Genomic DNA, 72,089 nt, shown 5'->3' on the forward strand with positions numbered 1-72,089 from the left:
TGCTGGGGGCCTTGGAACGTATGCCCCTAGGAAAAGGGGGGGCTACTGTATATTAAGCTTTAAAGCCATTTAAAGGCAAGGGCATACCAGAGAGAAAGTACTTTTAACTATTGGGTCTTAAGCCATTAGATATCCCCAAAACCTGGCACCCACCTGGTACACAGTAGGTATTCCATGAATGAATGAATGGATCAATGAGTGAACGAGTGACCAAAGACAGGCCCTTCCTGTGCAGTGATCTGTGACTCCTAAAGGGTAGAAGCAGCTCCTCTTCATCTCTATTTTCCTGCTCCGTCCCGCCAGCACTGAGCTTGGAATCGGGACGCGTGGGCCAAATCCTGTCCCTGGCTACCTACAGGGTCCAGGGCACCCTTCCCTCTCTCAGCCTGTTTGTTCATCTGCCAGTGGAGTGGTGATGATATTGTACAATATATAAGATAATATAAAAAATACATTCCCCAAAGGGAAAGCAGCAGATGAAATGAGGCTTATAAAGTGGGAGCCCGATGTCTGGCACAGGGCAAGTTCTTACTCGGGACCGTTGGCTGTTGTTAACAGCAAGAAGGAACATGCTCATCAACATCACGTTACCCACCAGCTTCCCGGCAAGAGGCGCTGTAAATAAACACCAGAGCTTTATGTGTATTACTACTCACTCAACAAGTTGTTATGTGTATGGAGCAAGAGACTACCTGTAAGGCAGTCAAACCCAGGATGGAAAGGTTCGGCTTTGAGGAAACCACACTGATTCTGCCTCTTCTTACTCTCTGCTTTCAGTATTGCCCAGATGTCACTTCCTTTACTTTCTTATTCTTCCTTCCTTCCTTCCTCCCTCCCTTTTTTTTTTTTTTTCCTGTTGCTGTGCCAGGAAAAACAAAATAAAAAGAACACTGAGGGGCGGGGATGTCAAGGAAGTGATTTTGACCTTTCACACAGCTCTCAAAAGTGGAGCTCTGTAAGAAAACCCCCAAGAGAAGATACCATGTGATGCCACCATCATCCCCAGCAAGATAGTCTGCCCTTAAGCCCCATTCCAAGTCCAAAACAACGATTTGGGTGGAGAGCCAAGATTAAAACAGCCAGGATCAAACTGCTATCTGCCTACGAAGCCTCCAGTCTTTTCTGCAACCAGCTGTGGAGCCCCATTACTCTTCTTGTGACAGGTGGAAAATATTAATTTTTAATTATTTGCAATCTCTCCATTCTCTGCCTTCTGATAGTTCTCCTCCTCCATGAGATCCATTGTCGTGCTGCCTCTGAGGAAGAAGTAACTGAGGAAGTGGGAGGAAACGGCACAAGGCTAAATGCCGAGCAGGCCTAAGAGACCCTGTGGGATTCTGAGCAGGTGGGGGGCAGGTACGAGTATCAAGGCCAGGCCAAGAGGAAAGGGAGGGGGTAGGAAGAGTGGGCAGCAAACCACATCTAAGGGAGCAGAATCCATAGCAGGAGCATTTCATAACATGAGGGCTCTGACACTTAACAGCAACTCAAACCTGGAGCACCCCTCAGGGGAAAGGTGCTCCATCGGCCAAGCGAATGCAGGCTTTTTACGTGTATCCAGGCCACTCTGGGCAGGCTTTGTGAATATACCAATTTTGACAGTTCGTCCTGGCTGGAAAAATCAGGCTTTTGTGAAAGGAAAGTGAAGTATAACTTCCTTGTGAATTGCCTATCTCTGCAACCCCTCAAACCCTACTGAGGAGGTGAGAATAAACCCCTCGAGAGGCCCTGAAGAGCTTCCACTGCATAAATGCACATCACCACGTCTATTTCCCCTTAAAAGCACAGTCCCGAGATGTTGCAGGCTCTCATTCCACTAGCTTGTTAAATGGCCAGTCTGGGGAACTGAAAACTGCAGTGGACATTCGTTTTTGTCCAGCAGTCTCTCATCTGGTGACTCCATGTAGTTCTGGTGGAGCCGCCAATCACAGTACCCCCATCACCCTGAGTAGGGACACATGTGACCTACATATGGCTGGTTATCACGCCCCAGCCCTCAGGTTAGGCAGTGGCCCTGGAAGGAGCATATGACCCAAGCCAGAGACCAGTCAGAATCTTTCTCTAGGATGGAGGTGTGTGTGTATATATATATATATACATAAATACACATTTTTGAATAGGCAGTGGGTCAAAAAGCCTCTTTCCTCTGGGGACTTAAAAGAGATGATATAAGCCTGGAGCCATGTGTTCCTGCCCTCCCCGGCAGCATGGAGATCTATCTGCAAGAGCAAATAATGTAGCCACTGCATACAGGAGATAATAGTCCTGTTGACCTTTGAGTTCTTCCAGGGCCTCATGCTAGCTTAACTTCTAGACAGCCAATTATAAGAAACTTTTTCCTAGTTACAATTCTATTTTTTTAGTTATTAAGCTAGTTAGAGTTGGACTTTATCTTTGGCAAACTGTTTATGGTCATCAAAGGCAACAATGCCAATGCACCAAAGACAAGCCACAGTTTGCTTGACGTCTCTCCCCCCACCCCACATGACTACTTTTCCCACCCTGGTCCTTCCTTCCCCCCAGCCTACGCTGACGGAGGAATCATCACTCCCCATACTCTTCGTATCTCATCTACTTGTGAGTTTGCCCCTTCCCTACTAAACTGCGATGAACTCAGTGCAACACCCAGCCTGGTACCATCAGGGATGGATGGATGAATGGAGGGATGGAGGCTACTGACCCCACCCAGTGTATGTTTCAAACTAGGAAATAAATCTTTTTATTGTAGGGCTAAATTGGGTATGTAAAGTGATTAGTCAATATTTGAGAAGTTCAAACCAACTTCCCCACTGCCTCCAAGGTCGTCAGTGAAAGGGAAAGCTTTCAGTAGAGCTTTCTTTACCTCACCCCACTCCCAACAAGGAACCATTAACCAGTTAGCTCCATTTTACCCAATACCTCCAACAGCACAGCTTGCTCCAGCATTATGCTAGTAAGATACTAGTTCAGTATTGTTTTGCAGGACAGAGAAAGCTGACTCAACTCAAACCGCATGACCACTGCGCCTTTGACCCAAGTTTTCATCCCCTTAGAGATCCTATTTGCTTTGCCAAGCCCAAATGTACTTCACAGATCATCCCATGTAAAAGAACAGAGAAAGAAGAAACACAAGTAACATGGTGCTGTGATCTTTATTCCATTAAATGACCTTAAAACTAAGAAACAGAAACAAGCTTTTAATATACTAATAGCATAATCTAATCCATTGCACTTTTTAAAAAGTATATTAAATTTTAAAGCCATTCAGAAAGGGTCTAGGAGAAAGAAAGTGCTTTGAACATCTTTTTTTTTGAAGAAAAAGAAGTCAGAGAGGAAATTCTATATATGCTCAAAATTAATATTAACTCCTTTAAGGCTTAAGTCCATGATAGCATTTATTCATTGAAATTGGAAACTTTGGGAATCAAATGCCGCCTTCCCTTGGTCATGAAAACACTACATTTAAATCTTAGTTCTGGCACCTGAAATGCCTTTCCCAGGAAGAAAAATTTCTTCTAAAATCTTTCTGCCCTTACATCTATCTTGAAAGTCCCTGGTAAGGGCTATTTTGTGGCTAATTTTCAGTTATGATCTTCTCCTTCCTTTTCGTTCATTTTTACTTAGGCTTAAGGTTTTCTGTGCATAAAAGATTTAGAGGTTCAAAGTCACAGTGCTGAATTGTTTTTTTAAAAGAAACACAACTTTCAAAATAGTTTTTTTTTTTAAATCCTAATTACACCCGGTAGTAAATAGGATACTTGTACATTCATCTCTCAGAGAAGGCACTAGGACTTCCTAATTTAGAAAAACATTTTCACAGAGCTTAGATAATCCTCTAGACTAAAGGCATCCTTATTACTCTGAACACTGTAAACTCTCAGTGATTGTATCTGGCAGTAGACCACCTATTCTGAACCTCAGGCAAAAGCCATCCACTTGCCTCCAGACAATACTGAATTGCACTTTCCCATCCCTCCCGAGCAGTCTCTCTCGCTGTGGTCTCTGAACCACCTGTGATGCGGTTTTTAAAAGTGGTGATTCCAGGGCCACAACCCAGACCCAGACACACTGAGGCAATCCCTGGGTATAAAGCTGGGAATTTGAATTTCTTTAAATATGCCTCCCAGGGGTAAGTTTTATGCACTTCAAGGTAGAGGAGAACCACTATCCAAAACATAGCTACAATAGGACTTAACAGAAGGAAAACGATTCAAATGCAAAATGGTCTCTTACAAATGGGCTTTTGAATGTCATTTTAAAACACCACCTACACAAATAGTTTGTGTTTTAGGAACTGAAGCTTGTCTTCATCATGCCCTTATTCTTGACTAAAATTTTGTTGGATCTAAAGGTAAGCCAGAATGATGCAGCCCATGTTTGCGACCTCAGATGGCAGCCATCCTAAATAATCCTAAATTACATTTCAATAGTTCTATGCAGATGTCCATGTAAGTTTACATTATTTAAAAAAAAATACTCTAGGGAAAAATAAAACTCTTTTTTAATCGCTTTTGCCTGGACTTAAATCAACTATTTAATTTCTCTGTAACTCATACATACATACATACTCAACCAAACTCACCCTATCCAAGACACCATTTTCATAAGCCAGGTGGAACGCTGGGTATGACCTGTTAAAGAAACGCACTGCCAGCACAAGGCAGTTTGTCTGTTTGTTCGCATAAAGCATTTTACTTCATGAAAGAGAAAAAAAAAAAGAAAAACCAGGTAAAACAAAAACAATACTCACAGGCAACTCTACCAAGTATGAAGTAGCTGTTACTATATAAACCTCTGCGGGAAAACAGATCTCTTGGTATACTGCTAAAATAAGGTTATGGCTCTAAGGATGTTTTATCACCATACATGATAGTTTTCCCTCATTTTGTCTACACACTTCAGTGAAACAATCAAAATTTTGATTCTATTATTTTTACTTAGAAACGAACTGGAAGTATTAAGAAAACAAAAAACTTAACAATATTTAACCTCTCCTAAAATGAAGTATTTTCATAGAAAATTATGAAAACATTTTATATGTTAATAGGAATGTGCCCCATATACTGTTAGGAATGTGCAAATTAAAAATGCTTGCATGGAAAGGCAGGAGTGGCAGAGCAACAAACACCAAGCAAAAACTTAGTCCTAAGTAATGTCCCTGACCCACAAACTAACGGCTGAGGGAAGGTAAGGGGTAAAAGACATTCTTTTCAACCTGGTTATAAACCTCCCCAAGACTATTTATAGCCAGCAATGAGAATGTACCTTTTATTGGAAAAGCTGATATAAAATCATCAATTTTCTGTTAAAAAAAAAAAAAAGAGGCCAAAGGAAACTCATAAAAATCCTCACTGAGAAAATTTTATAAACAATTTCCAGAGGCAGAATAAGTTAACTGATAAAGACAAAAAAATAAGGGTTCCCCAGGGTAATTAAACAAAGTTATTCCTTTAAGATCAAAACATAAAAAAAAAAAAAAAAAAAAAAACCAGAAATGGTGGATTTAAACAGTAACTAAATTCTAAGATTTCATTAAATCATACATTATCATATATTTTTTATTTTAAAATATCTAATATTTTAGTATTAAAATAAAATTTAAACACAGCATCGTTTCTCACCATTAAAAGTAGGATAATTCTAGACAATTTTTCTGAAATCTATAAATGTGCTTACACAAATGCATTAAAAGCTAAGTATCTCAACATCTGTAAGGCCTTTAGCAAATAAGTATCAACCTTCAGGAAGATGAGAGGCCACCTGAAAATGCACCAAAATTTCAAAACTAAGCTTTTAATTTATTGATAATAAAGCTAAGTATCACTGATATGCAAGTAAACAGTTTTTAGGACAAGCTGAAATTTTTCTAGAATTTAACCACAGTTGAATAAAACCGCAAGAACTTCAGGGCAAGATGGTATGTAAATATGAAAAAATACATAAAACACTTGGAATTAATTCAGAACTTGTAAAAATACTTGAGTGGTAAAGTGTTAAAACAGTCAAGAGAAATATTCTTTGACAGAGATTACATGCTAGAAGAGGCTGTTTCTACCTTCCATTCATACTTCACGTATAAAGAATTTACCCTCAGAATTTGCCTAAACCTCCCTACCTCCCTCCCTCCCACAGCAAAAGTTAAATTATCTTAAGAATTAAGGCTCACATACCTGAATGTTTATATAAATACCTGCAGGCAAGTTTTATGAAGTTTTAAAATCCACAACAATTCACCATTATAAAACCAAAGGAAAAGGCAACTGATAAAGTTTTTTATCACATGATCAAGGTAAATGAAGAATTCTTAGATACTTCTAGATATTATATGTCCATATTTGGGTGGGACTTTGGTCCTTACTAAGCCAAAGCTATTTTAAAGCTACCAGACTAGTCATGTATAAAGTTAAAGGATGATTCAATAAAACTGACAGTTTTAGCTCCATTATTAAAAATATTAGACAGCGAATAGGAGAATGCAAATAAACATTGTGGATAAAGACCTGATTTACTGCTAAACCACATGAAATAGGATGCCAGTTAAAGGCAGTTATGTTTGGTAAATGTCTTTCCTCTAATCCTTGATAAAGTTCCGTTCTCATACAGAACTCTAAAAAACAAAAACTCTCAAATGACAATTGTGTGTGTTATGTATAATACATATATGTATATAAACCTACAATCAGTGAATCTGACCAAGGCACAAGTTCAAATGACTTATCAGAGGTCACATGGTTCATTTAAACTCAAGCTTTTTTCTTAAAGTAGGAAAGCTCATTCCTTTTATTACAAGCTGCTCTGGTTTCTCAAGCCATATTTGCCTCTTTTCTAGAAAGAAGCTATAGGAATGAACGAAGGCAAAAAAAAAAAAGAGTATGTTCTAACAAAACTGCCAGCCTGTCAGGAAACAGACCTTAAATTTCAGTGTACGGTAGAGTTAAATACGATATAATTTTTCCATACTATGTGGCAAAAACAATTCTCTAATATTATAAGACTTTAAAAGTGTAATGGCATCATTTTTAGTCAGTCTTTAGTTCTGAAGCTTTTGCAAGTTTTGTAAACTTTAAAAATCCTTTTCAAAAGAGTAAGGTACAAAAGAACTGATAATTCACCAAAACAGCATCTTTCATGTGGTTATCCTCAATCCCCTCCCTATTATGTCCTCAAAAGCATGGATTCAACCTTAAAAGGCACTAAATGGCACATAAAGGACAAAACCGCATTTCCATTTTTTCTTTTAGCTTTTTCCCCATAAAGTGCACAAAGCAGAGAGTAATAAGAAGACAGACATAGGCTTGGATCTATACCAGCAAGGAAAAGAAATGCTTCCAAGAGAAATGGAAGTGTGTTTAAGAATTTGAAACCACAGGAAAGGTCTATTCATTTATTAGTGCCGTGTTTCAGCTCTTTCCAGATGGTCCCAGGTCTGCGTTCCTTGGGAGCTGGACCTGTGGCCGTGGCAGAAGCCCAGAAATCAGAAGGGACTGGCCGGGGTCTTGTTGGATCCTCTTGTTAAGATGCTACTGAGCTTTTTTATCCAAGGATGGTCTCCCAACAACTGCATCCCTCACAGCAGCCTGAGTGGAATTACCAATGTGAGAAGTGGCCTGCAAAAGTCCATTTATTCAACATGTCAGTTAATAAAATACAGCACAGCATCAAAAGAGTAAGCCATTGGAGACAAACTTTCGAAAATCTCTGTCTACATTGTTACTATGTTATAGAAAATAAGGGAATGAAAATGCAGGGGTCGGGGAGCCCTGTGGCAGCTGCTAACTCCCCAGAGAGTCCATCAGCTGAGCCTCTGCTACCTTACTGGAAGGTAAGGGGTGGGCAGCTCTCCTGGCTTTACCACAAGCTTCTAACTTAACTGATATGTTCCCGCTACTCAGAAAGAGAAAGCTGAGTCTCAAGGATCTATAAACCTAGAGATCATGTCAATGTCAAAAGCCACTGGCTTACTGAATGATTTAAGTGAAAGACACGCCATCCATTAGTAGGTCTCAAAATAGAACAGTTTGTTAAGTTCATATTTTTCAAAGCTTGTGACTTTCAGTGAAGCAAACTAACCTTGGATGGGGGAGAGACTCACACAGGAATTATGTCTGATGAACACGCAGTTAAAAGTTTCCCATGAAGGACACAACATATGTAAGTTGGAAAATTTTTTGCACTAAAGAGCAGTTGTTAAGCGTGGAAACAAAATATTACAAATAAACATTAATATCCTAAAGAAGGATAATAAAACGTAAAGCCTGTTAGAAAAAAAAAAATGGCCAGGGGAAGTTTCTCATGCCTTCCTTCACTACTGAACTCTTCCAAACGGAGATATTTTACAATAAGCACAAGTATCTGTCCATTATCAACCGTCAGCCCGCTCAGCTGGCACCACTTACCTGCTCCAATACATATGCTGCACCAGAATCGATAGCACCGCCCAGCTCACGATACTGACCAGAGTACCTGATGTACCCCCAGGTGAGAAGAGCTATTAACAGCAGGCCAACCATACAGTTGAACAGCTGGGCCACCACCTCAAGACCAATAACGCCAGTGAGGCCTGAAGCTATGTACAAAGCCACAATGCCTGTGAAGAGCACTGCAGGGGTTCGGAAGGTGCTGAAGACATTCTTGCTACCATTGTGCTTGCAGAAGTTCTCATACAGTTCCTTGATCTCCTCCTCCAGCTCCTGCTGGTAACGAAGGCTAAAATCCTTCCCACCCATCTTTTTTGTCTTCTTAAAATGGTCCAGAGCAAGTTCTTTGAATTCACAGTGCTTCTCCTCTAGAATGTCTGGAGACAAATAAGGTTTGTCTCCCCCAGAAACCTAAAAAGAATAAAGACACAATGTGAAGGGTGAAGAACCCTTCAAAAACAAATGCCAAATAAAACAAGTGAAAACACTGAAAAGCTTAGAATATTTTAAGATATTAGAAATTAACTTTAAAATGATGACCAAGACCAATAGAGGTCTGGTTTCAATTCCTCAGAAAAGTACACTTAGTAACCAGGGTGATATTGATTAGTGAGAGCTGTGACACTGTAAGAAAGCCTTGCTCATTAGAAAGGGCCATAATTAAAAGGCCCCAATAAGCAGGAAGACCTGAATGTTGCCTCATCATCATAAGATACACTAAATGGGATCAAGTTTGGACTTCTGAAGTCAGCAACATGCCCAGTTATAGGTATTTCAGAATAAGACAACTGCCCAGCACACCTACCTCTTCCATGTTGTTATAGTAAATGTCCTTGGCAGAGGCTGCAGCTGCTAAATTGTTGGCTTCAGCAGTGGCCTTTTAAGAAATGAAAGCACAAACCATAAATCCTTTCTCTTTTAATGTTCTTCCACAAATAACCAAGTAAAAATTTTCTCTCACCCTATTCCCCATTCCCCCTTCTTTATTATTCTTCTGTTTTTCAGCTTTCCATATAGCCCAATTTATGAATTAAAATATACCTTTTCTGCCAAATTTTCTGCCAAAAAATGTTCTCATACATAAGAGAGAGAACAAAAAGTGTTCTCATACATAATCTTTAGCATAAAATTAAACCTCTGAAAGTATTTCCTTTGCTTCGATTTTATGTGTTAAAAAATAGATGTTAACTCAGAAAAGAAGAGGAAAAATTTATCTTTACAACATCAATCCCGATCTCTAGCTCCCTTTGTGAAAATGTTATCCTACTAAAGAAATAAACATTTGGGGCTTCCCTGGTGGCGCAGTGGTTAAGAATCCACCTGCCAATGCAGGGGACATGGGTTTGATCCCTGGTGCGGGAAGATCCCACATGCCACAGAGCAACTAAGCCCATGTGCCACAACTACTGAGCCTGCACTCTACAGCCCATGAGCCACAACTACTGAGCCCATGCACCACAACTACTGAAGCCCATGCGCCTAGAGCCCGTGCTGCACAACAAGAGAAGCCACTGCAAAGAGGAGCCCGTGCACCGCAACGAAGAGTAGCCCCTGCTCACCGCAACTAGAGAAAGCCCGCACACAGCAATGAAGACCCAATGCAGCCAAAAGTAAATAAATAAATAAATAAAAATAAATAAAGATTTGGCAATAAATGGCCTTATCTTCAGCACATGAAAGTCAGAAATTATATGTTTTAACAAAATGACATCTTGGAAACATCAAAATGTTGGAAATAAAACTATTTGCAAATTAAAAACCTGATTAGTAAACAGGAAATATTTAGATACGTTGGACATGTTCTATGAAAAGAGACAACAGGTAACAGGAAAATGATTTGTCTAACAGAACTGGGTATGTTTAACCTGTTTTCCACAGTATGTTTTGGGGGAAGACCAGGCCCAGCAAGAAGCCATTCTGTTCTAACTTCACCATCATGAATACAGACAAGAAAACCAGAAGGGAGTCACACTGCTGGAAAATGTGCTAAACATGAATGGACCTCAGCATAATGAAAAGGGGGGGGGGGACCAACAGCATTCTCTTCTTAAAGGACTCTGCTTACTGTATACGGGTCAATTCAAGTAATCAAAGGATATCATTTAGGATGCCAAAGAACTGCTTACCTGAAGCATGGATTTGGGGTGAGGCAGATCTTCTCCTTGGTAAATTTTAATATATGCCTTAGAATATAAACATAAAAACAATTATGAAAAATGCCATTCTGTCATATTTAACTGGACTTTGATTTTTACAAACAGTGACCATACAATTGCATTTTCCTAAAGACCTAGATCAACACCCAGGAATTAGCAAAAAACACAGCACACCTTTGAGTGCATGTTAGCATTTTTTAGTTAACTGAAAATATTCTCAAAGCAGCACAAGTCTAGGACTCCCACCAGGCTCCCCATGCACACTGGCCTCACCACTACCTGTGGGCAGAGTGACCATCCGCCTTGAGGTAGTCGTGTCACATCTAGGTGCCGTCTCCTCCTACTCACAGCAACTTCCTAACCACCTCCTGTCCACACCATCTTCCTTGAGGAACAATCTTCCTTTAGCCACAGTAATTACTCCTCTAAGAGAGTGCAAACAACATCCATTTGGTTCTTAGACCGATACTGCCACCCAGTGGCCCACTCCTGGGAGGACACCGGAGTCTCTCAAAACGCCTCTCACCATCTCCCCCTTGAAATTTTCCCCCAGGCTTTAAAATATTGAAACCAAGTTAGTTTATAACCTAGATCAGTTTAACCAAAGGTCAAACATTTTAAGAATTAAAACCCACATTTACCTTAAAATATTCCAATAGCCCCCGACAGGTGACTTTCGAGCCATTGATCTCCTTTTCCATTAAGTTAGCTGGGTTTAATACATATGGTATCAGTGTCTGTAACTGCTCTTTGAATTCACTGGCAATATCTGTTCACAGGACCAAGAAAAAGGAAACAATAAGCCCAACAGATTTATTCAACCAAGGGGAGCGTAACGCACAACCTTCACTCTCTATCTAGTTGCTCTAACGTCTGCCAGCTAAAGGGCGGGGGTCCCAGACTGTGAGTCTGACACTTTCTGACAATGACCAGATTGCTTGCGGGTTTCTGCTCTCATGTACCTGTATTGTCTCCTTCCCTTCTGCAGTATTAAGTCCTCTCTAGTCCAGAACAGAATATGCAGAACATCCCTACCCTGCTTTCCATTCTGGGAGATTCAGTCTACTCCCTAGACTTTCAAGAAATTTCACTTTTTAAAGAGTTTCATTAACAGGTCTTCCAGAAAATCAAGTATCAACCCCTCAGGTTCTCCCAAGCCAGGCCTTTGCTGTACCCTCACTCTCCCCCTTAAATCCGTTAGATTTCACTATTCATCCACGTGCTTTATTTTGTTTGTTTGTTTGTTTTACGCGGGACTCTCACTGTTGTGGTCTCTTCCGTTGCGGAGCACAGGCCCCGGATGCGCAGGCTCAGCGGCCATGGCTCACGGGCCCAGCCACTCCGCAGCATGTGGGATCTTCCCGGACCAGGGCACAAACCCGTGTCCCCTGCATCGGCAGGCGGACTCTCAACCACTGCGCCACCAGGGAAGCCCCACGTGCTTTATTTTTGTTCATTTTCTAATGTTAAAGGAAATAAAAGCACCTGGACCCCATGATATTTATTTTCTATTATCTCCTCAGAGAAGCCCTCTGGGCCACCCCAAAGGGAAAAGGCTACTATCTCAGGAAAGGTGATAGCTTCTTTTCAGCTTCTACTAAGTTCTAACAGAGAGTTCAGGAGAGCCATTAAATAGAGCTCTTTCCTCGAAGTGAGAACTCGCTGGCCCAACTATGAAAATGCAAGGAATCTGATTTATATGATCTGACTTCTTCCTAGGTTCCCAACTAATTCAGACTATCAACTGAAAAGAAAGTAGATGGGAACCCACATCAAGATGGGAACTCTTTCAACAGCCCATAACCCAAGTTTACAAAACTGAAACATTCTTATTTATTCATTCAACAGTTTGGGGGCACCCTTTTGTGGCCGGCATTGCTGTAAGAGTTGGGGATAGCATAGTGAATAAAACAGAAGTGGTTTATAAATTTTTCCAACTACAAATATCACCATAAAAATCTCCATAGAAAAAACTTCAGGTTACTTTTACCTCCTTAGATGATAGGGTCAACTAAGAGAAATTACTAGGTATGTGACAACAATGTAGACTCCTGGAAAACATTCAAAACTACTTAAAAAACAACCATATATAAAGCCCACCATCAGACAATCACAATTAACATTTAAAATATCCTCCTTCCTTTTTAAGGCTCTTATATATTGCTAAACTGCTTCTGTAGAAGATTGTACCCATTTATACCCCTATCACCAATGTAGAAGACTTGTTTACTACTCTGAACACACCGAGATTTTTATTGTTTTTAAAACTTTTACTGACTTGATTGGTGAAAAATAGTATCTTGCAGTTTTGTTTTGTTTTGTATTTAATTTATTTATGTTTTGGCTGCACTGGGTCTTCATTGCTGCCTGGGCTTTCTCTAGTTGAGGCAAGCAGGGGCTACTCTTCGTTGCGGTGCACAGGCGGTGCACATTGCGGTGGCTTCTCTTGTTGTGGAGCATGGGCTCTAGGCACATGGGCTTCAGTAGTTGTGGCATGCGGGCTCAGTAATTGTGGTGCACGGGCTTAATTGCTCTGCAGCATGTGGGATCTTCCCAGACCAGGGCTTGAACCCATGTCCCCTGCATTGGCAGGCGGATTCTTAACCACTGCGCCACCAGGGAAGTCCCTATCTTGCAGCTTCTGCTTCTGACAGTACTAAAGACTAGAGAATCTGAAGGAACCTTCTTCCTAACAAGATCCTGCACACAATATATTCCATTACAGTGTAGACTTGGAAGTAAAAGAGAGCTGCAAGGGGCTGAGCAGGTGGGCAGTGAGCTGAAACCAGAGCACTGAGCTAAGTACATGTGAAGCTGTGGCTTATTTGAGGCCATTCACTGCAACGTGGTGACAAACTCTGGGCAAAAATAACTCCTAAATTAAGTTGGATCATGAAATAGAGCGGGAATGGTCCCAGGTGGGTAAGCCCTTAGCTCCCCAAAGGAGCAAACACAGATCTCCTTTGGAGGAAAAGAGATCTGAATAATGTACCAAGGAGCAGCACAGAGAGATGACGATGGGAAATAAAGAAGAAAATTAAGATATGGAAGACAGAATAAGATTATTTAATATATGTCTAACAGGAGTCCTGGGAGATGAAGGGGAGTGAATCAGAGGCAATAAGAGAAGGGGTGATGGCTGAGAACTCTCTAGAACTAATGAAGTACATGAATCCACAGCTTCAGAAACCACAGCATATAACAAGCAGGTTAAATAGAAAGAAAAACACACGTAACAGTAAAATTGTCACACGGCAAAGACCTTCTGAAAGAAGGAAAATGCTTCCAGAAGGAAGGTCTGCAGGACAAGAAAGTGAACAAAGAAATTCTTTTTTTTTTTTTTTTCTGCGGTACACGGGCCTCTCACTGTTGTGGCCTCTCCCGTTGCGGAGCACAGGCTCCGGACGCGCAGGCTCAGCGGCCATGACTCACGGGCCCAGCCGCTCCGCGGCATGTGGGACCTTCCCGGACTGGGGCACGAACCTGCGTCCCCTGAATCAGCAGGCGGACTCTCAACCACTGCGCCACCAGGGAAGCCCTCAAATTGCATTTTTGTTAAATCCACATATATGCTGTTTACAAGAGACACACACACCTAAAACATACAGTCACAGAGAGGTTGAACATGACAGAAAAAGATATACAGACAAATACTAAGGAAAACAAAGCTGGAATAGCCATATTAATAAAGATAAAAATGCTCAAACAACAACAAAAAATGGTATTAGGGATAAAGAGGGCTACTATATATTACCTCAATTTACCAAAAAGATGAATCAATTCAAAACTTTATTAAAATAGCCTCAAAATATGTGACAGAACAAAAGAGAGCACTGACAAATCCACTAGAACAGTGGAACATCAATACATATGTTATTGACACTCAAGGAGACAAAAATTAGTGAAGATTTTTAAAATGACATAATTAACAAGTATGATTTAGAGATACAAATGAACCTTACACCCCCAAATTAAACAAAATGTCCACTGTGCTCAAGCACATATGGAACATGTATAAAAAGTCTAGGTCATAAAATATATATCAGCAAACGTTTAAGACTCAGTGTCATAGCATTCAAACACTATCAAAGTATTCGATAAAATGTGTCAATAAACGCAGCATCAAAAGCTTAAGTAGCAGAGGGGCTTCCCTGGTGGCGCAGTGGTTGAGAGTCCGCCTGCCGATGCAGGGGACACGGGTTCGTGCCCCGGTCCGGGAAGATCCCACATGCCGCAGAGCAGCTCGGCCCGTGAGCTATGGCCGCTGAGCCTGCGCGTCCGGAGCCTGTGCTCCGCAACGGGAGAAGCCACAGCAGTGAGAGGCCCACGTACCGAAAAAAAAAAAAGCTTAAGTATCAGAGAATTAAATTTAAAGTTTTTTAATTCACATAACATTTGGAAGTTAAAAATCATACTTCTAAATAACACATAGGTCAAAGAAGAAACCATAAAAGAAATCAAATACTACATATTTAGAAGGGAATGATAATGAAAATGTCACCTAATACAACCATCTAAACTGCACTAAGAGAAATTGACAGCCTTAAAATATTACATTGGGACTTCCCTGGTGGCAGAGTGGTTAAGAATCCGCCTGCCAATGCAGATGACACGGGTTTGAGCCTTGGTCCCGGATGATCCCACATGCCGCAGAGCAAATAAGCCCGTGCACCACAGCTACTGAGCCTGTGTAATAGAGCCCACAAGCCACAACTACTGGGCCCACACACCTAGAGCCCATGCTCCACAACGAGAAGCCACCACAATGAGAAGCCCGCGCACCGCAACAAACTGAGTAGCCCCCGCGCACAGCAATAAGACCCAACACAGCAATCAATCAATCAATAATCAATCAATATGTAAATAATCATATTAAAAACGGAAAGAAAACTAAAAAACTAATGACTAAAACTGAAGAAAATGAGCTTAACTGAATCAACAGTGAAAAGTATTCACACACACCCACACACAGACCTGAGGAGTTTCAGAGGTTTCTTCTACCACTTTTAAACACCTTAATGTTATGTGAACTCTTCCAGAAAACACGGTGAGGAGAAAGGGTGAGACCAGTATGCCAAAACCAGACAACGGCATTTGTGACCAGAAAATTATAGACCAATCTTGCTCATAAACTTAGATACCAAAAGCCCATGCAAATTATTAGGAAATCAAATCCAGCGACAGATACTTATTTTAAAAAGAAAGAGGGGCTTCCCTGGTGGCACAGTGGTTGAGAGTCTGCCTGCCGATGCAGGGGACACGGGTTCATGCCCCAGTCTGGGAAGATCCCACATGCCGCGGAGCGGCTGGGCCCGTGAGCCATGGCCGCTGAGCCTGCGCGTCAGGAGCCTGTGCTCCGCAACGGGAGAGGCCACAACAGTGAGAGGCCCGCGTACCGCAAACAAATAAAAAATATAAAATCTGATGTGGAAAAAAGCAAAAACTCCATTCTCCATGAATTACGTAGATAATACGTAATATTTACAAATATATTACTGGAAATAATGAGAGTTTAGCAAGATTGCTGAATTTATCATATAGAAAAATCAAATGCATTTCAACATACCAGCATGATTAGGAAAAATAATTTTTAAGATTTCTAACTTCTAAGGAAACTTCTAAAATAAATCTAACAAAACATGTATAAGACCTTAATCAAGTAAGTTTTTATATTCTTCATAAAGTGAAACTAAAAAACCTAAATAAATGGAGAGAGATTACTCTGTTCAGGATAAGAATACCTTCCCATTGTCATAAATACATGCCAATCGCCGTCAGATCAATTTATAGATCCAATGCAATTCCAATCAAAAACCGAACAGGGACATTAATAAACCTGATAAACTGATTCCAAAACTTACACAGAAGAGCAAAGACTAAAGCATAATTAAGACACTACTGAAGATGACTACAGGTAAAAAAGGGAGGGAATCGTTATACCAGATATCAACTCTTATTATAAAATAGCTAATTATGATAATGTAGTAATGGCACAGGGCTAGACAAAATGACCAGTGGGACAGAATTAAGAACCTAGAATCTGACCCATGCATTTATAAAAGGATTTTTTTAAACATAACAGAAATTGCAAATAACGGGAAAACAAGAGTATTCAATCAATGATGTCAGAAGTATTGGCATCTATGTACAAAAATAGAAAACGGATCTCCACCTCACATACACAAAAATTGATTCCCAGTCGACTAAACACAAATATGAAAGACAAAATTTAAGAGTGTTTGTATGCATGTGTGTGTGTGTGTGTAGAGAACGGAAAGGATTTTCTAAAACAAGACTTAAAAAGCACTACATAAAATCAAAGGTGAATGAATTCGACCATATTAAAACTAAGACACTACTACTAAAAAAAGAAAAGGCAAGACACAGGATGGGAGAAGATACCTGCAATGCATAACCAACAAGGCTCATATCTTTTTTTTATTTTTTTAAATAAATGTACTTATTTTATTTATTTATTTTAGGCTGCACTGGGTCTTCATTGCTGGGTGCGGGCTTTCTCTAGTTTCAGAGAGTGGGGGTTACTCTTTGTTGCAGTATGTGGGCTTCTCATTGCAGTGGCTTCTCTTGTTGCAGAGCACAGGTTCTGGGCGCGGTCTTTAGTAGTTGTGGCTCACAGGATCTAGAGCGCAGGCTCAGTAGTTGAGGCGCACGGGCTTAGTTGCTCCGTGGCATGTGGGATCTTCCCTGACCAGGGCTCGAACCCGTGTCCCCTGCACTGGCAGGTGGATTCTTAACCACTGTGCCACCAGGGAAGCCCAAGGCTCATATCTTAAAGTAGACCTACAGGATCTTTACAGTGCAGAGAAAGACAACCCAATTAAAACTGGACAACAGGAATTTCAAAGGAAAGGAAACATGAATGGAAATAAATACATGAAAAGATATTCAATCCCATTAGTAATCAGGGAAATGCAATTTAAGATCACAATGAGATATTTTATATCACTAACTTAGCAAAACTAAGATGTCTGATAACACCAAGTGTTGACAAGGATATGGCTCAATGGGAATTTTTATATACACTGATGAAGGGACTATAAACTGGAACAGAATTTTGGAAAACAATTTGGCATTATCTAGTAAAGGTGAAGCTGTATTACATATTCCAATATCCATCAATCCCGCTTTTAAGCACATACCCTTGGGAAATTCCCATATATCCACACATACAAGAATGTTCATAGCAGCATTGTTCATAACAGCAAAAAACTGGAGAAAACCATTGAGAATAAACGGTTGTATTCACAGAAGGCACTATTATACTACAATGAAACTGAATGAATTACAACTACATGCAATAATACAGATAAACTTAAAAATAAAATGCTCAGTAAAAATTCAAGTTGGCCACATACGTTTTTATAAAGTTCAAAATTATAGAAACTTAGCAATAGACTGTTAAGTGAACCAAACACAAGTAATAACTTTTTTTTAATTCAAGGACAGAAAAAGCAAAATTTACAATAGTGGTTATTTCTGTAGAGAGGCAGGGAGATGGGAAGAAGCATACAGGTATAGAAAATAGTACTTGTAATGTTCTGTAGTTCTGGAAAGCTACAGCCCTTGGGCCAAATACGACCTGCTAACTATATTTGTAAAGAAAGTTTTATTGGAATACAACCATGTACATTCATTAATACAATTGTCTACGGCTGCTTTCTTGCTACAACAGCAGAGCTGAGTAGCTGTAAGGCCCACAGAGTCTAAAACATTTACTATTCAGTCCACTACAGAAAAAGTTTGCCAATTCTAGTTCTAGATAGTAAGTTGGGTAGTGGGTTGATGATGTTCATTAAAGTATGTTTCATACCTTACATATATACATTACATGTATCCTTTCTTACATGTAATACTTATGCTTTCTTTTGGATATTTAATAGCATATTTAAAAATTTAATGGTAGGTCATTATTTTAATTTGCTTTTATTTCTTTTATTACTAGTTAGGCCAAACTTTGTCTCATATTTGTTCATCAGCTGATTTCCTTTCCAGTGAACTATTATTAGGGCCTTTATCTTAGAATACAGTCACTCTTCAGCAAGTAAATAAATATGTTATCCTTATGTGTACCATGATAACTAAAATATTTTTCCAGTTTGTTTGCCTTTTTGTAAATATGCATAAGATTAATTATTATGTATTCAAACTACAGCACTTTTCCTTGATAATTTCTTTTATTCTTTCTAATTTTAAAGAGTCCTTCCCCAATTCCAGAAGTCTAATAAAATTTACTTTTCCCCCATGCTTTAAATTTTATAATTAGAATTTATTTATGGCTCCTAAATTGAAATCTACACGAGATTTTTCTCTAAATAGTAACATATACTTCTAATCACTGATTTCCACCCCATCTTAAATAACTAATCAATCATAAGGTCTCTTGACATCAAAAATTTTTTAAGTTTTTCAATGTCCTACCTAAGTAAATGGGTACCAATCTCCATCTAAATACTCTTAATTCTATAGTCTTTTCAGGATGGCGCCAAAGTATGGCCTATATCAACTTTAAAAAGGGATTGATCCCTATATTACACATTGATTAGTGGCTTAACATTTGATAAAGGTGACATTTCAGCCAGTGGGGGAAAGTTGGACTATTCAACAAATAGTGTTGAAACAAATAGGTGCCCATTCAGAAAATAAGCTGGATCCAAACTGGATCATAAATTATAATGTGAAAAATGGAACTGAAAAATTTCAAGAAAAAAAGTGGGACAAATTATTTATAACCTTGGAGTGAAAAACACATAGGGTACATAAAATGCTATCCCATGTATATTTATATTTGCTTTGCATATACTAAAAGAAACTCTGGAAGCCTACAAAAATGGAAGAGAGACTTTTCACTAAATACTTACTTCTTAATCTTTTCTGGGATTTTAAACATGTGAGTGCATTACCTATTCAGAAAAATAAATTTTTTTATGGTTTCAATATTCACCACACTGAAAGAATGAGAGCTTCAGCAATTATTTCACAAAAGACGCAGCAGGATCTAGACACCACAGACTGTATTATCCATGTTTTTACCCAGGTTTCATAGACCCTCAGCTATTAATGTTTCTATGAAGGCTGTACCAAAATATGAGTTTTTGACTCAGAACAGGCAAGAACTGTCTCACGACTGAGACAATCTCAGAATCTCATGGCCTCCAAGAAGACTGCTCCCTACAATCTCTTCTGTTTAATTTCTAAACAATTCAGTAGTTACTGTATTAGGTCTCTCTTCTCTAGTAAAAAGGAAGACAGATTTCTTTATGGTGAAGACAGTCGTCCTGTGTCGGTTGAAAAGGGGTCTCAAAAATGAGCTCATCTCCTAGCTAACTATTGTAGGAACAGCAGCTCAGCACCGATTATACCAAAACTAAGACTGTCTGGCAGGTGTTCACCTCTGAATAAATGGTTATTCTTTTTTAAAAAAAATAAAATAAAACCACTAAAACAATCCTTAAAGTACTTAGGGGAACATTTGCAGAAAATAGCTTCAGAATGTAGATCTTTTTTTCTTTTTTTTTTGGTACACGGGCCTCTCACTGTTGTAGCCTCTCCCATAGCGGAGCACAGGCTCTGGACGCGCAGGCTCAGCGGCCATGGCTCACGGACCCAGCTGCTCCGCGGATCTTCCCGGACCAGGATACGAACCCGCGTCCCCTGCATCATCGGCAGGCGGACTCTCAACCACTGCGCCACCAGGGAAGCCCCAGAGTGTAGTTCTTAATCAATTTAAATGTCCTACAGAAACTACATGAAGATCCTCTTCTGGATTAAACATAAACATTCTTAGGCTAATGGTGTCTTGCCCAGGTTATATGGGGCGGGGCTGCAGAACCTCAACCAAGTCATTGTACAAGAATATACTTGAGAAAATATATTGAAATGTCTAGGTATTTTTCTAGCTCTGAGAAATGTATCAGCTCTACTTAAAGATCCCCCCCCACAATGAAGTTTATGTGGTTCTCAATCAAGCACTTGCCAAATATTCACAAGTCACCTACTATTTGCAATGTAGCACCCTAAATTTACTCTTCACTCAAAACCCTTCAATATCTTGTTTAAAAGGTTCCCTAAAATTACAAACTACCCAACTCCAAAGCTAAAAAGTACATACATCTTTGCAGAGCTAACAAGAATTCTTCATGAACAATCCTCCTAATGACTATATAGTTCCCTAAATAGACACACAAGTGCAAACTAATATATTTTTTTCTAAGGTTTTTTAAAAATTTATTTACTATTTATTTATTTATTTGGCTGCTCGGGTCTTAGTTGCAGCACGCAGGATCTTCGTTGCAGCATACGCGATCTTTCACTGCAGCGCATGGGCTCCCTAGTTGTGGCGCGCAGGCTCAGTAGCTGGGGTACAGGGGCTTAGTTGCTCCGCAGCATGTGGGATCTTAGTTCCCTAACCAGGGATCGAACCCGCATCCCCTGCATTGGAAGGCAGATTCTCAACCACTGTACCGCCAGGGAAGTCCCAGGGCAAACTAATATTAACATATTTTTAAAGTGAAATACAAAAGGAAATTTTTATTTTTCAAACCTTTCCTTTTAAAAACATCCTTATATGTACATATTTTTCAATAATTAGGATCTTACAATATATGATACTCTGCAATCTTTTTACATTTAATAACGTATCATGAATATCTTTCTATGTAAATACAGATAGATCCATTTATCTATCTTATCCTTTTAAATGACTTCTTTTCATTCCTTTGTGTGATGTACCATAATTTAACCAATTCCTCAAAAATACATATTTGGGTTGTTTCCAATTATTCACTATTATAATAATAATGCCACAGTAGTATTATTCTTGTCCACATATTTTTATCTACTTACATATGGATAGTCCCTTAGGGTAATTTCCTAAAAGTGAAATAGTGGATCAAAAGACGTGAACATTTAAAATGTTGATACTGTCACATAAAGACTGTGTACCAACACATTTGTACTTTCTTGATTACTGTTATGCAACACATATTTTCATGAATATGTCTTAATCATTTGTATTTCTTCCTTTGGGACTTGCCTTTTCACGTAGCAAAGGAAAAATTTTAACCCTGTAAATGTGTTTTATAGTTCAATCATGCATGAGGGAAGCAAATAGTACATAATAATAAGACTAAAGTTTGCTTATATAGAATTTATTCCCTGTTTTATAAATCTAATATGAAACTTAGCACACTTAATATTTAGTAATAAACCCTTCATATTTGTAAATATGTGTATGGGGTTGAGCAGTGTCCACCCGCTAAAATGCATGTCCACTGGAATCTCAGAATGGGACCTTACTTAAAAATAGAGTCTTTACAGATGTCATTAGTTAAGTTGAGATCATACTGGATATGGGTGGGACCTAAATTCAAAGAGCAGTGTCCTTGTAGGAAGAGAGAACACAGACAGAAGGTGGCCATGTGACCACAGAGACAGAAATCAGAATACTGAAACTAAAAGCCAAGGAATGCCAAGGATTGCCAGCAACCACCAAGAGAAACACAGGACAGATTCCCCCTCAGAGCCTCCAGAAGGAATCTACCCTGCCAACACCTTATTTTCGGAATTCTGGTCTCCTGAGCTGTTAGGGAATGAATTTATTTTCTTAAGCCACCCCGTTTGTGGCACTTTGTTACAGCAGTCCTAAGAAACTAATACAATATGCATATTGTATTACAATATGCATTACATATTGTATTGCAATACAAAATTTCAAAAGTCAGGGTTACAGAACTTTAAAAAGCTCTTCCTATTTCCTGGAATACCATGATAAAAATGAATTTTAAAACAGAATGTTCTGGGGGCTTCCCTGGTGGCTCAGTGGTTGAGAATCCGCATGCCAACGCAAGGGACACGAGTTTGATCCCTGGTCCGGGAAGAGCCCACATGCCGCAGAGCAACCAAGCCCATGCGCCACAACTACTGAGCCTGCACTCCAGAGCCTGTGAGCCACAACTACTGAGCCTGCGTGCCGCAACTACTGAAGCCTGCGCGCCTAGAGCCTGTGCTCTGCAACAAGAGAAGCCACCGCAATGAGAAGCTCATGCACCACAACAAGGAGTAGCCCGTGCTCCCCACAACTAGAGAAAGCCCACGCACAGCAACGAAGACCCAACACAACCAAAAATAAATAAATAAATTTAAAAAAAAAGAATGTTCTGAAATATTTAAATGTTTAGTAATACAGAGAAATGTCATTCTGCATGTTTATGCCCGATAACCTGAGACCACCCTAAGACAAGAGGAAAGGCATGAAGAGTCATTCTAACCCACCCTCTCCTAAACATCCTCAGTTGAGAATTCCACTGGGGGCCTTCCCTGGTGGCCCAATGGGTGAGACTGCACTCCCAATGCAGGGGACCCAGGTTCGATCCCTGGTTGGGGAACTAGATCCCACATGCATGCCACAACTAGAGTTTGCATGCTGCAACTAAGACCTGGTGCAGCATGAATGAATGAATAAATAAATTTTTAATTCAAATGAAAATCAAGTACTTAAAAAAAAACCAGAATTCCACTGGACATCTTCCCTACCAGTGATGAACAAACCAGAGCTTAGGTTTGGTAAAAGTATGTCTAATAATGGAACGTTATAACCCTAAAAGAACACATCACCTACACACTCAACTTTCTCTCCTACCTAACTCACAAAGTGTTGCCTAAGCAGATTTCTCTCCAAAGCCAGGCCCCAACCTTGGATTTCTGAATTGCCAACCAACAGGCTGTGGAAGTTTCCTGCTCAGGAAAGCTGCCAACCACATAAAAATATCACACAGGTGACAAATAGAAGGTAAAGGCAAGTCTCTCAAACTCGGTTTCTTTTGCAATATTAAGACCAGCTGGAATGTAAATCTTAGGTTGAACAAGCATATTAACTGTCTTGAACCAACTGAGCCAAATGAACTGAAAAAGATGCATTTTACGTTTAATATGAGGCTATGAAAAATTCCCACTTCAAAAGGCAAGTTCTCCTACTAACTAAACAGTATATATCCTCTAAATGACTTCCCCAGTATAACAGAACTTCTAGTTTAGCACAGTAAGGCTTTGAGGCAAGAAGGACGGGGACGTGAATCTCTGCCCCACTACTTACTAGCTGAGTACTTTGAGCAAGTTACTTAACTTTCCTAAGCCAACTTCTTCATTTTTAAGATAAAGGAAATACCAACTCCATGGAATTACTGGGAACATAAAGTATAAAAGTAATGAGCACAGTGCTGGTGCTATTGTCTGAATGTCTGTGTGCCCCTAAAACTCGTATGGTTGAAATCCTAACCCCTAAAGGTATTAGTAGGTGGGGCCTTTGGGAGGTGATTAGGTCACAAAGGTGAAGCCCTCAAGAATGGGATTAGTGCTCCTATGAAAGAGATGCTACAATCAGAACTCTTAACACCAGAAAGAGAACCCTCACCCAACCATGCTGGCACTCGGATCTTGGATTTCCAGCCTCCAGAACTGTGAGAAATGAATTTCTGTTGCTTATAAACCACCCAGTCAATGGTATTTTGTCAGAGCAGCCTGGAGAGACTGACGGTTGGGAACACAGCTGGCCTCTAAAATCGGCAGCTGCTATTATTTCTACTTTACTCGGAACCTAAGAAGCTCAGATAAAGTTTATAAACAAAAGCACTTAGTTTAACACACATGTAAAATGAGGACTAGCCATTATATGACTCAAGGTCTCAGTGAAAAAGCAACAAAAATAAGACAATGGAACCCAAGTGTCCCACCTCTGATTTCTCTAAGCTACCGTCTAGTCAGCACTTCCTGATATTAACTCATGACCCAGCATCAAGTTTTGCTATAATCACAAATAAGATGAAAACAATAGCCATGCCGTGCATCATGCTACCTTTGTTTGGGAATTTAATTTTACATCATAAAAATGAGCTAATGATAAGTTTTCCCTTTTTTAGCACTTTTATCTCTTGTAAACCAGTAATCGTAACGTCTCCCTTAGAAAGATCATTAATGGGTATTAGCACAACCATTTCAGATGGAGAAACTATGGTCACAGTAAGGCAGGAGCAAAAACTGAACTAGATTCTAAATACTATTCTTTCTAAGAAAACATACTATTTCTCTTAGCATTTACTATTCACAATTGATATTTTCTGGTCACTATTTAATTCCAAACATAAAATCACATGTATAAAATAACATCATTTAAAACACACCTTTCAATTTGCCATCGAAGTCAGGGCTTGTGGCAACCTGGAGCCCTGGATGTGGTAGCAGAAAACAGGTGACGCTGGAGAAACACGAGTGAATGTGATTTCGGACATTCTGAATTTCTTCATGTTGATGTTCTTTCACCTGCCAATAAAGGCTGACAATTTACAAAAGACCATTTGATTTTCCTCACCAGCAACCACTAGTATATGACAAAGGAGAGACTTCCCAATTCTAATGGATCGTAGTGGCCTAGGTGTTTGCCAATGAGAAAACTCAGAACCCTAAGAAGCAATAAATGCATAAAATCGATTAACCATGGCTTGGCTCCTAGAGCTATCAAAGAACAGCAACTAAAGAGTTTCTTAAAAAAGAGTATTGCACAAGATTTAGGAAGAATAAGGGAAGGTTTGTGGGCATGAAGCAGGGTCTAACCAATTAGCAGTGATTGACAGAGGCCTCCTGTGGTTTTTTTAATAAGTTTATTTATTATTTTTATTTTATTTATTTATTTATTGTTTCTGGCTGCGTTGGGTCTTCGTAGCTGAGTGCGGGCTTTTTCTCTGGTTGCGGCGAGTGGGGGTTACTCTTCGTTGCGGTTCCCAGGCTTCTCATTGCGGTGGCTTCTCTTGTTGCAGAGCATGGGCTCTAGGCACGCGGGCTTCAGTAGTTGTGGCATGTGGGCTCACTAGTTGTGGCTTGTAGGCTCTAAGCGTAGGCTCAGTAGTTGCGGTGCACGGGCTTAGCTGCTCCGCGGCATGTGGGATCTTCCCGGACCAGGGATCGAACCCGTGTCCCCTGCACTGGCAGGCGGATTCTCAACCACTGCGCCACCAGGGAATCCTGACTTCTGTGTTTTGAAGCCTGTTTGTATCCACACCAGAAACAAAAGGCACATATGGACCCACGTGTAAAATGTGAAATGGAAACTGCAATTAAAGCTTGGGCTTTTGCACGGGGTTCTGCTCTCCAATCCCTGTGAGTTATATACATGGGTTCTCTAATCTTACCATGAATATTATTATTGTGTGCTAATATTCCAGAGTGTTCAACACACAAGGTAATTTTCCATGATGTGCTTTAAATACAATAGCTAAAGGCAAATGAGAAAGTTATCACTACTTCAGGTAATTCCTCAGATTATATTTCTACTTACCTGTAGACGCTTTTCCAAAAACGACATTCCTCCCTGTAGTCCATAGTTGTATTCATAAGGGAAACTCCAGTCTCGAACCAGAAACATCAGTGTCTGTTTAGAAAGAGAGCAGCATGTATTATAATACTGCATAAATGTATTTTCAAAATAACCATTCAAATACTTCTTTGCATAATGCCAGCTTCTTCAAAGGGGGCAAGAAAATGTGCTAAAGGATTTATCTACTCTGTAATGTCTTAGAAACCTTATAAACACTAGCAGAACATGTATAAACCATATGTGAGGTCAATATCCCATCTGATATTTTTGTTCTCATGGGTTAATAGGAAGAGACTGATGAGAAAATCTTAAATTCGGGGCTCTGCTCGAAATGCAAGTATGAGGAATATGGTGGAGGACAAGAAAAACATACAGCACTAGCTACTCATAAAATGAGATCTACTTTTAACGTCAGAAAGGAAAAGAAAACTAAAACAATAATACTTACTGAGGTTTACTATGCATTCTTACCCTCATAAAACAATTAGCTAAAGCAGGGGTCAGCAAACTTTCTGTAAAGGGCCACAGAGTAAATATTTCAGGCTGCTGTAGCAAGAAGCAGCCATGGACAACACAAATGAGAGTAGCTGTGTTCCAATACAACTTTCACTGTGGACACTGACATTTAAATTTCAAATAACTTACATATGTCATGAAATATTATTCCTCTTTTGATTTTTTTCAACCATTTAAAAATGTAAAAAAAAAATTCCTAACTCACAGGTCATATGAAAGCAGGCAGCTGGCCAGATCTGGCCTGTGGATTGTAGTTTGCTCATCTCTGAACTAAAACAAAGATATGACTTAAATATTTATAGTTAATATTCTACCTGGAAGGGTTTTTGGAAAATTTCATCCATCGCCAGACGACCATATTCTGTGAAGAGCTTTAAAAAGAAGAGTTATGGTTTGTAAGGCAATATTACATGAAGTATTTCTATGGCCATTCTATAGCAAATAATTCATTTAACAGACTGAACAGTACTTATCTGAGACCAAAATTCTACAGTTTCAAAAGCCCGCAGGAGTCATGAACCTTAAAATAATCTTGACTATTCCTCTCTCTCACATTCCTCATCCCAATTCATTAGCAAACCCAAAATCCAACCACTCACAACTTCCATGTGGCTTACAATATTGCAATAGTTTCTCCCGCGTCAGCCCTTGCCCCCCCCCCCCAGACTCTTCTCACTACAGCGGCCACGGTGGCTCTGTCATACACAAGGTTAGTCAGACCACATCATACCTCTGCTCAAAACCCTCCAACCTCATTCAGGATAAAAGCCAGTCCTAACAGTGTGATCCAGTCACACTGGCCCTCCTTGATGTTCCTCAAACCTGCAGGGCGCACTGCTGCCTTAGGGCCTTTGTTTTCACTCCTCCTGCTGCCTGCAGTGTTCTTCCCCCAGACACCCACACAATCAGCCCCCTCACTGCTTCAGGTCTTTACTCCAATGACTGCTTCTCAATGAAGCCTCCCATGGCCATCAACCTAAAAAGATTAGTTTTCCACATATTTCCTACCCCATGTCCTTGTGAGATTTTTCTCCTTCACCTATCTCACTACCTAACATAATATACCTTTATTTATCTTGATTAGTGTCTGTCTTCACTACTAGCATTTAAACTTCGTGACGGCAAGGACGTTTGTCTGTTCTGTGCACTACGGGACCTCCAGCAGCAACAGTAGCATGTACTGGGCCTGTAGGATGCATGCCATTCAAAGGACCCAATGAACGAATTCTTTAAAGTCAGGGTTTACACATACATTTACCTCTATTTCTTCATGAAGCCTTACTAAAAAGTAAAGCAAAACGAAGTTTAAAAATTGTAAACTCACAGGACAGAGAGGATCACAAATGATATGAAAAAGAGAAGTTGTCACAAACACTCTGGAAGGAAAACAAATGAGAACGGCCTCGGGTTTTGGCTTTGTCCGCCCTGCTAAGAAATCTGTGAGGCAGGGTCAGAAAGAGACAAGCAGAGTCTCTCAGCAGAATCCCTGAAAGGCTCAGAAATGAGAAGCACCCTCACCCTAAAGGAGGGCGTGAGGGAGCTGGGAAATGGCTGAAGTCTTTGGAGGGATCACCAACACTCCCAGATCCTGCTCCCTCCGCCTGCTCCAATCTCCTTCCTGCCCCCACAGAAGATGGGAAGTGAACCAAAAAGCATTTAGACTTTGAAACCAAACTCAGCTGAAGATGGGAGTAAGTCCCCTATCTTACTGGAAACAGTTACTTAAGTCAAGTCTACACGTGCCATAGTGAGGCTCCTTGGGCCTCTCACCCTGCTGGAGTCACAGCAAGCTTTACCTACCCAGGCAGGAGTTTAAAGATGTCTCTGGAGAAACTGACAACCCAAGAATAATAGTCTGCAAATACTGACATTTAGGGGCTGCAACAAAATAACTAAATAATCTTGCCCAATGATCTCACTGGTGATCCAAACCAGTACAAGAGGCCCACTCTCTTACCAAAAGCTCCCAGTTGGTATTTTAGTGGCTCGCTCTTAAATATTGATGACCAGGGACCACCACACCTTTGAGAAAAGCTTCTAGCAAGGAAGACAAAAACTCATGTCTTTCAATTCTAGAACATCATCTTAATCCTTTTATAATTTCTTTTCCTCCATTTTCTGTGTTCTGTTTTACTAATATCGATTACCAACATGTTAAGCCTCTCCTGAACTGATCCTCAAATTTTCCTATTTTTCAGTGCCCTCCGTTTTCCCTCTCCTCCACCTCTCCCTCTCCTCTCTTCCTCCCCTTTCCCTTCTCTCTCCTCCCCACTCTATCTCTCTCCTCTCCTTTTCTCTTCTCTCAATGCTCCACTACCTCCCCTGCTACTGATTTCTACTCTCTGTCTTTTTAGTCAACCTGTTAGGAGAATTTTCTCCAATTCACCTTCTAACTCCTCCTGTACGGAATTTTCCATTTTTGCTGTCATAGTTGTAATTTCCAGGAGATCTTTCTGGTTTTCTGAAGGTTGCTTTATACCAGCATCCTGTTATTTCTTGGTTGCAACAGTTGCAACGTCTATCTTTCTGAGGATATGAGTGTACCAAGAAGGAAGAAAAAGCCCACACTAAGGTACATAACCATGAAAATTCATACCAAGAATCAGAAGATCTTAAAAGCGTCAGAGAGAAACAAAAAGGTCACATACAAAGGAATCAGATGATGTGGGACTTCAGCAGAGACACTGGAAGCTGGAAAGTAATGAAACGATGCCTTCAATTCTAAAACAAAATTATTTCCTATAATTCTAGGATAAAATTAACACATGCTCAGATTTATTAGACCTCAAAAATGTTATCTTCTATGCAGCCTTTCTCAGGAAGCTACTGGAGAATACATACAATGATGGACAGAATAAACAAAAGATTAAATGGGATCCAACTGAGAAAGGAATCAAAAAGAAATTGCCCAGCCCTGATTTCAAACTATATTACAAAACTATAGTAATCAAAACAGTACGGTACTGATATAAAAACAGACACACAGATCAACGGAACAGAATAGAAAGCCCGGAAATAAACCCTCATATACATGGTCAATTAATTTTGGAAAAGGGGGACAAGAATACACAATGGGGAAAGGAGAGTCTCTTCAATAAATGGTGTTGAGAAAACTGGACAGCTACATGCAAAAGAATGTAACTAGACTACTATATTACACCATACACAAAAATTCACTCAAAATGGATCAAAGACTTGAATGTAAAACCTGAGACCATAAAACTCCTAGAAGAAAACATAGGTGGTAAGTTCCTTGACATAAGTTTTGGCAATCTTTGGATTTGACACCAAAAGCAAAGGCAACAAAAGCAAAAATAAACAAGTGAACTACATCAAACTAAATAGCTTCTGCACAGCAAAAGAAACCATCAACAAAATGAAAAGGCAATGTACTGAATGGGAGAAAATATTTCCAAATCATATGTCAGATAAGAGGTTAATATCCAAAATATAAAGAACTTATGCAACACAACAGCCCCCCCCCCAAAATCTAATTAAAAAACAGGCAGAGGATATGAATAGACATTTTCCCAAAGAAGACATACATGTAGCTAACAGGCACATGAAAAGGTGCTCAACATAATTAATCATCAGGGAAATGCAAATCAAACCCACAACGAGCTATCACTTCACACCAGTCAGAATGGCTATTATCAAAAAGACAAGTGTTGGAGAGGATGTGGAGAAAAGGGAGCCCTTGTGCATTCTTGGTGGGAATGTAAATTAGTGCAGCCACTACAGAAAACAGTATGGAGGTTCCTCAAGAAATTAAAAATAGAACTACCATATGATCCAGCAATCCAACTTCTTGGTATATATCCAAAGGAAACAAAACCATTATTTAAAATAGATATCAGCACTCCTATGTTCATAGGAGCCTTATTCACAATAGCTAAAATACAGAAACAATCTAACAATCTAAGTGTCTGTCAATGGAAGAACAGATAAGAAAAATGTTATATATATTATACATATATATAATGGATTATATATACCACAAGGGAATTTTTTTCAGTCTTTAAAAAGAAGGAAACCTTGTCATCTGTGGCAACATGGATGAAACTTAAAGGTAATATGCCAAGTTATATGCAGATTAACCCTCCATGTTGTTCAAGGGTCAACTGTATTTAATAATACTGTACTGGATACCTGAAAGTTGCTAAGAGTTTTAAAAGTTTTTATCACACACACACAAAAATAATAAAAATAATTTTTTATTAAAAGAAAGAAAATAGGGACTTTCCTGTGGTCCAGTGGGTAAGACTCCATGCTCCCAATGCAGGGGACCCATGTTCAATCCCTGGTCGGGGAACTAGATCCCACATGCGTGCCACAACTAAGAGTTCACATTACACAACTAAGAAGTCCACAAGCTGCAACTAAGATTCTGCATGCCACAACAAAGAAGTCCACATGCCACGACAAAGATCCCGCGTGCCACAACTAAGATATGGCGCAGCCAAAATAAATAAATAAACAAATAATTGTAATAAATAGATAAATTACTAGGATGACGGCTATGCCCCAGGTCTAGAAGAAGCACTCCAGACTAAAGGAAGAAAACACAGGCCAAGAAGTCATGCCTCCCCAAGGAAAAATAAAACAGAGCCTAAAGTATTAAGATCAGACTGAGACATTTTTTGAGTCTCTCCTTTGCAGACGCATTACTGATAAGCACAGAACACTAAACTAATGAAAAGACTGATATAAGACACCTCAGTTATGAAGAACATATACATATATCCATGTAATAAGGCAAATACAAATACTTTTTTAACCAAAAATTGCAACGTTAACTACTGGGAAGATGAGAGGAAGGAAACTGAGTGAGGGGTAGGAGAGTTGTAAAGAGAGAGAAATCCTAATTTTATATAAGAAATAATACTTAAGTCTTTTAAATCCAGAAGGAACAATATAAGCACGTTCTTTAAAACTGTAGACACAAATAGCAGAAGACACAGCCAAAAGGAGTACAAGTGGCTGCCTCTGGAGAAAGGGAATGGGACGTAGAAGGGATGCTCATTATGAACAGTGCAAGACTACTGACTTTTAAACTATGAATACAGATCACCATGTTAGAAATAAATAAAATGTTTTTTTAAAAAAGTACAGTTTTCCCTGGTGGTGCAGTAGTTAAGAATCCGCCTGCCAATGCAGGGGACACGGGTTCGATCCCTGGTCCGGGAAGATCCCACATGCCGCAGAGCAACTAAGCCCGTGTGCCACAACTACTAAGCCTGCACTCTAGAGCCCGTGAGCCACAACTACTGAGCCCATGCACCACAACTACTGAAGCCCGTGCACCTAGATCCCGTGCTCTGCAACAAGAGAAGCCACTGCAATGAGAAGCCCGCGCACCACAATGAAGAGTAACCCCCGCTCACCGCAACTAGAGAAAGCCCACATACAGCAACGAAGACCCAATGCAGCCAAAAATAAATAAATAAAATTTATTTTTAAAAAAAGTAATTTTTTTTAATAAATTAAAATACCATATATAAAAAAAGACAAACACACACTATAAAACTGTATACAACTATATACAACCATGATTTCCTATCTGTAATTCTGAAATCCAAAAAGCTCTAAAACCCCAAGTTAAGCAGCAAACTCATTTGGAGGAAAGTCTGCCTTAAACTGATGTAAGGCTTTAAATAGGTTTAATTTATCCTATTTCATATAATTAGTCACACATTTCACTGCAGAAATATTAATGTGTTTAATTAGAAGGTATTAATCAAATCCCCATTCCTATCCTAGACATCATGCTATAATGTATGCACCATATTATTTATCTAAAATCCAAAAACAGGACTTCCCTGGTGGTCCTGTGGTTAAGACTCTGTGCTCCCAGTGCAGGGGGGCCGGATTCGATCCCTGGTCAGGGAACCAGATCCTGCATGCCGCAACTAAGAGCCCACATGCCACAACTAAAAGATCTCACCTGCAACTAAAGATCACACGTGCTGCAACTAAAGATACCGCATGCCACAACCAAGATCCCAAGTGCCACAACGAAGACCCAGCGCAATGAAATAAGTAAATTAAAAATTTTTTTTTAAATTTTAAATCCAAAAAAATTTGAACTCCAAAACACATGTAGCCTCAAAGCGTTTGGATAAAGGCTTGTCGTCACATGTCATGTATTTCCTATACGGATACATACCTGTTTACAGAACACAGGAAAAGAATAGAAAGGATACATTCAAAACTGATAGGCATAGTGGTTACCTCTGGGGAGGGGGAGAGGGGGACTTCAGCCTTATCCAAAGTGCCCAATTTTTTGAAAGGATAATATTTCTAATTTCATCAGTAATATTATACATTATTAACTTTTAAAAGGAGAAAAAGTATTACAATGATAGATATCATCTTACCCATTTAGAGAGCTTAATTCTAGGCTCTACGAAGAAGGCACAGAGTGAAGGGAGTACCTCCACCAGGAAACCTTTCCCAGTCCCCCAGACTGGGACCTCTGATACCTGGGCATCTCTCTCCCTCAGCACTTAATAGGTAACGAACTCCTGTTCAGAACCCTGTTTTTGTAATTTACATGGAATCAAATCTAGCCACTTTTTTTCTTTTGTCTTCTACCTTTGACATCTTGGTTAAAAAATTCTCCCTTGGGACTTCCCTGGTGCTCTAGTGGTTAAGAATCTGCTTTCCACTGCAGGGAATGTGAGTTCGATCCCTGGTCAGGGAACTAAGTAAGCCCGCGTGCCTAAACTAGAGACCCCACGTGCCACAAACCACAGAGCCCACGCGCCCTGGAGCCCTCGCACCACAACTAGAGGGCCCGTGCGCCACAAGAAAACATCTCACGTGCCACAATTAAGACCTGATGCAGCCAAATAAATAGCAAATAAATATATTTTAAAAAATTTCTCCCTCGGGGCTTCCCTGGTGGCGCAGTGGTTAAGAATCCGCCTGCCAATGCAGGGGACACAGGTTCGAGCCCTGGTCTGGGAAGATCCCACATGCCGTGGAGCAACTAAGCCCGTGCGCCACAACTACTGAGCCCGTGCGCCACAACTACTGAGCCCGTGCGCCACAACTACTGAAGCACGCGCACCTAGAGCCCGTGCTCTGCAACAAGAGAAGCCACCGCAATGAGAAGCCCGCGCACCGCAACAAAGAGTAGCCCCCACTCACCGCAACTAGAGAAAGCCTGCGTACAGCAACGAAGACCCAAAGCAGCCCCTCAAAAACGAACTGCTACTATGGAGAAGAGGAGACAATGACTAATAACAGTAGCAGTGATAGGTATAATAAGTAATGGCTAGCAGTTACTAAGCACATACTGTTTTCCAGGCACATGATCCTATGCATTTTATAAATATGAATTTATTTAACCTCGCCTGAATTACTGCAATTGCTCCATAACCAGTCTCACTGAATGTACACTTGTGCCTCTAAAAATCTATTCTAAACACAACAGCCAGGGTGATCCTTTCATAATATGTCAAATAATATCACTCCTCTGATCAAAACATGGCTCCCGTCTCACCCAGAGGAAAAGCCTAAGTCCTTACAAAGGCAGGGCATCACTGGAAGCTGAATGCCTCTCTGACTTCATCACTTGGCCTTCTCCTGTCTCACCCTCCAACCCCACCCACTGGCCTTCTTGCTGTTCCTGGATCCCACCAAGCACACTCCACCTCAGGGTCTTTCTTCCTGCTGCCCCCTCCCCTGCGCCACTCCCCACACCCCTCCCCCACTCCCCACACCCCTCCCCCCAATATATCTGCAGGACTGACCCACCCACTTTCTTCCGGTTCCTAGCTCAACTCACTAAGGCCTTCCCTGACCACTCCAGCCACAGATACAGAATGCAGGATTACCATGAACCCCAAGCCTTCCTCCATGTTTCAGTCTTTGGCTGAAACTACTCAGTTGTAAAACTTATCTCAGTCTTAAAACTTTTAAATGATATATTAACATTTTAATGAGAAATATATACCTGTAGCTGTTGAAGATCATCTTCCTGAATGTTCTGGGACAAATTATAAATCTAGAAAACAAAAGTCCAGATTTATTCTACTCTAGCTTACTTCAAATGAATCCCAAATAAGGCTAAAGGACTGAACAGAAGCTTTGTACAATTAAAAGTCTGCACATAAGAATATGAGGTCCAGGGCTTCCCTGGTGGCGCAGTGGTTGAGAGTCCACCTGCCAATGCAGGGGACACGGGTTCGTGCCCCGGTCCGGGAAGATCCCACATGCCACAGAGCGGCTAGGCCCGTGAGCCATGGCCGCTGAGCCTGCGCGTCCGGAGCCTGTGCTCCGCAACGGGAGAGGCTCACGTACAGCAAAAAAAAAAAAAAAAAAGAATATGAGGTCTGTTTAAACAGTAATAACATCTGTCTTTTGGAAAACTATGCATATAATGTTGAAATCACATAATCTTTCCTTTATACTTTAAAATATAGTTTTCTTCAATTTTTACCAAATCTACATTTCCTGTATGATGTAAATGATATAATTTTGATTTTCACCTTTCAGACTTTCCTTGGAATATACTACATATATTTATGATCAAAATGGAAAAATAGTTTAGGCTCCTTCTTAAGCCTGTAAGAGCTTAACTTATATCTGTAGTCTAAAAAGAACATTTACATATCACCATAGGAATGCTGATAACAGAACAATAACTGAAACTAGATGTATTTTCTTCATCTTATTTCTTCTACAAACTTTTTTCCTAGTCAAATGGTCTTACCTGAACAGAACTAGTCATGGTACTTAGAGCAAAGATGGTAGCACAATCTTTCACAGTGGATTGGCTGTCAAATGCCCCCTGGGTATCCATCAGAACAACTGCAACCTATGAAAAAAAGGAAACACAAACAAAATATGGAAAAGTGAGAAGGGAAGACATGCAAGGAGAAATTGAAAAGTACAGGTAATATTTAAATGAGGCTTAAGCACCTGCTCGTAGGTTCTATCCGAAAAGTACAATTACAGCTGACCCTTGAACAACAGGGGTTTGAACTACACAGGTCCACTTAATACGTGAATTTTTTTCAATAAATGTAAGTATTCAGCTACCTTGTATTTTTGAACAGAGAACTTTGCTGGAGAAGATTATCTACTCTCATTCGGTGATATGATACAAAATAGAGGTATATAAAGCCATATGAAAAGAGGGGAAAATCACCCTAACAATCAAAACAGCCAAATGTTGAAGTCTATTAGCTCACTTTCAAAGTCAGTCATTTGGATTGGCTAAGTCAATTAATTAATTGACTTAGTTTAAACTTAGGCATAATCAAAAAATAAATAAAACATATGGCGTGGGATATTTTTGGCATTTACCTGCAAGCCTGCATTGCATTCTTCTCTCAAATTTCTAGAGTTTTCTCGTTGTTTGATAAAATAAAATGAACATTTATTTTAATCTTTATGAAACAGCGACCACACCACAGATGCCAAATGAAAGCAGGAGAAACTAGGCTATCATTCACTCTATGTAATTAGGTTTCATGAAGCCTTAATGAACGTTCCCACCTTAAAAGTTAGATGTATGCAAAATGTTAAATAAGATATAGTACCTTATAATCCTTATACAACTTGCTATAATTTTCAGTCATATAATTTAAAAATAAAACTTGGGCTTCCCTGGTGGCGCAGTGGTTGAGAGTCCGCCTGCCGATGCAGTGGACACGGGTTCGTGTCCCGGTCCGGGAAGATCCCACATGCCGCGGAGCGGCTGGGCCCGTGAGCCATGGCCGCTGAGCCTGCGCATCTGGAGCCTGTTGCTCCGCAACGGGAGAGGCCACAACAGAGAGAGGCCCGTTTACCGCAAAAAATATATATAAATAAATAAATAAAAATAAAAATAAAACTTTTCAAACTCGTGCATAACTGGTTCCAAAAGAGGACAGGGTTTAATATGTTCAGAAAAATAAGTAAATTCATCAGCAAGTGCCTAGTTCTTTACCAATACCGAAATTATTGCAAAGGCCAGACGGGAAGCTTGCTATGAAGCTCTACTGAATACTAGAAGAGAAATGCCATAGTCAAAAACATTTTTAAGTAAGATTTATGATAACAAATACAAATCAAAATTTTTATTCTTAGAAATGGCATTTTTATTACTTAGAAAAGTATTTTTATTCTTAGAAATGATAATAAATCATTTTATATAGTTTATATATCAGGACCCATTAATAACATTATATATTTATGGATTTTCACATACCCAACACACTACTGTGATTGAATACATGTGATATAAATTCAACCAAAAGAAAGCACTGTTCAGAAAAAAAGGTCAATTCAAATGAAATGAAGTTTCTAGCCTGAATACACTGAAACCTAATGATAAAAGACTTCATCTACCCATACCTTAGCTGTTTTGTGAGGAGGATACTGTCAAACTAAACGACCAATCAAGACTAATCATGGGGACTTCCCTGGTGGAACAGTGGTTAAGAATCCGCCTACCAATGCAGGGGACACGGGTTCAAGCTCTGGTCCGGGAAGATCCCACATGTCGCAGAGCAACTAAGCCTGTGGGCCACAACTACTGAGCCTGTGCTCTAGAGCCCACGAGCCACAACTACTGAAACCTGCGTGCCTAGAGCCCATGCTCCTCAACAAGAGAAGCCCGCACACTGCAATGAAGAGTAGCCCCCGCTCACCGCAACTAGAGAAAGCCCACACGCAGCAATAAAGACCCAATACAGCAAAAAATAAATAAATAATAAACAAATAAATTAAAAACAAAAATAAAACTGAAGGTTTAAAAAAAAAGACTAATCATGGCTGGAACAAGTGGATTTCCACATGTGAAAGAATGGTTTTGGATCCCTACCTCATATCATATACAAAAATTAACTAAAACAGATCAAGACCAAAATATTAGAGCAAAACCCACAAAACTCATAGAAGAAAGCATAGGTGTAAATCTTCATGGCCTCAGATTAGGCAATGGTTTCTAATATATGACACCTAAAGCACAACAGACCAAAAAAAAATATAGAAACTGGACTTCAAATAATTGCAAATCACATATCCGATGAAGGTCTAGTATCCAGAATGCATAAAGAATTCAACAACAAAAAGACAACCCAACTAAAAAATGGATTTGATTTGAACAGACGTTTTTCCCAAGAAAATACACAAATGGTTATGTGAAAAGATTCTCAACATCATTAGTCATTACTAGTGTTACATCATGGATGGGCCTTGAGGGCACTGGGCTGGGTGCGAGAGGCTACACAAATGACACATATGTTACGTGACTCCATCTATATGAAACAGCCAACATGGAAGAGGAAAGTAGATCGATAGTGGCCATGGGCTGAGAGAAGAGGGAAATGGGGAGTGACTGAGTTTCTTTTGGGGCTGATGAAAATGTTCTGGAATTAGATGGTGATACCTGCACAGTCTTGTGAGTGAACTAAAAACTGCTGAATTATGTATTTCAAAGGTTGAATTTTATGGTATGTGAATTATACCTCAATGAAAAAGAGAAAACCATGGCATCTGCTAATGAGAAAAACGAGGCCAAACAGAGGGAAAAAGAAGACATACTAAAGAGAAGCTCTTTGAGGAGTGGGAGTCATAAGTATACTTAAAGTGCTGCATATTTCGGGGAAATAGTATTCTCATATCATGTAGTGGAATAGTAAAATACCATAACTACCTTCAAGAACAATTTGGCAATAGCTAGAAAAAGAGGAAATGGGCATTCTCAGACCCAGTAATTCCACTTGTAGGTGGCTTTCTAATTAGACAAGCTCTAAGCTAAAACCTCACCAAGTATAAAATAAGACAATCCTGCTAAACTTTTATTTGGCTAACTTCTAAAGAACTGCTTATCAGTACAGCATTTATCCAATATTAATTTTTTTAAATTGTAGTTAATTTATAATGTTGTGTTAGTTTCTGGTGTAGGAATATTGATTTTTTTTAAAGCACTCCTGATCCTGCTAGATGTCTGAATGTCATTTTTTTTAAAACACATTAGAAACACAACAAGGTATCCCTACACACCAGAAAACTGACAATACCAAATGCTAACAAGAATATGAAACATCAGGACCTCTCACTCACTGCTGGCGAGCATGCAAAATGGCACAACTAGTTTGGAAGACAGCTTGGCAGTTTCTTACAAAACTAAGCATAATCTTACCATACAATCCAACAGTTGCACTTCTTGGTATTTACCCAAATGAGTTGAAACTTATGCCCACACAGTAACCTGCCCATGAATATTTACAGCAGCTCTACTCATAATTACCACAACTTGGAAGCAAACAAGATGGCATTCAGTAGGTGAGTGGATAAATTGTGGTCATACATAGAGTGGAATACTATTCAAAAATAAGAAGAAATGAGCTATCAATACAAACAGATGTGAGGAACCATAAAAATATGTACATTGCTAAGTGAAAGAAACCAATCAGAAAAGGCTATATACTATATGATTCCAACTATATGACATTCTGGAAAAGGCGAAACTATGGGGACAGTAAAACAATCAGTGGTTGCCAGGATTTCAGGGAGGGGAGGAGGAACAAACGGGTGGAGCACAGAGGATTTTTCGGGCAGTGCACTTCCTCTGTTGATACAGTAATCGTAGCTACATATCATTATACATTTATCAAAACCCACAGAACGTGCAACACAAAGAGTGAACCTTAACGTAAACCATGGGCTTTAGTTAATGACAACGTATCAATACTGGTCCATTAATTATAACAAATGTATCACACTGACAAAAGATGTACATAATAGGGAGAAACCGGAAGGGGGAACTCTGCACTTCCTGATCAATATTCCTATAAACCTAAAATTACTCTAAAAAATAAAGTCTATTAAATTTTTTTAAAGGGCAGGAAACCAAAATGCTGTCAATAAACATGGAGCTCTATAGGAGTCAATTCAACAAGATAAAAAAATGAGGGCACTATAAATGTCAGATAACTAAAAGCAAAGCCTGCTTACTACTAACACTGTAGAGATTTCCTAAACTCTTAAGGAGAATTAATACACCACATTCCCCCAAAATTAAAATGAGGCCCACCAGTTCTGTACAAAGGGATCACATAGTCAACAATAATTATTTATTCCTAAAAATAAATTAAGAAAGCATCTGGGCTTCCCTGGTGGCACAGTGGTTGAGAGTCCGCCTACCAATGCAGGGGACGCGGGTTCGTGCCCCGGTCCAGGAGGATCCCACATGCCGCGGAGTGGCTGGGCCCGTGAGCCATGGCCGCTGAGCCTGCGCTCCATAACGGGAGAGTCCACAGCAGTGAGAGCCCCGCGTACCACAAAAAAAAAAAAAAAAAGAAAAAAAGATAAATTAAGAAAGCATCTACCGGGGGGTGGGACGAATTGGGAGACTGGGATTGACACATATACACTACTACGTATAAAACAGATAACTAATAAGAACCTACTGTTTAGCACAGGAAACCCTATCTGTGGTGACCTAAATGCAAAGGAAATCTAAAAAAGAATGGACGTATGTATGTATAACTGATTCACTTTACTATACAGCAGAAACTAACACAACATTGTAAAGCAACTATACTGCAATAAAAAGTAAAAAAAAAAAACGCCTACCACACATTACCAGAAATGTAGAAACAGAACATGATACAAATAATAAGAACAGAAATGAAGGTCATAGGGCCTTGTTGTGGTGCCGTCTCTAAGAGTCGCTATGTTACCCACAGCAGGCCCTTAACTCACTGGGTCATTTTACAGCATCTCTAAAATGAAGATCGGACTTCCATTTCCAGTCAAAATGGAATAACAGACTGGATTTATCCTCCCACCTAAAACCAAACATAACAGACAAAATATATGAAACAACAGTTTCAAGACATTGGACACTGGGTAACAAAGGATAATGATCCTTGAAAGAAAGGAAACAGATGAGGTGAGCCTTACAGTTGACCCAGCTAACTGGCCAAGGCACAGGGAGGGAGAACCCAGGCAGAGCCACCAGATTCTCTGAGTCAGGAAATACAGCTGAGAGTCAGGAAGACCAAGGAAACGGGAGTTCTTAGGCAGAGCACCTGAGCAGAGAGCTACTGAGACAAAGAACACCAGGGATCTACAGAGGGTACCCATCAAGTGTTCAGCTGAGTCCTGACCAACCCATGTGAATAAGGAAATTACCTGAGGCTGGAGAAAGAGCCATTCAAAAGGGTTAGAGGGGGCTTCCCTGGTGGCGCAGTGGTTGAGAGTCCGCCTGCCGATGCAGGAGACACGGGTTTGTGCCTCGGTCTGGGAAGATCCCACATGCCGCGGAGCGGCTGGGCCCGTGAGCCATGGCTGCTGAGCCTGCGCGTCCAGAGCCTGTGCTCCGCAACGGGAGAGGCCACAACAGTGAGAGGCCCGCGTACAGCAAAAAAAAAAAAAAAAAAAAAAAAAAAAAAGGGGTTAGAGGGAACACTACCTAAGGTTCACAGAGGACCAAGAACAGCACCTGTTCCCTCCAGTCAGACTACAAAAACCCCATAAAAGCAACTAGACAAAAAGACACACAAGAACAAAGGATAACACCTATTTCTCAGCAGAAGTAATGTCAGCAAAAAGGCAAGGAAGGGACTTCCCGGGTGGCACAGTGGATAAAAATCAGCCTGCCAACGCAGGGGACACAGGTTCGATCCCTGGTCCGGGAAGATCCCACATGCTGCAGAGCAACTAAGCCAGTGAGCCACAACTACTGAGCCCATGTGCCACAATTACTGAAGCCTGTGTGCCTAGAGCCTGTGCTCCACGACAAGAGAAGCCACCGTAATGAGAAGCCCATGCGCCGCAACTAGAGAAAACCCACACGCAGCAACAAAGACCCAACGCAGCCAAAAAAATAAATAAAATTAAATCTTTTTTTTTTTGGCTGCATTGGGTCTTCGTTGCTGCGTGTGGGCTTTCTCTTGTTGCGGAGCACGGGCTCTAGGCACACAGGCTTTAGTAGTTGTGGCACACGGGCTCAGTAGTTGTGGCTCGCTGGCTCTAGAGCACAGGCTCAACAGTTGTGGTGCACAGGCTTCGTTGCTCCACGGCACGTGGGATCTTCCTAGACCAGGGCTCGAACCCGTGTCCCCTGCATTGGCAGGTGGATTCTTAACCACTGTGCCACCAGGGAAGCCCTAAATTAAATCTTTAAAAAAAAAAAAAAAAAAGGCAGAGGAGTGACATCTTTGAGGCACTGAAAGACAAAACTGCCAGCCTAGAATTCTATACCCAGCGTAAATATTTTCAAAACAAAGGCAAAATACTTTTCAAACATAGAAAGAAAGCTAAAAGAATTCTGCACCAAAAGAGCAGCACTCCAGGAAATTTTTTTTTTTTTTTTTGCAGTACGTGGGCCTCTCACTGTTGTGGCCTCTCCCGTTGCGGAGCACAGGCTCCTGACGCGCAGGCTCAGCGGCCATGGCTCACGGGCCCAGCCGCTCAGCGGCATGTGGGATCTTCCCAGACCGGGGCACGAACCCGTGTCCCCTGCATCGGCAGGCGGACTCTCAACCACTGCACCACCAGGGAAGCCCAGGAAATATTAAAGAAGTCCTTCAGCCTGAAGGAAAATGAATACAAAAAATAGATAAAAATCTGGACACAAAAAGTGAAGAGCAGTTAATGGTAACTGCATGGGTAAATATATGGCTTTTTTCTTATTATTTAAATATCTTTAAAAGATAACTGACCATTTAAACAACAATAAAAACAATGTTATTAAAGTAAAATAGTGACTAAAGCTGGGAGGGGAGAAATGGAACATCAATTAAATTTCAGTAAAGCTGTTAAAAAATTAAAGGCTGGATAAAAATAACATCTAAAGATCCTTCCATGCAAAAGTTTCTAATGTTACATTCCAAAAACTCCTTATTCTCCTACATTCTCTACCCTTAAAAAAAAATGTGTGATAATCTCCCCATTTTGCTACTCATTTCTGTATGTGTATTTATGCTGAAAAGAAAAAAGAGGGTTTTCCAATATACCTTTCTCCTGAAACTTTATTAAAAAAAAAAAAAAAACAAAGAGAGAAAGAAACAAAACATTAAAAGAATAAGGAAAAGAAATAGAAACTGTGGAAACAGTGATCAAGAGTTCATGCATCAGGGACTTCCCTGGTGGTCCAGTGGTTAGGACTCCTAGCTCCCAACGTAGGGAGCCCAGGTTCGATCCCTGGTCAGGTAACTGCATGCTGCAACTAAAGATCCCGCACGCGGCAACAAAGATCCTGCGTGCCGCAACTAAGCCCCAGCCCAGCCAAATAAATAAATAAACATTTTTTTAAAAAGTCGTGCATCAACTGTCCAGCTCTCAAAATATTTAATTACTTAACATCAAGGAAACGGCAGAAGCTGAACAACCTGAAGGGGGGATATGAAACCTGAAGCCCTGGAAAGACTCAAAAATGAGAGGCACAAACAGCTGTGAAGGTATGCTTTAGGGTGAGGCTAAAAACAGAAGGAATGGGTTAAAGTCTGTTGAAGAAACAGTCATAACCCCAAATCCCCTCTTCCACTTTAGGAGACACATGACTTGCCCCTGCTGAACCTTACAAAGAAACCTGGGGAGAAGCTCTATAACTGAAGCTTACTAGGCTCGAAGAGGTGGGTAAGATGCCCTGCTGACAGCTGGAGGGGTGGGGGGAGTGAATGCTTACACGAGTAAGAGTGTAAAGAACAGAAGTAACATCTGAACAGCTGAGAGCATTAGCCTTTGGGAAGTGAAAATGAGCAGACAGAGGACTAGGGCACCTGACAGCTATTTTTCGTTAGAAGCCTTATGTTACTCTTTGACCTTTTATTCATGAATTAGTTTTAAACATGCACTTATATCATTATGATAAAAATCATTTTTAATTGGATTATCAGGCTACACATTAAAGTTCTCATTCTGTTGTGTTTGTTAGTTTATAAGTCTTTTTCTTCCTTACCTTCTTCCCATCTGGCTTCTCCACAGTGAAAACCTCACTCCAGATCTGGATCCCAGTGGTTTCTGGGTCAGAGCCCCCTCTCCATGAAAACCCTGTTAACGGTTCTTCTCGGTCACCCAACCAATTTGAACGGCCACCTTCCTTCTATAGGAGAAATAAGAAATTTCCATTAAGTCTAAAATTTCGAGTAACTTTACACATCAAGGATAATTCATGAGCTTAGTTTGCTCTTTTGGACATAACAGTCTCACTTTCTAATTTGAAATGAAATAATTCTACTTTACCTGGAAATATAAGTATCGTAGCATAAAGTCCAGAAAGAAGGACTTGCCCTTTCGGAAGGCACCAGCCACTGACACCACCACCACATCAAGGTCTCGGATGTGTTCCTGTAAGAGGATGCTGGCCAAGGCTTTCTCTTCTAGCTCAAAGGCATGTTGGTCTTTCTGAACCAAAACAACCTGCACTGGACAAGGCTTTCCACTCTCCATAGCATCACCTATGTTGTTGTAGAGAAAAAAAAATATTAGTTTCAAATATTTTTAAAATGTTATTTTTTTAACATGGTAAGAGTAAAAACTTCTTAAAAACAGCACAAAGCACCAACCATAAAAGAAAAAAATGACAAATTAGACTTCATTAAAATTAAGAATTTTTGTTCATTAAAAGACATCCTTAAGGGAGTAAAAATGCAAGTCACAGTCTAGGAGGAAATATTACTAACACCTAAATCCAAAGGACTCATATCCAGAATCATTCTAGAAAAACAAAAGAAAAAGACAACCATTCCCCCTTTAAAAATAGCAATGGGTAAAAGATTATGAACGAGCATATCATTAAAAAAGGATATCCAGGACTTCCCTGGTGGCACAGTGGTTAAGAATCCGCCTGCCAATGCAGGGGACATGGGCTTGAGCCCTGATCCGGGAAGATCCCACATGCCGCGGAGCAACTAAGCCCGTGTGCCACAACGACTGAGACTGCACTCTAGAGCCCACGAGCCACAACTACTGAGCTCACACGCCACAACTACTGAAGCCCATGCGCCTAGAGCCCGCGACAAGAGAAGCCACCGCAATGAGAAGCCCGCACACAGCAACAAAGAGTAGGCCCTACTCGCCACAACTAGAGAAAGCCCGCGTGCAGCAACGAAGACCCAATGCAGCCAAAAATAAATAAATAAATTACTTTAAAAATAAAACCATAGGGCTTCCCTGGTGGCGCAGTGGTTGGGAGTCTGCCTGCCGATGTGGCGGACATGGGTTCGTGCCCCGGTCCGGGAGGATCCCACGTGTCGCGGAGCAGCTGGGCCCGTGGGCCATGGCCGCTGAGCCTGCGCATCTGGAGCCTGTGCTCCGCAACGGGAGAGGCCACAACAGTGAGAGGCCCGTGTACCGCAAAAAAAAAATAAAAATAATAAAAATAAAACCATAATGACATACCACTGCCCACCCATCAGAGTGGCTAAAATTTCAAAGACTGACAATATCAACTGTGGGAGAGACTGTGGTACAACTGTAATTCTCATACATTCTGATAGGAATAGAAAAAACCGTTAGGCAGTATCCACTAAAACTAAACATAACTATGATAAAGCAATTCCACTCCTAGGTATACACCTAAGAGAAATATATGTGTCTATCCACCAAAAGACATATATACAATGTTCACATCAGCTTTACTCAAAATGGTCCAAAACTAGAAATAACCCAAACGTCCACCAATAGTAGAAAGGGTGACTGCCACCGCTAAGTCGTAATTTTTTTTTTTTTTTTTGGCCGCAACACGTGGCTTGTGGGATCTCAGCTCCCTGACCAGGGAAACCGAAACCCAAACCCTAACCCTAACCCGCGGCCCCTGCAGGGGAAGTGCAGTCTTAACCACTGGACCACCGGGGAACATCCTAAGCCTTTTAAATACATCATTTTACTTAATCCTCAGAACAACCCTACGAGGTAAATAATACTGCTCCATTTTAAAAATAAACTAAGGCTTACAAAAGTTAAGCATCTTCCCCAACAGGTTCTGGAGAAAAGCTTGAAAAGATCTTTAGGTGGCTATGTTTTGCAGATCACTCTTAATAATCTAGTCAAGGTTTTAGGGACAATTAATTCTTCAGTTCAAAATTAAGCACTAACCAGTAGTTTCTCTCCTAGAGTTGAAAGCACAAAGATATTAATTCTTTGAAATTCAGAGCCACTTAGCTACGTGGATTTACGGAAGGTTTACAAAAAAACAGCAGTGGAGGGCTTCCCTGGTGGCACAGTGGTTGAGAGTCCGCCTGCCGATGCAGGGGACACGGGTTCGTGCCCCGGTCCGGGAAGATCCCACATGCTGCGGAGCGGCTGGGCCCGTGAGCCATGGCCACTGAGCCTGCGCGTCCGGAGCCTGTGCTCCACAACGGGAGAAGCCACGACAGTGAGAGGCCTGCGTACCGCAAAAAAACAAACAAACAAAAAAAAACAGCAGTGGGGCCTATGAAATGAGGCAAAGCACTATTTCCCTTCCCTAAGTGTATGTACTAAAGGAGATGTTTTTAGGTAGTTAAAAGGGCACTTGTTTTATTTTAATAATTATGTATTTTAATGACTATTAAACATTAGGAAACAAAACCATGTTTTAATGGATTATTGCTTAGGAGGCTAAGTTTTAAAAACGAATCAATATAAAGTAAATTGAAGGACAAATATTGAGCATAGAACAGGTAGGCAGATTTGGCCAAAATCATACACATGGTCCCAGAAACACTTTCATCTGGGAAGCAGTAAAGGCTGAATGATCACAGCAGGCAAAGTCGACAAAACAGCTTGACGGCCAGACTCTAATCTTTAAGTATGGGAATTGCTGCTCACTTTTTATTTATTTTTATTTTTTGGCTGCATTGGGTCTTCGTTCCTGACCATAGGCTTTCTCCAGTTGTGGCGAGCAGGGGCTACTCTTCATTGCACTGCACGGGCTTCTCATTGCGGTGGCTTCTCTTGTTGCAGAGCACAGGCTCTAGGCACGTGGGCTTCAGTAGTTGCAGCACACAGGCTCAGTAGCTGCGGCATGCAGGTCCTACAGTGTGCAGGCTTCAGTAGTTATGGCACATGGGCTCAGTAGTTGTGACGCATGGGCTTAGTTGCTCCGCGGCATGTGGGTGCTCTCCGGACCAGGGATCGAACCTGTGTCCCCTGCATTGGCAGGCAGATTCTTAACCACTGCGCCACCAGGGGAGTCCCGCTGCTCGCTTTTTATACTTACTGTATCAGGCAGCAACAAAAGGGTTCTTGCCACTTTTTAATTTTTTGCAAACTGTTGGAAAACAATTTATAAACATTGATTCAGTGTCATTCTCGCATTATAATACATATACACTAATACTTTTCTTTCCCATTATTTCCTATTATAAAAAGGAAACATTTCTGTAAATAATCTCTTAGAGTTCTTATTGCCATAACAGCAGGTGAATCCAGGACCTGAAGACCTTCAGTCTTTTATATAAAAGAAGAAATGAGAACAATTTATCCACACCTTATGGATAAGCCACAAGGTTAAGTACTGTGCAGTACTCAAAGCAATACCAAACAAAGTCCCTGAGATGGCTGGTTGCTCCCCCAATATTCATTTTCTCCTCCTGCTATGGTAATATATTTTTAGCTGGGCATATAAATGCTCAGAAGAAACACATTTCCAACCCAACCTTGTATGTAGGGTATCACTGTGTGACTAAGTTCTGACTGGAAATGATATAGCAACTTCCATATCATGCATCTTCCCCCTTCCTGCTGGCTATATGCAAAAGTGGGAGCAAGTCACCCTGGACCAGGCATGTGAGGGCAACACCCTAGGAATACTGGAGCAACAAGAGAGGTAGGGCTGAGGACTTGGTGTAGCAGAACTGCCATGCTGGCTCACTTTCATATGAAAGAAAAATGTCTACCTCGTTTAAATCACTTACTTGGAGGCTCTACGAGATACAACCAAACCTAGTAACCAATACAATAGTCCCCCAGGACTTCACAATTGAGTTCATGGTACTGGCTCTTTCAATTTTATCTATTTCACTATTAAAGTTTACTGAGCAGTGTGAATGTACTGACACAAAGCAGGCACACAATAAACAACTGTAAAAAGGATGGATGGTATGTACTGTAATCTAGTTGAAAGCTACCACCCTAAGAATGCAGGTGATACTGTCAGGGCAACAGGTATGGAAGATAAAGTTACCTGGGCTACAAACAAGAGAGAATAATCACATGACAAAAATGTATGCAGTTGTAGACAACGAACTGCACTTCAAGAGAAGATGAAGACCACTAAGAAGGACAGTTTAAAAAAAAAGTGATAAAGCCTTCCCTCATCTCTTCCTCTTTCTGCCTATAGCAAAGTGAAAAAGAAGAGAACCAGGCTATATTTACTTGAGGGAGCTGGGGTGATCCTGCATTTCTCTCCGACAGTATACTGGGCACACTGGATTTTAAAAGATCTTGTTCCTTTGGTTTGGATCCACTTAAGGGAAAAATCATTTTAAACTGTACACATCATTAATAATTTAATTTAAACAAATAGAGCTGCTCACTTTTCACCACACTATCTTTATCTCTCACTTCCTAAGACAAGAGAACTATATTATTGATCATCCAAGTAAAAATCTTATTTCCACTCACCCTTTTCTAGATATCATGTAAATTTCCTTTGCTGATTTATCCTCGCATCTCAGACAACCTGCCCCCTAATCTCATAGATCCCTTAATCAAAACCTCAGGGCCATCTCCTTTAGCCAAGCCACCTTCCAACCTTTCCTGTCTGTTAGGTTGATCATGCAAGTCAACACCCCCCAGTATTGCTTTAAGGATGTTACCTCATCCTTCAGGGATGAATGCCTTCATTACAGTACATAAACATATCAGCAACTACCTAAAAAAAAAACTATCAAGGACCTCCCTGGTGGCACAGTGCTTAAGAATCTGCCTGCCAATGCAGGGGACACGGGTTCAAGCCCTGGTCCAGGAAGATCCGACATGCCACGGAGCAACTAAGTCCGTGTGCCACAACTACTGAGCCCATGCTCTAGAGCCTGCAAGCCAAAACTACTGAGCCCGCGTGCCACAACTACTGAAGCCCGCACGCCTAGAGCCCATGCTCTGCAACGAGAAGCCAACACAATGAGAAGCACACGCACTGCAACCAAGAGTAGCCCCCGCTCGCAGGAACTAGAGAAAGCCCGCGTGCAGCAACAAAGACCCAACGTGGCCAAAATTAAATAAATAAAATAAAATAAATAAAACAAATTTATTTAAAAAACTACAAAAACATTTTATGGATTGATGGCTGAAAGCTAAAAAGTCTCCATCCTGTAAGTCAAACCCTTTCACCATTCGCCCTACTGCCTTCGTTCCTCTAATTCTTTATTCTCCTCATCCTCCCAGGTAAATTTATACTCATTGGTCTTCCTCCTAGGAGAAAGTTAGGATTCACGTCCTGTCCTGTCTTGATTCCAAATTTTCAAATATACAGCCTATTCAACCATTTGTTCTCATGGCCTGAAATGTTTCTTCCACTTGACTCCAGCAAACACTTGCTCATCCTTCAACAATCACCTTCACCCTCCCTCTGTCCTGATCACCCACCCCATCCTCTCAGAGTCCATCACTTTGCACAGTACACTAAAAGCAACCAAGAGAGACGGCAGGGCTTAAATCCTTACCTTCTCACCTCTAGAATGTAACCTCCACGAGGGCAGAAATTTTTGTCTCTTTTGTTCAATGCTATATCCCCCAAGAACCAGAAGAGTGCCCACAGAGAGTAGACATCCAATAAACAGTTGGGGAATAAACGAAAAACTCCACCATTTAGTCACAATGTGACTGTGGATAAATTTCTAACCATTTGTAGCTCCTTTTATTTATAAAACTAATACCCATCTCAAAGCACAGTGTCTGACACATATTAGGGACTCCATAAAAAGAACCCACTTTCCTATTTCCACTAAAACCTTTACTATTATTCCACTCATTACAACATAATAATATTGTAATGAGCTCCTGGGAGCCCCTGGGGAGTAGGGAAACTACCACATTCAGCCCCAGGATCTACCATAGAAAAATAGCTTCCTAGTATTGTAAACACTAAACCCTATAGTACATGTAAAGAACCTCAATAAAAGTCAGTTTCTTCCCTTCCTCCTCCCAGTCTTTCTTTGTCAACCTCCCTGAAAGTGTGTCTTCATCCACTTATCTACCCATTCCCTTCTTATCACCTTGCAATCTGACTTTTCTCTCAGTCTCTCTGTTGAAACCATTCTCTAGTTCATCAGTGACCTCTCCTGCCAAAACCAATAGGCATTTCTTGATTCTCATTCAACTCTACACCTGTGATATAACACACTGGCCAACCACTTCTAAAACTTCTTAAAACCTTTGGACTCCACAACAGTGCCCACTCCTAGTTCTCTTCCAGCCTCTTTACCACCCCCTTTCACCGGTTCTCCTTTTCAGCCTCCTGTGATACCCACCAACGCCCTGCTTTAGCCTTCTGCAGTTCTCAACCTCTCCCTGAATAAGCTCTTTATTCTTATAATTTCACTACATCCTCTATTTTGGCGATGCAACTTCATTAATTTCTAACCTGCACTTAGGTCCAAACGTGCAACTGCTTAAGGGGCAGATTCACCTGGATATTCCACCATCAGCTCACTCTTGGAGGTGTATTATGTAGAAATATATGGGTACAAGAGTCAGGAGACAAGTTCCTGTTCCAGTTCTACCACTAACAACCTGTGTGATTCTGGGCATGTCTAGTCTTCAGTCTCAACAGTAAAATGAGTCAAGATTTAACCTCTAGCAACCCTTTCAGTTCTAACATTTTATAAGTCTACATTTAGTATCATCAAAATGAATCCTCTCAGATGCTCCACTTCTCTCAAATCTCCACCTTTCAGCCTTCACATCTTCCCTGGCTCCATCTTCCTATATGAAACATACCACCAGACCCTACCATTTCTTCCTTTTATGACTTAAGCTCCTGGTTTGGCAAAGACTATTGTAACAGTGAAGGAGTATCTACAGGAGAAAGGCCTTCCCTAACAATCAGGAAAGACCAGATTTCTGGGCCCAGTTTCGTACTAACCGTAACAGCATGAGTAAATCACTTTACTTCTCTGTGTCTCAGTTTCGTCTACAAAATCAGGCAGTTAGGTAAAGCCATTTTATAGCTCTAAAATTCAATCTCTGTTGAACAATTGAAAATTTCCTGAATATCTAAATTGGCCAAACTTGCTGGGTAACGTATTCATGCCTTGGCTTAATTTAAAACTGTATAGTCCTGGCTAAAGAACAGATCAAAATTTACCATGATAAAAACATTAAAGCAACTTGCTCAGCAAGGACCCCACCAAAGACTTGGGGGTTTGTTTTACGAGTTTTTTAAGGGGGAGAGATACTCCATTTGCAGTGAAATTACTCCCACTTCTCAGTAATCTTATACTCTGGAGATCTAACCTCCAGGGATAGTACTAGAAAAACCTTTAAGTGGCAACCTTATATGCCTTCTCCCTTTAGCGAAGCAATCATTTCCCAAGGTCCAGATATGCATTCTGAGATGATAACAAGAGTAATGCTCACTTACATGAACAGTTAATGTTCGATATGAAGAGGTAATGCTCTATTATGTTCATTTATATGAGTAAGAGATGTGACATCTTATACACATACAAAGATATGGCCTGACCACAGTCACATCTATCATCTCTATTTGTTTTTTTTTTGGCCACACCACGCAGTTTCTAGGATCCTAGTTCCCCGACCATCTGTATACATTTAAGTGAACTTAAAACCTAAGTTTAGGGAAAACCTAAGTTTAGGGAAAACCTAAGTTTAGTGAACTTAAAACCTAAGTTAAAAAAAAAAAAGTGAGTGGTAGAACTATATCATACTGCCAATTCTGATTAGTGCTGTAAACAGCTCATAGTAATACCGCATCAGCCGTCATTTCGAAGTATGTAGAAATGTTGAAAATATTTGGATAATTAAAAAGGACTCCAATAGTTGATGTGGAAGCTACAACATTTTTTTTTAATTACTTTTAAAGTACTGATGTATCCTTTACTTTGGACACAACACACCTTAATCCAGACTAACCAATAGGTTTAAGTATGCCTATTCAAACAATCGCTGTATGATTGGATTCAACGGAGAAGCTCTGCACTAAAACAAAAACAGACAACCCAAATAGAATGGCTGAAAGACTAACAAGTGAAATTAATTATTATAGGGACCAATTTGTAGAGATCTGAGCAAATTACAGCACTGATTCTTCCTAGAATTATTTCTGAATTTTCAAAGGACTGAAAGAAAAAAAAAAAAAGTAGCTGCTCGGGCTAAATACAAGTAGATGAGACTAGTGAATTATAATTGGCCTTTCTGCTTCTATGGAAAATGTAAATTTTAAGAAATAAGTTCTATCAGAAAAAACATTATGGGGAAAAAAGTTTAAACGTCCCTCAAATACTTGAGAAGACCATCTGAACAGTGATAAATTCAATGAAACTAGTTATTTGGAAGCAATTACAATTGTTATTTCAGATAATTCAGACAGAATTTAGTGGATCAAGTCAACAGTTTAGACCAGGGTTTCTCAACCTCAGCACCACTGGTATTTTGGGCTGGATAACTCTTTGTTGTGGGGAGCTACCCCATTCACTGCAAGATATTCAGCAGCATCTCTGGCCTCTACCCACTGGATACCAGTAGTGCTTCCTCCTGATTGTGAGACCCAGCAATGTCTCCAGACATTGCTAAGTGTCCCAACCAGGCAAACTCGCCCTGGGTTAAGAACCACTGGGGTAGAGCCAGCCTCAGTACTCATCCTTACTGTCCAGAGAGTTTTGAAAAGCAAATCCTAACTACAGTTATAGAAACATTTCACTGAGTAGCGTGCATGACTCAGGGTAAAGTTATGACCTGAGTTTTCCACTCTCCTGAAATACCACATTTCCTAAAGGGCAAAAGCAACACACCCAAAAACAGAAGCATACCATTTTCATGCCTTGTTCTTACTGGCAGTCTTTAAAGTTCCTAATTCACAGAAAAGGCCAAAGAAAACACATCATCATATGTAAGGCTAAGTACACTAAAGCCCTCAGCCACCTCTACAACTGCTGGGTGTGGCTCTTTTTTGGTGATGGTGAGGGAGTGCTTTTATACACTGTTAGGTCTCAAGGCAGTAAGCATGCCGGTAGATACACGTATATTTTTAAGGTTGTTTCAGTGAAAATTCTATTTAAATGCAACTTAACAGAATAGGGGAAATTTGTACCTTAGCACAGAATGCTGAACAAAACCACATTTTCTTTGTCAATTAAGAATTCTGTAGTGCTTAATGGATTTATGAAGATCAACTATGACTAAACAGTATTAAAGATTCAGAAATGCAGAGATTGGGCTGAATCTAAAAATGATGCCAGGCTATACTACAGGCATCTAATTTAATACAGCATTTAATAGAATAGATGCCAGGCTATTCTATTAAAAAGATAAAAATCTTTTTAACAGAATGAATTCAATATTCATCTTATTTGACTTTACCCTAAAAATGAGACCACCCCCAAAATCAATCTGGTTACCTGAAGGTTTTAATTACCTGTATTCCAGTTGAATAAGCTTTAACTGGCAATATTTGATTTGGAGTCCTTATCATTTCAAGACAAAAAGAGTTAATCTACTTCTTTGCTTATTCACCTACTATACCACTAAAACCTATTTTCTGATTTGTAATATATTGATACTTTATCTGTGAAATATATGTAACATTCTAACAATCAAAACATATTCTAACAATCTAAACACATACCAATAAAAGGCATTCTTTAGATATGTGCATGGAAGAGTATCAACTCAATACAAAAATACTGATATTACAAATTATACTTCCTATAAAGTAATAAATCAATTCAAATTAAGCAACCACCTACAGAGAAACTTGTATATATTAGTACAGAAATTAAATTACTTGGGTTTGGGGTTTTTTTTTTTTTAAACTGTTGCCTAGCCCCTCAGTATATTAAATCAGAATCTGTGAGTGGGCCCCAAGCATTGGCAGGTTTTAAAAACCCCAAGTTATTCTAATGTGCAGCAGCAGGGCTGAGAACCGCAGCGCTACAGCAATTAAAAGACTTTTTTCGTTTAACTATAAGCTTTCCACTCACTTTTCCCCCTTGATATTTTTTAGAGAATATGCTCCTAGAATCTCAAAGATAAGTCAGGAAAATGTTTTAAAATTGAGACTAACTTTAAACTGTAGTTGTGTTAAACAATTTCTCAGTATAAGACACAAGGCCATAGAAAGTTTAACAGGCATGCCGAGTCACTGCAGGTAAATTTTAAACCTCAAACAGGTTCACACAACCCAGGGTTCCCTAAGGTACTTGAAAGAAATCTTAGAATATGTGATCAAACTGTGAGTAATGACTACCACTGAGGAATTGGGGAAGTAGAGATGACTTTATATTTCTTGCTTCTTACAATTCTCTATTATTTCATTTTAAATAATTAGTGTGAGTATACCTTTTATTATATGACTCAGGAATCATAAAAATGAAAAATGCATGGGCTACACCATAGAAAACCAATTCTAAAAAAGCCTAATCTAAACAAGTCCTATTTAGTGAAAACTAAGACAATTATGCTAGTACACATCATCACATTTATCCTTACTTTTTACTTCTTTTCTTAATTTTATGATTACTCCAATAAGACAGTTAACAACAGCTAATAAAACAACCTGCTCTACTAGTGTAATGCTTCATTAGGTAGAGGTCTTTTTCAATCAAGCGTTTTCTTTACAGGTGTTAAAGCAGCAACAGAGATTTCTATACTATGAGCTGGTTTCTGTGGGGATTGAAAAAAAACAGTAATTTGAAATTCAGTACACTGCAATGCTGAATACTTGTCGCGGTTTAAAACTACGTAGGTTTTGCTTCTCCAAAAGCCAGCCAAAATGTGAAACCACGTTTTTGGTCCGTTAGTTCTTTTCTCTCCTTCCCAAAACATTCCATCCAACTTCGTATTCAAATTTGAGGACTAAGATTTATTAAAAGTGTCTTCAAACAATGTTCTTTTCTTTTTTTTTTTTTGCCTTTAGATTTCGCAAGTGAAAACTTCTGGCCATTTCAACAGCACACACAGCAAACAAGAATAAAGCCAGGTAGAATGACAGATGAAATTAAAATCCATGAATTTATGGTGACTATTTGTTTTCTCTTTAATACTTTCCCTATGCTTTGTGTCTTCAAAAAAGCAAAAGAACAACGTACTGTACCAAACGTACTAAAAGAACTTCCTAAAAATCAATTTAGGCCACATTCTTTTATCTCCTTAGGGAGATAAGTGCGGGTTGAAAATCGACTTCCCTAATACCTCCTGTAACTCAAGGTCTTTAGGATAAAAATAAAGCTTCCAACTCAAAGACGCTTCGCAGCCCTCCAGAGCTTTTTAAAAGGCTGAACAATAAAGCATCTACCTTCCCCACTCCCTGGGCCCGTTAATACGGCCAGAGCCACTCGGCCCGAGGTTTCCCGGCCCGCGAGCGAGCGAGCGAAGCGCCTAGGCAGGGAGAGGGCAGCAGCCCGGAGCGCCCAGCTCAGCCTCTAAACGCCGCCCCAGGACCACCGACCCTCGGGGTACTAACAGCCGTTAGTACCCCGAGGAGTACTAACGGCCTCCTCCGGGCCCAGGGCCCGACCCCCGAAGGCGGCCGCTCCCGGCCGGTAGCGGAGAAAGGCGTCGCCCGCGTCCGACTGGCCCGGCCTCGCGAGCAGCCCCCGGACCGTAATTCGTCAGCCAAGGGACCCCAGCGAGAGGCGCGCGGCTCCAATCCCGGGACGAGGAAGGGCGGAGGCGCGGGCGTCCGGTCTCCTCGAAACTATAGCAGGGAGGGCGGCGGGGGTGGCCACGGAGCGGGCTCGGGGGAAATAGCGCGCCTCACCTGCTCCTCCCGATGCTGCCGCTACCACTCGCTGAGGGGACAACATGGAGCCTCCGCCTCCAGCAGAAGGAGCAGGAGCTCAGAGAGGGGCGGGCTGGGGCGGGAACGAACCAGGCCCTGGCGGCGGGAAACGGGCGTGGCCTGGCTCTACAAACAACTAGGGAGAAGGAGAGGCGCGCGAAACCACGAGACGGCGCGTAGCGGGCTGGCGTGGATCGACCGGCAGCCAGAAGGGCAGCGAGCGCCGAGCCGGCTGGAGCGGGAAGGCGCACGCGGCCGAATTCTGCCACCGCCCGAGGCGTGTGCGCGTGCGCCGGAGTCCGACACCCGCAGCCGGCTACCTGGGGCTGCGCCCTGGGGGCAACCGTCCTTTGGGAATTGTAGTCCCACGCTCTCTGGGTACCCTCCAACGGTTCCCATTCTGCGCACTCATCCGGGCGGGGAGGAAGCGGAAGAGAGGGATGGGGATTGCCGTGGCTCTTCGACGACTGAACTACAACTCCCAGCAGGCTGTGCAGGGAGCGGTGGGCCGCCCAGTCATCCCCGCCCTGCCCTCACTTAGCCTTGAGGCCAGCCCCCTAGCGGAGGCGTTGGTGAAACCGGCCACAGATCCTTGACTGCAGTGTTTGAGACGGTTTCGGTGTTTAACGCTGGCCGGGGCCATAGGTCGGCGGCACTCTGCCCTAAGGACCGAAGCGAGGCCTCAACCCTGGGTGACGTGAGCATCAGTGTTTTTTTAAATGGTTTTGCCTTCACAAGGAGAGGAGGTCGTGACTTCATTATCACCATCAGCACCTTCGCCCCATATTCCCGTCCCTGTCCAAGCCTGATGGCGCACCATAGCCACTCTAATAGCTAACGTAAGAACTTCCAGGCAAAGTCCTTCCACTGGCTTTGTCCAGTCTAAGCCATGGCCATATTTTGTAAATCTCCGGCTTAGAGGAGCTTGTTTTGGAGCTGCTTTGGCAATCACACTCTTACGTAAACTGTATGGTAGATCCGTACAAAACAGGGTTCTCCAAAAATGCTTTTATTCACGCTTCACGTGTGATTGAGAAAATGTCAGTTGTCACAATTGAAGAGTATTGTTATTTTGGATTCGTTGGGGTAGGGGCAGTTGTCTTGGGGCTAAATAGCTAGTGGAGCTTATGAGAGGCTAAAGCCTCTATCTCCCTCCCCCCGACCGCTACCACCTCTTGGCATCATCATTGCCTCATTCACTCGACAAATTATTCCACTTTCTTTCTTCTGCCTCTACATTAACTATTATAACCTACCCAGAACCTCCTTCCAGCTATCTCTAGGCCCTGCCACGCCCTTGAGCTGTTTTTTCACTCCCCGAGTGATTAGGCCAGAAGTGAAAAGGTAAAGATAATTCTACCTAATCTTACCTGAAGAGGTCGTGTTTTGATTTCTTTTCCCCTGCACCTTCTGATTCTCTGCAAACTCTCAAGATTATTTGAATACCCTCGGCCAGGCTTTATATTTGAGTCTAGGTTAGATATAAATTAACTCTGGCCAGCAAGAAACTAGATGAGAACCTCAAGACAAGTGGTTCCTGGGGTTTCACATTGGGTATGCAGAAAGCAGGGCCTACAGGATGTGACACAAATCCAGGGCATTATGAGGCACGCTCAGAAGAGAAAGGGGCCAGAGGCTAATGACTTGTCACAGTTGCAACATGCAGTGTAAGAATTTAAAATTGAGCATACCTCCCAGCATTCTATATTCCCCTTCCCATCCTTCTCCATAAGACTTCTCACCATCTAACTTTAAGTTTCACTTCTATTTTTGTTTGTGTCTTCCCACTAGAATATAAGTTCCAAATGGACAGGAATTTTTGTTTTGGTTCACTGCTATATCTCCAGTGCTCCCAAACAGTGCCAGGCAGATGGTAGAGACTCAAATATTTATTGAATGGAAGAATAAAGAAGGTATACGTTAGGGACTTCCCTGGTGACGCAGTGGTTAAGAATTCACCTGCCAGTGCAGGGGACATGGGTTCAATCCCTGGTCTGGGAAGATCCCACATGCCCCAGAGCAATTAAACCCAGGTGCCACAACTATTGAAGCCTGCGCGCCTAGAGCCCGTGCTCCACAACAAGAGAAGCAACCACGATGAGAAGCCTGTGCACCGCAACGAAAAGCAGCCCCTGCTCGCCGCGACTAGAGAAAGCCCGCACACAGCAACGAAGACCCAATGCAGCCAAAAATAAATAAATGTTTAAAAAAATACATTACATCTTTCTCAATATAACATCAAGGTCAGTGTCAGCACATCAGCTTCCCCATACACTGTAGAAGTTTTGGGCACTTAGAACAACACTACAAATTATAGGTACACTCTAGGATTAGTCACAGCTTAGAAAACAACTCCTGTAAACAAGAAACCTGTTTTGTTATTGTTGTTTCCTTCTCAAGTATCTAGGGTCATCAAAACAGTGGAGGTTCAAAATGCTAAAAATTGATGAGACTGATTTGAGCCAGCCTTCAACCATCTCACTCTGAATTGAGTCATGTGGTATGACCAGAGGCTGGGCTTTCCTTGTGGTTTTCCAGAGTAGGTGACATGTAGACATGTTTGAACGGTCAAGGCCATTGGCTTTGTGGTCAGACTGAGCTGGCTCTGAATTCTAGCTCTGATGCTCACTAGCTGGGCAAACTCGGGTGAGTTAGCTAACCTCTCTGAACTCGTTTTATCATCATCTACCAAATGTTTGAATACTCAAGTCACAGAGTCGTAGGTTAAATGAGATGTAAGTGTTCGGCAATTATGACTGATGCATAATCAGTGCTCAAAAATTGGTAATCATTATATTCATTCTGGAAAAGCAAAACAAAGTCATAAATATTCGAGATGCTGAATTATGTTACAAAGCACAAAAATAGAAAAATTGTTTTCTGCAATAATATCCACTGTGACTCAGGATCCACAGCTTTCCAAAAATAGGGTGTTTATTGCGTGCCAGGCACAGTGCTAGGTAGTAATGCTGCAACAATGCATAAGACACATTCTTGTCCTCCAGAGACTCACAGCCTCCTGGGGTAAACAGCCAAGTAAATAATTATCACTCACTGACTGCGCTGACAGCTCAGCCTCCTCTCCTACCACCTACTCACAGGATCCACATTTAAGCAACAGTCTGGGCACTCAGAAAAGACAGACTGGACTACTGGCGTCCCTGGGTGTCATTTAAATACCTTACTTTGCTCGTGTATAAAATGGTGTATAGGGCTTCCCTGGTGGCACAATGGTTAAGAATCCGCCTGCCAATGCAGGGAACATGGGTTTGATCCCTGGTCCGGGAAGATCCCACATGCCGTGAAACAACTAAGCCCGTGCACCACAACTACTGAGCCTGCGCTCTAGAGCCCATGAGCCACAACTACTGAGCCCGCGTGCCGCAACTACTGAAGCCCGCGCGCCTAGAGCCTGTGCTCTGCAACAAGAGAAGCCACCGCGGTGAGCAGCCTGCGCACCACAACCAAGAGGAGCTCCCGCTCTCCACAACTAGAGAAAGCCCGCGCGCAGCAACAAAGACCCAACACAGCCAAAAATAAAAATTAAAAAAAATTTAAAAGTAAAAAAGAAGGATACAGATTTGCTATATTCACCCGTACACTTGCCACAAAAAGCTCCTAACAGTAATTACCTATGTGAGTGTAGAGGGGGAGACCAGTGGGTGGAGGGGGGTTGGTGATAGAATAAAACTTGATAGTATATATACTTTTGAATATAAACACATATATGGCATGTGACTATATTAAATAATTTTTTTTCTAAAAGTCAAGAAGAAAAATAAACTGGGTAATAAGATGGCCTAGAAAATGATGTGGGAAATCAGCTTTGTAAATACCTGTCCCATAAGGATAGGACCAAGAAAGAAGATTTCCCAGCTCAGTGCCTCAGCAGTAAAAATTGCTCAGAACTCCTGAGAAATGGCTGTACTCCAGTGAGCGCTTTAACAATCCCACCTGAGCCCTTCCCTGCCTGAAAACTTATGCTGAATCCCCATTAGCCTTAAGATGAACCCTCAATTCTTTAAGGCTCTGTTACTGCTTCTCTACACTCTGGCCCCAACCCATCTTCCCCATTTTATCTCCCTCTTGTCCTAATTCAAGCCCTTGGCTCTAGCCAACCTGGGCTAACCGTACCCAAAACATCTCACACTTCTAGGCCTCCAGCCACCACAGAAGGCTGTATTGTGTTGTGTTGCACTAATGCAGCCTGTGGAGGGGAGGGGCAAGATGGGATCAAATCTAGGCCAAGTTCTGCTAGTCAAGCCAGCAGTGACATGCATCATGGGCTGGGCTGGGAGGAAGGGGTGCTTTTTTGTGATTGGTCTGCCCAGAAGGAGGTGTTATTGTATACTTGCTTAAAAACAGCCCATGCATTTGCTTCACACCATTCTCCCTTGCCTTTAATGGCCTCCTTACCACTCCAAACTCCTGAGTTACCTTCTTCATAAAACCTCCCCAAGTCACTATAACTCCATAGTCATTCCCTATACTCTTAAATTCATACAATTCACTTGTCATCTAATCATAGCATTATAATTTTGTGTTGTTTGGGGGTTGTTTTTGGTTGCTATTTAATTTGTATTTTTTAAACTTTATGTGAGTATGTTCTAAGCCCCAACTAGCTTGTAAGCTCAGGACAAACATATTTTTTGGATCCCTCCAAATTTCCCAGGATACCGTCATACACACAGCAAGTGACCAGTAAACATCTGTGGAACAAACCATGTATACAAATAACATCCCAAGCAAGAGTCAGTCTCAGGGAAATTTACTGGTACAGCAAATGAGAGCAGGAAGGAAAGGCAGCTTCAAGAATTGGATCTAGCACAAAGGCCTCTTATGTAAAAAATCTGAAGGGTTTGAAGAGACCACCAAGACCACATCAATGTCTTGATTTTTATCTTCTTTTCTCTCTTTCTAGATATGGAAACAGGATTCCTTTCCAGCCAGGGTCTGCAGATCCTAGCAATTGCTGTCAGAGTTAGGGACCAGCCTCATTCATTTCCTTATCCAGCACCTAATAATGTAAAATTTTAAAATTTATGCATTTATCAGAATGGGTAGATAACTGGCTTGGTTATCAGATTGGATTGCATTTCTCTTTGTCATCTAAGGGACAGGTTGCTGCAGTGTCATCTGATGCTGTTAAGTGCCAGAGTTAGATATTTGCCACAAAGTTATTTTGGGAAATATTCTCTGTGCCTTTTTTCAGAGTGTTTCAATGGCCAGGAGTTTTTTTCCTGTCTGGGCTTTACCTGACCTTAAAAACTGTCAAGGACAGATGTAGTCCACTGACTGTTCTAGAAGATTTCCTCTGGTCAGATCACTTTTCCTCTCTGTGGCTGCTTGGCTGGCTACCTCCCCCTTCATAAGGTAGCATCTTTACAGGATCTGCTGATCCTGCAATTGCCCTTCTGGTCATCGATTGCTGCTTTAGCAATCACAAAGCCTACAGTCTTCATCTTTATTACTTCCAGTCTACATTTCCGTTTTTAAAAGAATCAGGCACATTTCAAATCACTTGACCAGACGTAGGGAGAAGGCTCTGAATTTTGCAAGCCGACCAAAGAGAAGCCAAAAAGTGAACAAAATCCAGTATAAGCTAGATATCTTGTTTCAAATACAGTTTTCACTAAGGACTTCTTTTAGGCTACGAATAAAATTCAATTACGTGTCTTTTGTGCCATATTCTCAATTTTTAGTACCTCATTTTACCATCCCCCATAACTACAGCCAGGATGTTATCTCCTGGCTCTTCCTTTTTCATTAGCTCAGCGTTTTTTTCATTCAGAATGTGTCCTCTCTATTTAGAGGAAAGGACAACCTTGAGGCCCAAGGTGGATGCCTCTTTCGGAGCAGTAACGAGGTAAGAACATGAAGCAGGTTCTGCGGCTGCATTGCAATGTGACTGGAATAAGTAATAGTTTTTCACTCTGTACAGCATCTTTCTCCACCTACCAAATGGGAGATCGTGCCATCTCTGCCTCATGGTGATGAGCTGTTACGACACATCCAGAAAAATTCATAAAGCACCTTGCAGAGTGGGCCTGCAGAAAACTGTGGTTTTCACCATTGGAGTTAAGAGCGGGAACGCATCAGACAAAAGACATCGGCTCTGGAATCTGTGGGAAAGATATTCTCCACTAATGGAAGCAAAAAGAAACTCCTATCGTTAAAACACATAATTAGCCTACGCTAAAACATTCACAAAACGAGCCGTGAAGCAACAGTAAGCCGCAGGCCCCCCTCCCACTTCGGCCGCAGTGGTGGGCGGGGCTTGATGCTTGGCCACGCCCCTTGCGCCTGGTCCCCGCGGGGCGCGGCCCACCCCAGCCACTGGCCCGGGCGCTGGGCGAAGCCAATTTTGCCCCTCCTTCCCTGTTAGAGCGCGGAGGGACAGTTCTTGCGCCTGCGCCCTGCGTCGCTGGGCGCCTCAACTTGACCGCCTCCCGCCCGCGCCACCAGCCCGAGGGCCCATTGTGCGCCTGCGCGCTCGCGCTTCCGCCCTCTCGCGGCGCTCGGCTAAGGCAGTCTGTCTGTCGGACTCTGTCCTCGGAGCAAGGAGAGGCGAGGCGACTTCGGAGAGCCAGCCGCCCGATTATTTTCTTTTCCCTCCCTCTCTCCCGTCCCACATCGCTATTCACCCCTCTCCCGCCTTTGCTTGCGCAGCCATGGCGGAGCCGTCGGCGGCCACTCAGTCCCCATCCGTCTCCTCGTCATCCTCCGTGGCCGAGTCCTCTGCGCCCGGCGGCGGCGGCGGGAGCCCGGGAGCCTGCCCCGCCCTGGGGGCGAAGAGCTGCGGCTCCTCCTGTGCTGGTGAGGCGCGCCGGGGGACCCCGACCTCGGGAGGGGGGGTGCCTTCGGGGTCAGGGACTGCAGATCACTCTTGCGTACTGGAGGCTTCAGCCCCCGGGAAGGAGCGTCTGGAAAATGGGGTAAGGGGGAGGGGAGCGTCAGGTCTTGCAGGCGGTGAGGGAATAACGGGGTGTGAGGAAAACAGGTTGGGGGAGGGGAGATACTCTGGAGAGTGGGCGTTAACGCCGAGACTGGGCAGGTGGGAAAAGACACGGGTTCGGGGGGAGCCGTCCTCTGAACCAGGGTGATTTAGTGGAGGATTAGAGAGATTGAGCGGACTGGGGCAGGTTGGTTGTAGGAGAAATGACTCCTTACGATTTTGAGGGGATGGTGGTGAAAGGGTTGGGTTGCATTGCAGTTTTTGTAAACAGGTGTTGACATAATCAGCCATTCGTAGTCTTCCAAAAATCATGGGTTTTTTTGGTTGCCCGTGGGAAAGATGAGGAAGTTTAATGGAAACACTGAGGCCGTTTTCTATACTGTTTTCATCTGCTGTTAATTTTTTGTGGCCAGACACCGAATGCCCGATTTTTCTGAGGCTCCGAGGTAGAAGGAGGCGTGATGAGAACAGCTCAGGGAAGATTTGGGAGGGAGCTGCTGATGGTCCAAGATGGATCCGTGGCTGCATCTGCAACACAGCCTGCTCTTCACTGGCGCGGCGTGGGGGTGGGGACACGAGGGTAGCTGCTTATATTCTAGAAGATAATAGGTAGAGTCATGCCAAGCCATCAACATATTTTAATTTCATGCTTTTTGTCGGCTATTATTGATCGAAGTATAACAAAAGGGGGTGTTTCCCGCAGACAGGGGGGAGGGGGAGAAAAGTCAGACAAAGCAGGGGCTGGTTGAACCCCCTTCTCCTCCCATCTCTGTGAAAGACTAGGAGGGAAGCTGCAGGCCGCTTTCAGTTTCCATTGTATAACGCGTCTGCCTGGTGGTGGGAGCTGGCTGGCAAGCTCCCCTCGTGCAGAGATCTGCAGTGCAGATGCCTTCTTGAGGGGGGGAAAAAAAAAGCACCATGAGCAGGTGGTGATTCTTAAAGGAACTCAGTCTTCCAAGAAAAAGAAAAAAAAAAAGCATTTTGTCAAAAGAAGGGCCATAAGCTTGGCAGAGTACAGATAATTTTGCTGTTTATTTAGTTACCTTAAAGGATTTTGAGACGTTTTAAAATGCTTCAACGTCTCCTTTACCAGAATCTTGGGTTGATTGTTCTAAAGAACAAAACTGATCTTAGCTCTAAATATATTCTCTACGTGTTTTTCGAACAGTGGATTTCCACGTAAGAGCTTTGGTACTCATTTGGATTTTCCAGTGTGGTTATGGCCATTTCAGTAGAAACAGTATCAGAGGAAGCTTCTGCAAGGCCAAGATTACATGTCCAGATAAATGAATGAAGCAGCAAATTTAGAACCCTTGTCCCCTTTAAACTACCACTGCTTCTCCTCCAAATTTTTGTGTTCTGGGCAAAGGTCCAGATGAACAGCAGCTTCCTTATATATTTAGCAACTTGGTGTTTTGGCTCTAATCACTTGTCATTGGTTACTCTTTGGTTGTTGGCCCTTTTGTGCATACCTTTTGATTTCTCTTGGTTTTAAATTTTTGATACAGTTGAAAAATAAATTAGATACTCTCTCCACCTTAAAGTCTTACCCATTGCAAATATGTATTAATATTGTGTAAAAATCATTAATACAGTTTTAGTGGGTTCAGTGCAAGATCCTCATTTGTCAGGTCAGTACTGGAAAAGTTTAGCTTGAGACACTGCAGTGTATAGTCATCATTTCATTGCAGAAGCTCTTCCTCCTTACAGAATGCTTTCTCCATCTCTGAGGAAATGTCTCAAGCTTTTGCACCATGAAAATAAGATGAAGTCTGTTATTCCAAAATTTGACTCATTTAAAATGGATTCTTGGGCTTCCCTGGTGGCACAGTAGTTGAGAGTCCGCCTGCCGATGCAGGGGACACGGGTTCGTGCCCTGGTCCGGGAAGATCCCATATGCCGCAGAGCGGCTGGGCCCGTGAGCCATGGCCACTGAGCCTGCGCGTCCGGAGCCTGTGCTCCGCAACGGGAGAGGCCACAACAGTGAGAGGCCCGCGTACCGCAAAAAAAAAAAAAAAAAATTTACCTTGTTTTAAAAATCTGTAAGTGTTGATGTCAAGCTTTAGCTTCACTTTCATTCACCAAGCTCCTCTTGGTTTTAGAGATTTTCAAAAAATAAAAAAAAGAAGAGGAAGTGGTCACTTGGTGCCTGCAGGAGACAATTGTGTCTTGACTGACCTGTCCAAATTTTAGAAATTTAGTTCCTACCTAAAGGTGATCAGCAATAGCACTCTCTCTTCCAGTGCGTCGGGTGTTAGTGCAGCTGGCAGTGATGTACGCTTGGAGAGGGTCGGGGCCGGGATTGGCTTCCCAGATTTCTGCCTTTGAAGGAAAGTGAGGATTTCAAAGGCAGAAATTTGAGGTTGAGGTAGAAAATACGGAAATAATTAGTGCTCTTTTCAGGATGAGGGTTGCCTTATTAGACATCAAGTATAGATACCTGTCTATTGTCTGATGTTTCAAAGTGCTTTAATAGCTTGTTGTCTATAGCCTTTGAAATTCTATAACTTGCTTGGAGACTATTCTTTATTACTGCTCTGAAAATCATGGTGCCAAAATAAAGCTACATTTCTTGTGTCTGTTTGTGGAAGTTAGCTTAAAGCAAAAACAGCTTGGACAACTAAAAAATATTTTAATGCTTTAAATACTTCTTTTTCACTCGTGAAACTAAGTTGTTCTGTGTACTTTTTAAGGCATCATTTTTACGCTTTGTTCTAACACGTCAGTCAATCATATGATTATGTAACTTGTATTTTCAGTCTTAACTCTTACGTAAAAAAGAACTCTGACCACCGTTCAACGCTGACATCTGCATTGTATTCATGTCCCATTAGCAGTGACAGTATAACATGGTGATAAACACACAGACTTGAGCCCCAGAGACACCTAGATTTCAATCCTGTCTCTCTCATTAATTGTGTGACCTTGTGTACATCCTAAGCCTCAGGAACGTGACCTAGACAAATTTGCTTTGCTGCCCTTAGATCCTAACTTTGATTGAATAACGATACCTAGTACTTGATACATCTATTTACAGGTTTGAAACACATAGATACAAAAAACAGTTGAATTACAAGTGAGAAATCATTTAATCTTCCTCCCAGTTAAAGGATGCTCTTATATCTTTTTCTGCTTTCTGAAAGCGAGTCAGTTGTTTCAGCTTTTGACCCCTCATATTAATAAGAGCTGCCACTCCTTTCACTCACCTGATCTGTTAAAGAAGTTGAGGGGGAGCCAGGATGTTTCATAGATCGCTTGGCATCAGTATGCTTAAATACTTTGTGCAGCATTCTGACCATAAGGCATGATACATTGTGAAACTCCTATCAGTGGAAGCAAGAGTACAGGAGACAGCAAGAATGAATGGTCATGTCAATATGGTTCACAAATGCCTGTTGACTAAGGTGGTTTTTATTCCCCAGGAATAGAAGATTTCTTTTAATGCTGTTTTCTTTTAGAGTCAATTCACAAGTAGTTTAACGACCATGATCAAACAAACCAGTCTACATATATTTAACACACCTTCCTTAAGTTGAAATCTCTTGGGAATTGTTTATGTAGTAGCTGGTAAGAGCATCAGTGTTTTTATTTTTATTATTTTAGTGATGGTCTGAAAACAAAATAAAACTAATATTATTGCGTTTATTGTATTCTGTGGTGAGGAAATTATATACTGGTCCTGATATAGGAGGCAGCTGTTTAATCCCGTGCAGGTTACAAACATTTGTAAACAAAGCTTGGTAGTGAAGGAATTGGTGATGTGCCATTGAAGGGCCAGGGGAAAGTTAAGGTTTCCAGTTTTGTGTGAGCCAAGAGGTTGTTTGTTCTTTAGAAGGGCACTTCTCTTTAGACTAGCCATAAACCTAGAATTTACCACTTTTGTAATTCTGAGCAGAATTAACAAAAGCTCCAAATAAATGGTTAGCTATGCATATTTGTTGCGTGTACCTAGCTTATAGTTTGTGTTCAACTTTATTGTTAATGATGAATTTATAACTGCCTCCTAAACTGTACAGACTTGTGAAAAATATATAAATTTCATAGTAAAACTTTTAAAATAAAAGCTACCAAGTCGATACTATGTTCGTATCATTTAAGTCATTCAGGAGTTGTGCAGGAGACTGACAGCTTTCATTCTGTTTATTCATAGCAACTACTCTAGAATTAATTTGGATCATCGGGTATGTTATAGGTGTTTTGAAAAAGTACGTACGCTGCATAGGTTTAGCTGTAATCAGTATTGTTGTGATCACATCGCTGAAGTCTTTTACTGCATATCTGACTAGTAACATCTGTTATTAGAGTATGACATGTGACTCTGTAATACTGCAATTTCAGAGAGAATCTGTTTACTTATTTATTTTTTTTTTTGACGGGGTCAGGGGAGGCTGCACTGCATGGCTTGTGGGATCTTAGTTCCCCGACAAGGGACTGAACCCGGGCCACGGCAGTGAAAGCGCCGAGTCCTAACCACTGGACCGCCAGAGAATTCCCAGAGAGAATCCCGTTAAATACTGTATAGGATTTGCATTTCTGTTTTACGTTTTGGGGGGGTGGTGGTGGTAATTGTTACCAGTTAGCCTCCTCTTGTGATGGTCTCTTTAAATTTCAAAGAAATATTCGTATCTGTTTTTTCCAATCTACTGGTTGAGTTTTGCCTGTAAGCACATCATCATAACCTAGTGGGGAGGCGGGTTGCGGGGGTGGGGGGGGTGGCAGAAGGAGCTGTTTGACTTGTTCCTCACTGGCAGTTTGCCCTTGAGGGTCTATTGAAGGGTATTCTGAAAAACATTTTTAGCAAAACTAATACAGAGCCACCTGAAGGCATTTCAGCAGTGAGCATTGTCTTCTTTTTACATAAAGGTGGAAATATTTGATTTTTTATATCTTACCTTTGTGTATTGCTTTATGGTTTAATTTGTGCCCATACATTAACTTAATTCAACAAATGTTTGAGCATACATTAAAGCTCTTTGTTAGGTGCTGTGCGTACAACATCTCTCTAAGAGGCTGTATTCAATAGGAGAAAGACTTATATTTTTTATGTGTGAAGTGGGTAGTGAAATAAATCTCACTTTACAGATGAGGAATCAGAGAAATTAAGTGATATGCCCAAAGGTTTGTGTCCGTGAAGTTGAAGATAGGATAAAACAGGGATAGAGGACCAACTCAGTTCTTTCAAATATGTACACTGCCTCTCTTTGAAATTTGAAACAACATGCGATAAAGACGGTTCAGTCACCCTCTTGAATTCAGTTATTGGTTAACTGAGTCCAGTAACTTAGAAACTGTCACTTCTGGTCCCATGGTTCCTAAGCCGGGTGCCTTTTTGCTCCACCGTTCCACAGAAATATCTCTTGTCACGTTCACCAGTTATTTTCCACATTGTTAAATCCAGTGGTTACTTCTCTTCCTCATTTTATTTTATTAAAATTTATTTATTTATTTATTTATTTTTGGCTGCGTTGGGTCTTCTTTGCTCTGTGCGGGCTTTCTCTAGCTGTGGCGAGCAGGGGCTACTCTTCGTTGCGGTGTGTGGGCTTCGCATTGCAGTGGGTTCTCTCATTGCGGAGCTCTAGGCACTAGGCACGTGGGCTTCAGTAGTTGTGGCACACGGGCTCAGTAGTTGTGGCTCGCAGGCTCAGTAGTTGTGGTGCACGGGCTTAGTTGCTCCGCGGCATGTGGGATCTTCCTGGACCAGGGCTCAAACCCATGTACCCTGCATTGGCAGGCGGATTCTTAACCACTGCGCCACCAGGGAAGCCCTCTTCCTCATTTTAAATGCCCTTGATTCCTCTCTTTCCTTCATACAACAATTAGCAAATCCTATTGATTCTACCTTCAGAATATATTCAGTGACTACTAGTTTTCTCAGGTTCCATTGCTACCACCCTGGTCCAGACTGTTATCATAGCTCTCCTGGATCACTGCAGTTGCCTCCTAAGTGGTCTCCAGACTTTCTCCCTTGGCTCTCTTCAGTCTTTTCTCTGCACAGCAGCTGGTGTAAGCCTGCGAAAAATGTAAGTCAGATTATTTCACTCATTGGCAAATGCTCCAGTAGCTTCTGATCCCACTCAGATTAAATGCTGAAGTCCTTCGAAGGCTTATGAAGCCCTATAATATCTGGTCCCAGCCTCCCCCTTGCTCAGCCAGCTTTAGCCACACTGATCTTGCTGTTCTTCACACCAGGAGTAGCTTTCTACCGCAGTCTTATTTGCTGTTCACTGTGCCTAGAATGCTCTTCCCTCATACATTCTCGCAGCTCTTCACTCTCTCACCTCCTTTAGGTCTTTTCCTGGCCACCTGATCTAACTTGCACAAGAGCAAAAACACCTTATAGGCCTTTCCTGCTTTATTTTTCTTACCACTTGTCATAATCTGTCTTACAGTATTTGACTTATTTATTTTGTATATTGTCTGTCTGCCACGGTAGAATATAAGTTCCATCAGAGTGGAGATTTTTGCTGCTTTATTCACTGCTCTATCTCTAATGCCTGAACAGAACCTGGCACAAAGCAGACCCTCAGATGTTTTTGAAAGAGAGCAGAGACCTTATTGTTTTTGTCCAGCAACTAAAACTAATCCTGGGCTCATAATAGATGTTCAGTAAATTTATGGAATGGATAGATAGTTGGAAAAACCCTATTCCCAGAAAAATATGCATATAAATGAAGTATTGCGTGAACTTTCACAGATTTATGAACTACTATGAAATCTACTCATAAACCTCAGGTAAAGAAAATTTAGTTTTTAAAAGTCAAATTATAAGCGTTGCAAAAACTTACACATATGAAAATTGATATATTCATTTAGGTGCTGAGGAGAGAATTTTCATGTAAGCACATAAAACTATATCCAAATATATCGTACATTACTGTCCTTACTTCTGGACTCTAGGTATTAAGTCCACTAATGGCTTTAATCCAGAAAATTATAACCACTTGAATGCCACATTTTGTGTATTAGAAAGAGACTCACTTCCAATAAGGACTCAATGGTAGGCTAGTCTGATGTGTCAGAATTTTAAAATATGTTAGAATAAGTTTGATTTCCATCTTACTCCTAACAGAATCTGAGATTTTGATCTGATACGTTTCAAACATTATTTGGAGAAGGGTAAGATATTCCTAACAACAGTAAATGTAGCACTACTTTAGAAGTTGGGTTATTAAAATATTTGTAACCAATTTACTTTTATACAGTCCAATTTGTTTCTTTCTGTCAGGCTTTCTAATGTTTCTTGTGCGACAAGGGTTCTGCGTACTTTTCCTCTTAGATTGCATGTGCATTTACTCCACAAACGTACAAAGAAAGCTTTCCAACTCTTTAGTGTTGTAACAGAGTGAGCATCTTGACTTATACCAGAGGGAACTACATTACTACATTAGTAGGACTAATATCCAGTAACTACTCAAAGTCTGTTTTTGAAATAACAATTTAAACTTTTACTATTTAGTTTTTTGTTTTTTGTTTTTTTTTTTGCGGTATGCGGGCCTCTCATTGTTGTGGCCTCTCCCGTTGGGGAGTACAGGCTCCAGACGCGCAAGCTCAGCTGCCATGGCTCACGGGCCCAGCTGCTCTGCAGCATGTGGGATCTTCCCGGACCAGGGCACGAACCCGTGTCCCCTGCATCTGCAGGCGGACTCTCAACCACTGCGCCACCAGGGAAGCCCTACTATTTAGTTTTCACCAAACATTTATTAAGGCTCTATAATGTTCAGGCCTCCATATTCTGTGCCTTCTACTATATGCTGACCATCATATTCTGTGCCTTATGAAAGATACAGGGACATGTAAGGTGGCCCTTAGCCGTAAGGTGCTTCCAGTCAGGTTGGAATTTATTTCCAATAGCAAATAAATTGAATTTATTTAACTAGATATTAGATCTTATCTAGGTTTATTGGTTCCAGAGGACCAAAACATTACTAATTGGTCTATTTACCGTAGTTATATTAGCTCTAGTAAATTAAAAATTAGCCTGCCAGTTTATGTAGATTCTCCCCATGCCTTAAGTTTGGAAAGTGCTTAGTAACTTGCTTCCAAAGGGCACAGTGTAGAAGGGTGGGGAGAAGTACTACCGTGGAGAAACTTGGCAAACTCTACCTCAGCCAGGGGATCAAGGTTAATGTCATCAGTGGTAAGTCATATTAATAGTATGAACCCTTGATATGGTATGACAAGGATGGCCCTTCATCTCAGTGAAGGGTTACCACTTCAGTGGTAATCCTCCCTAAAACTCGTAACTCCAGTCTAACCATGAGAAAAACATCAGACAAATCCAAATTGAGGGGCATTCTGTAAAATATCTGAGCAGTACTGCTCAAAATTGTCCAGATCATCAAAAGTAAGGAAAGTCTGAGAAATTGTCGTAGCCCACAGGAAGCTCAAGAGACGTGATGACAAAACATGACGTGGTATCCTGGATGGGATCTTAGAACAGGAAGGGGGCATTAGGGGAAAATTAATGAAATCACAACGAAGTGTGGGCTTTAGTTATTAGTAATATATCAATATTAGTTCATTAACTCTGACAAATGTACCACAATACTAATGTAACATGTTAATGGCGGAAACAGTGCTGGATATAAAGCAACACTCTACAATCTTTTTGCCTTTTCTGTAAATCTAAAATTATTCTAAAATAATTTTTTTTCAAAAAGAGAGAGAGAGAAAGACTTAATCATCAAATAGAAATTATTTTGGAAGAGGCAAGTAGGTCCAAGTGATGCAGTGGAGGTCCAAGCCAGCACAAAAAGGTAAGAAAAAGAAAAAAATGGCATTAAGTTTTGGGAGAAAAATCAGTCTGCCTATTCCTGGAGCTCTGATGGGGGAGAGGGCAGTAATTGGCTCCGTTTAGCAGTTTTTACTGAGATCATGAGTTGCCATCAAGAATTGTGGTCATGAGAAAGAGTGGAAAGATTGACATTTTTTTGTGGCCCAGCTATAAAGCAAAAAGGAAAACTAAATGATAAAAATCATTTGTTTTGATATTAGAGAGAATTTTAAAATTTTATTTATTCATTTATTTGGCTGCACCGGGTCTTAGTTGGCGGCACATGGGATCTTTAAGTTGCAGCATGTGGGATCTTTAGTTGCAGCACGCGAACTCTTAGTTGCGGCATGTGGGATCTAGTTCCCTGAACAGGGATCAAACCCGGGCCTGCTGCATTGGGAGAGCGGAGTCTTAGCCACTGGACCACCAGGGAAGTCCCTAGAGAGAATATTAATATTACAGAGAAAAGATGTTTAAAAGAACTGATGAATTTCTCATTTTCATTATATTAGTTTTAGATAAAATTTCAAATACTTTATTTTTCCTTATGTATTAGAAAATGCTTTAGTAATCTACAGAAACTAACACAAAGGAAAAAGCTTTGGCGTTAAATTGTAGAAGTCATTCTACAAAGTTGTTCCTAGAGTAACTTCTCTAAAAAATAGTCTGTATTCTGCTGGTGTTGAAGGACAGATATCACCAAAATAAACAATTCACTGAAGCTGTTTTTACTGCAGTTTAGAAAATTCAAACAGTCAGATTTATTTAGTGTATTTTCCCCAGGTGATCTGACTGGTAGAGTGATAGAGAAGAAGCACAGGCTTTCAGGAAAAGTTCAAGTTTAAATCTTGATTCTGACACTTATAAGCTTCAGTTTTTGTAAGGATTTGATTTATAATGTATATAAATACTTAATTCAGTGTCTATCACAGATACCTGGGACTCTAAGTGAAATGAAGCTGTTTTCAAAGAGTATGATTTTTTTTTTTTTTTTAGTTTTAGTTTTGACAGTTTGTT

General features: G+C 41.1%; 2 protein-coding genes across 9 annotated transcripts in view; one reads left to right on the forward strand and one right to left on the reverse strand.

Annotated features, from left to right (window-relative positions):
• Positions 1–5,528: 5,528 nt before the first annotated feature.
• On the reverse strand, positions 5,529–55,741 carry ATL3 (atlastin GTPase 3). 7 transcript variants are annotated; one of them, XM_029208611.1, is made up of 14 exons: positions 55,324–55,497; positions 46,603–46,653; positions 43,644–43,858; positions 43,360–43,503; positions 35,173–35,277; positions 34,414–34,464; positions 26,768–26,824; positions 25,899–25,991; positions 24,748–24,886; positions 11,194–11,321; positions 10,523–10,579; positions 9,202–9,273; positions 8,376–8,807; positions 5,529–7,586 (listed from the first exon to the last, which is right to left on the reverse strand). In XM_029208611.1, exons 3-14 carry the CDS (start codon positions 43,848–43,850, stop codon positions 7,500–7,502), a joined length of 1,572 nt encoding a protein of 523 aa, XP_029064444.1. In that variant the 5' UTR covers positions 43,851–43,858; positions 46,603–46,653; positions 55,324–55,497; the 3' UTR covers positions 5,529–7,499. The 7 variants fall into 7 exon arrangements, with proteins under 7 accessions (XP_029064444.1, XP_029064442.1, XP_029064446.1 ...); XM_029208609.1 differs by lacking the exons at positions 46,603–46,653; positions 55,324–55,497 and adding an exon at positions 55,665–55,741; XM_029208613.1 differs by lacking the exons at positions 46,603–46,653; positions 55,324–55,497 and adding an exon at positions 46,212–46,315.
• Positions 55,742–61,856: 6,115 nt separating this feature from the next.
• The window catches only part of RTN3 (reticulon 3), a 58,018-nt gene continuing 47,785 nt past the window's right edge, over positions 61,857–72,089 (forward strand). The window contains exon 1 of one of the 2 annotated variants that reach the window (XM_029207109.1): positions 61,857–62,160. In XM_029207109.1, the coding sequence (XP_029062942.1) occupies positions 62,016–62,160 (145 nt within the window). In that variant the 5' untranslated portion in view covers positions 61,857–62,015. The remainder of the gene's footprint in view (positions 62,161–72,089) is intronic. The other variant, XM_029207110.1, reaches the window with a different exon arrangement.

Source organism: Monodon monoceros, unplaced genomic scaffold, assembly GCF_005190385.1.
Source record: "Monodon monoceros isolate NGI ecotype Baffin Bay Population unplaced genomic scaffold, NGI_Narwhal_1 Super_Scaffold_7, whole genome shotgun sequence".
Classification (NCBI taxonomy): Eukaryota; Metazoa; Chordata; class Mammalia; order Artiodactyla; family Monodontidae; genus Monodon; species Monodon monoceros.

What these genes read in the sequence shown, in the direction of transcription:
- ATL3 (XM_029208610.1), bottom strand. Translation starts at nt 55,369, where the DNA reads ATGTTGTCCCCTCAGCGAGTGGTAGCGGCAGCATCGGGAGGAGCAG. An exon ending in CCATGACTAGTTCTGTTCAG is followed by an intron (nt 34,465 to 35,172) that starts GTAAGACCATTT and finishes TTTGTTTTCTAG; the next exon opens with ATTTATAATTTGTCCCAGAA. An exon ending in GGCTATTGGAATATTTTAAG is followed by an intron (nt 10,580 to 11,193) that starts GTAAATGTGGGT and finishes TTATATTCTAAG; the next exon opens with GCATATATTAAAATTTACCA.